The 63896-nt window shown below is 50.1% G+C and overlaps 1 protein-coding gene across 1 annotated transcript; it reads right to left on the bottom strand.

Annotated features, from left to right (window-relative positions):
• Nucleotides 1-39143: 39143 nt before the first annotated feature.
• On the bottom strand, nucleotides 39144-63580 carry TESPA1 (thymocyte expressed, positive selection associated 1). The gene is made up of 13 exons (XM_067535054.1): nucleotides 63496-63580; nucleotides 52602-52808; nucleotides 51922-51964; nucleotides 49593-49642; nucleotides 49158-49211; nucleotides 48530-48566; nucleotides 47994-48095; nucleotides 46712-46920; nucleotides 45382-45897; nucleotides 44669-44817; nucleotides 43063-43147; nucleotides 41880-42017; nucleotides 39144-39223 (listed from the first exon to the last, which is right to left on the bottom strand). Exons 2-13 carry the CDS (start codon nucleotides 52765-52767, stop codon nucleotides 39144-39146), a joined length of 1629 nt encoding a protein of 542 aa, XP_067391155.1. The 5' UTR covers nucleotides 52768-52808; nucleotides 63496-63580.
• Between the last annotated feature and the right edge of the window lie 316 nt (nucleotides 63581-63896).

Here is a 63896-nt window from a genome sequence, read left to right as displayed (position 1 = left end):
TTTTTCATTTAGATTTCAATCCAATGGAATCAAAACAAAAAAGAATTGATTGAGCGGGGCGGGTTTCCTCCTTTGTCCTTCTCTGTCCTTTCCCCCAACATTGTCCACATTAGAAACATTTCCACACAAAAAAATCAGTCCTGCTTTCAGCCAGCCCAGTGTTGGGTAACTGGAGGTAACTGGCAATCGGTGACCTTGAGTTACAAGAGGGTCATAGACTCTAAACAAACAAACAAACAGGAAAGGCCTGATTACTCCTTCTCTTGCCCCCATGTGTCATTGATGCCCAGCAAAACTCTTCACACTGCATTGCATTTTGCTCTGACTTTCCTCTCACTTTGCACTGCTGTCAGTAATCGCAAGCTGCTGGGAAACCATGTCCGGGGCCCTAAATTGCTACATGAAAGGCTGCTGCTGCCGAGCATCAGTGCCAGTGCGGGGATCTTTGACATTTGTGTCTTTGGGCCCTGACATTGGCAGGAGCCAAAATCCCAAAGTTGAATCTCAGCTTCCATTTTCACACAGGTCAGTTTCCAGCTCTTTTCCTGCGGGAGGGCTTGACCACATGAATTGACACAGAGCCACGAGCACTGAGTCCTCAGGCTGGAAGGGAGAAGCAGCTGGGCTCCACTTCTGATGCAGGAGACCCACGCTGAGAGACCAAGAAAATGGTCGGAGGAGAAAGGATGGTTCTGTGACCAAGACACAGGGCTAAGGCTAAGGCAAAGGGCTGGTGAGGGGATAAATCCGTGAATGTCTGCGAGGGAGACAGATACAGCAGTCACGGAGACCTATGTGAACCCCAACCATTCTGGGAGCAGGGCTCTGTTCCATTTGAGGTGTATCCCAAGAAATCGCTCTCTCTCCTCAAGTCGTCAGGCTCCCTGGTGCACAGGGAGGGTGATCACAGGGCTAGAACACCTCCACTATGTCGGAGGGCTGGGGCAGGCACATGACAGTAAGACCGGCCCTGCTAGTAGAGGGAAATCCTCACTGGGAGGGGACGATTCCCACAAGGAGAGACACCTACTGTCCTCATTTTCAGAGCCCCTCGGTGTAAACTGGCCATCACAATGCAGCCCCTAACAACAGACTCTCCTAACCATCCCGCACCCGCAGCCTGCACGCATGTACTCACCGGGGATGGCGGGAATCACCACATCAGTAGCAGCTGTGGTTAAAACAGAATAGAAAGAGACACGGCACCAATAAATGGGATTCATCCGTTTGGCTTCCAGCCCTAGATCAGCTCTCCCTCTCCCCTGGCCTTACGTTCACCAAGCCCTGTGCCTCCGTGGACTCTCCCAGCTGAGTTCACTCTCTCTCAACACCTACTGGCTGCCGCCCGCACAGCCCTGCTGTCCCCCTCATGCACCGATGTCCCTGGCTGCCCTTTCACTCCAGTGCCCCCAACACCCCGTTCTCCTGACTCTCCATTCACAGCTCTGGTGTCAAACCCCCCTTTTTCTGAAAGACCTGATGATTTCCTCTAACATTTTTCTGTCCTTCTGATTTTCTGTGGAAATGTTTGAAATGAAAAATGTGGTTTCAAATTGATTCAAAATGACATCACATAATGCAGCCCCTAACAACAGACTCTCGTCTTCCTCCTGCACCAGCAGACTGGACTCAGGTACTCACCGGGGATGGCGGGAACCACCACATCAGTAGCAGCTGTGGTTAAAACAGAACAGAAAGAGACACGGCACCAATTAAGCAGATTCCTCCGTGTGGCCTCCAGTCCTGGATCACCTCTCCTGCTCCCCTGGCCTTGTGTTCACCTGGCCCTGCACTTACACGTACTGCCTTCCCTCTCCTTGACCACCTGCTCCCTGCTGGCCACAGCCCTTGTGTCACCCCAAAGCCACCAGTGCCCAGAGCTAATCCTTCACTCCAGTGCCCCCAGCTCTCTCGACCTGCTAGCACGACTCAGAGCTCTCAGCTCCAGTCTTTAGGCCCCCGCTTTCCGAATGAGAAGACGACTTTCACAAACAGGTTTTGTGTTATTCCTAGTTTTCTGATTTTTCCTTTTAGAAAAGCATTTCAAATGAACGCTGCATTACTAAAAGTGTCAAAATGAACATTTTTCATTTAGATTTCAATCCAAGAGAATCAAAACAAAAAAGAATTGATTTGGAGGGGGGCGGGTTTCCTCCTTTGTCCTTCTCTGTCCTTTCCCCCAACATTGTCCACATTAGAAACATTTCCACACAAAAAAATCAGTCCTGCTTTCAGCCAGCCCAGTGTTGGGTAACTGGAGGTAACTGGCAATCGGTGACCTTGAGTTACAAGAGGGTCATAGACTCTAAACAAACAAACAAACAGGAAAGGCCTGATTACTCCTTCTCTTGCCCCCATGTGTCATTGATGCCCAGCAAAACTCTTCACACTGCATTGCATTTTGCTCTGACTTTCCTCTCACTTTGCACTGCTGTCAGTAATCGCAAGCTGCTGGGAAACCATGTCCGGGGCCCTAAATTGCTACATGAAAGGCTGCTGCTGCCGAGCATCAGTGCCAGTGCGGGGATCTTTGACATTTGTGTCTTTGGGCCCCGACATTGGCAGGAGCCAAAATCCCAAAGTTGAATCTCAGCTTCCATTTTCACACAGGTCAGTTTCCAGCTCTTTTCCTGCGGGAGGGCTTGACCACATGAATTGACACAGAGCCACGAGCACTGAGTCCTCAGGCTGGAAGGGAGAAGCAGCTGGGCTCCACTTCTGATGCAGGAGACCCACGCTGAGAGACCAAGAAAATGGTCGGAGGAGAAAGGATGGTTCTGTGACCAAGACACAGGGCTAAGGCTAAGGCAAAGGGCTGGTGAGGGGATAAATCCGTGAATGTCTGCGAGGGAGACAGATACAGCAGTCACGGAGACCTATGTGAACCCCAACCATTCTGGGAGCAGGGCTCTGTTCCATTTGAGGTGTATCCCAAGAAATCGCTCTCTCTCCTCAAGTCGTCAGGCTCCCTGGTGCACAGGGAGGGTGATCACAGGGCTAGAAATCCACTATGTCGGAGGGCTGGGGCAGGCACATGACAGTAAGACCAGCCCTGCTGGTAGAGGGAAATCCTCACTGGGAGGGGACGATTCCCACAAGGAGAGACACCTACTGTCCTCATTTTCAGAGCCCCTCGGTGTAAACTGGCCATCACAATGCAGCCCCTAACAACAGACTCTCCTCACCATCCCGCACCCGCAGCCTGCACACGTGTACTCACCGGTGATGGCGGGAATCACCACATCAGTAGCAGCTGCAGCAGAACATAAGAGAAAGAGACACGGCACCAATAAATGGGATTCATCCGTTTGGCTTCCAGCCCTAGATCAGCTCTCCCTCTCCCCTGGCCTTACGTTCACCAAGCCCTGCGCCTCCGTGGACTCTCCCAGCTGAGTTCACTCTCTCTCAACAGCCACTGGCTGCCGCCCGCACAGCCCTGCTGTCCCCCTCAACACCTCGTGCACCGATGTCCCTGGCTGCCCTTTCACCCCAGTGCCCCCAACACCCCGTTCTCCTGACTCTCCATTCACAGCTCTGGTGTCAAACCCCCCTTTTTCTGAAAGACCTGATGATTTCCTCTACCATTTTTCTGTCCTTCTGATTTTCTGTGGAAATGTTTGAAATGAAAAATGTGATAACCCGAGGCTCATTCCTGGTCATCTGGGTGAGTTCTCCCTGCAGTATCTGTTTGGTTGTTGGCACGTCGCAGTCGTGTGATCTGAGAGGGCAGGGAGAGGGCTTCTCCCCTAATATCCTGTGCGGGTGTGGGGGAGGGGGAAGATAGGAGAGAGCTGCCTGTGATTCTGTGACCCTTTGCTGTAGACATGTAGGGGCTCTGTGCTGACAGCCCCAGTCCCTCGTCTCCCCTGAGGTGGGCATGGGCTGAAGGCGCTCTGCCCCTCACGTGCCTTGGCTTGGGCACCCGGATGTGCAGGGTCCTGGAACTAGATGCCCCCGGTGGAGGTCTGAACCTTCCACAAATGGCACCGAAATCTCCATGGGAGAGACATGTCCCTGGGCAGCCCCACGCCACTCCCGAACTGCTCAGAGGGCTCGTTATTGCCACGCTCTGCTACAGACACCAGACAGCCTTGTCCAACCTGCACCTGCTTCCCCTCACGCCTCAGCATGACGAGGCCCTGTCCCACCCACACGGACCCCAGGGAGCCATGCTGGGCATCCATCGGACCTCAGGTGGAGGAAGGGGCCCAACTCACCTCCAGTGACGAGGCTGCAGGTGACGCCCAGCAGGGCGAGGAGGATCCAGAGCTTCATGATCGCTGGGACGGAGACTTGGAGGCTTCCCGACAACCAGGCAGCAGAAAGGAGCCTGCAAGAGATGTGAGCCGGTCGGCCCTGTGCTGCCTTATGAAGGCGACAGGTGCCAATCAGAAGTGGGCAGGGAGGCGCCCCAGGGGAATTAACAATCAGATTAATGAAGAAGGAAACTCCCAATGGATACACAAGCTCCAGGAGATCCAGATGGGAGCTGGGCCAGGACGGGATTATCCCAGATTAGCGCTGAAGTCCTGTCTGGAGAACGCACCTGTCCTCAACAGTCAAGGTGTGACTTTGCCTGAACCAGTCACCCCATGTCCTATTTATTCATGGCTCTGGCCGGTTCTTTACCCAGGCTTGTCTTGGTCACTGTGGCTGCTTCACTGTGGCTGGGCAGGCTTGCCCCATTTCTGCCTCTTCCCTAGTTAGCTTCTCCCTCTCGCTACAGGTTGCAATTCACCCCCATGCAGAGGGGCAGCCCAAGGCCTAAACACTATTTCAGTCCCTCACAGATGATGCATATTGTTCAGTCAGACCCTCCTTGTATTACTCCAATGGTGTAAAGTAACTGGGAGAATAGTTCTGTCCAGTCAGGCCTCAGGCCCTTTCTACGGCTGACCCTGCCATGGCGGGTCTGGGGGAAGCATTCCCCTGTGTAGATGCGTTGTCATTTTCTTCATAGAGTCACAGATCCCTAAATTAAGGAAGGAAGGGACCATTAGATCATCTACTCTGATCTCCTGGTAGGACAGGCCAGAGACTGTCACCCAGCCACTCCTGTGTATTGAGCACAAAAACTAAAGCATCACTTCCCTCGATCTGCTGGCAATGCTTCTACTAACACAAACCACAGTACAATAATGAATCCACTCCTGCAGTGTGTGCGGCTGAGAGGGAGCTGTTAAACCCCTTGGTGCTGCCCTCACCTGCAGGTCAAGAGTCTTGCCCAGCACAAGCACTCAAGCTACCACCTTCAGCGCCTTCACCTCCGTGAAGGCAGGCAGGTCCGTCAGATTCGGACATCAGGGTACTAGTTAGGCCGATACTGTTTAGGGGAAAGCCACAAATGATCTCCCCAGCTCCACTTTCTTCTGAGTTTGAACCTTCTTCTCCGATACCGACAGGTATGGCACAAGAAGAAGCTTCTTCTCCACCAGACTCTGAAGTGGGATCCTATGTATCACAACCTAGCCAGTCCATTGGGGTACATCACCTGCCCATCCAGGTTTCAGCCTCAGGTCCAGCAGGGGGCTTTTAGAAGTTCACATAATTGTGAACCGGAGCCATACCAATGGCTTTTTGGATCCTGTGGGGCTTCCCCTTTAAATCAAAAGCATCCCTGCAGCCAGCTCCATCTACTGGGTGTCAGAAGCATCAATACTGCAAATACACGGTAAAGAGCCTGGTACTGAGCATAGTTGGGATCTTGCTCATGAATAGCTGCAGGAGGATCAGGAACTGGACCAGCCATCAGTACCACTAGCATCCTCTTCCGCATCCCTTGATAAGGCCATTGTGGCAGAGCCTATTTCTCAATTTAAAGTCTCATTAGGAGTGGTTGAAGAAGATGGCTATGGTCCTAGACATCCATCCAGAGGAGATGCAGGAAAAATCACTTGGGGGTGGTGAAGCACTGGAATGGGTTACCTAGAGAGGTGATGGAAGCTCCATCCTTAGAGGTTTGAAGGTGCAGCTTGACAAAGTCCTAGCTAGGATGATTTAGTTGGGGTTGGTCCTGCTTTGAGCAGGGGGTAGGACTAGATGACCTCCTGAGGTCCCTTCCAACCCTAATCTTCTATGACTCTATGACTGTTACCACACGTGCAGAGCCCTATTCCACCATGGAGCCTGCATCTAGTCTTAACAAAGCTGATGGCTCCATGCTTTGAACCTCTAGTGATCTGCTCTCTATTGCACCTTTCAATGAAGGTAGTGTTTTTAGTAGGCATTACATCGGCTAGGAGAGCAGTTGAGTTGAAGCATTAGTATCAGATCCTCCATATACATTTTGTTTTATTCACATAAAGTCTACCTTGCCCCATCCAAGTTTTCTTATGAAAGTGCTTTCCATATTTCCTTCCTTCCTTACAGGAAGTGGAAGCTTGGTCAGATGACTAGGGAGGATTATAAAAACACTGCTCGAACATGCAGGAATGAAATCAGGAAGGCCAAAGCACAACTGGAGTTGCAGCTAGCAAGGGATGTGAAGGGGAACAAGAGGGTTTCTACAGGCATGTTGCCAACAAGAGGAAGATTAGGGAAAGTGTGGGCCCCTTAGAGAATGAGGGAGGCGACCTAGTGACAGAGGATGTGGAGAAAGCTGAGGTACTCAATGCCTTTTTTGCCTCTGTCTTCACAGACAAGATCAGCTCTCAGACTACTGTACTGGGTGGCAGAGAATGGGAAGAGGCGAACATCCCGCAGTGCTGAAGGAACAGGTCCAAGACTATTTAGAAGGATTGGACATACACAAGTCCATGGGGCCGGATGCGATGCACCCGAGGGTGCTGAGGGAGTTGGCTGAGGTGATTTCAGAGCCATTGGCTATTATCTTTGAAAGCTCGTGGGAACAGGGGGAGGTCCCTGAGGACTGGAAAAAAGCAAATATAGTGCCCATCTTCAAGAAAGGGAGGAAAGAGGATCCAGGGAACTACAGACCGGTCAGCCTCACTTCAATCCCTGGAAAAATCATGGAGCAGGTCGTAAGGAATCCATTTTAAGGCACTTGGAAGAGAGGAAAGTGATCAGGAACAGTCAACACGGATTCTCCAAAGGAAAGTCATGCCTGGCCAACCTGATTGCTTTCTATGATGAGGTGATGTGGATGTAGGGAAGGCGGTGGATGTGATATACCTTGACTTTAGCTTTTGATATAGCTTTTGATACTGTCTCTCACAGTATTCTTATCAGCAAGTTAAAGAAGTATGGGTTGGATGAATGGACTATAAAATGGATAGAGAACTGGCTAGAGCATAGGGCTCAATGAGTAGTGATCAATGGCTCCATGTCTAGCTGGCAACCGGTCACAAGCGGAGATCCCCAGGGGTCGGTCCTGGGGCCAGTTTTGTTCAACATCTTTATTAATGATCTGGAGGATGGGGTAGATTGCACCCTCAGCAAGTTTGCGGATGACACTAAGCTGGGGGGAGTGGTAGATACCCTGGAAGGTAGGAATAGGATACAGAGTGACCTAAACAAACTGGAGGATTGGGCCAAAAGAAATCTAATGAGGTTCAACAAAGAAAAGTGCAGAGTCCTCCACTTAGGAAGGAAGAATCCCATGCACAGCTATAGACTGGGGACCGACGAGCTAGGCAGCAGCTCTGCAGAAAAGGACCTGGGGGTAACAGTGGATAAAAAGCTGGATATGAGTCAGCAGTGTGCCCTGGTTGTCAAGAAGGCTAATAGCATATTGGGCTGCACTAGGAGGGGCATTGCCAGCAGGACGCGGGAAGTGATTATTCCCCTCTATTCGGCATTGGTGAGGCCGCATTTAGAATATTGTGTCCAGTTTTGGGCCCCCCACTACAAAAAGGATGTGGACAAGTTGGAGAGAGTCCAGCGGAGGGCAACAAATATGATTAGGGGGATGGAGCACAAAACTTATGAGGAGAGGCTGAGGGAACTGGGCTTGTTTAGTCTGCAAAAGAGAAGAATGAGGGGGGGATTTGATAGCGGCCTTTAACTACCTGAAAGGGGGTTCCAGGGAGGATGGGCCTAGGCTGTTCTCGGTGGTGGCAGATGACAGAACAAGGAGCAACGGTCTCAAGTTGCAGGGCGGGAGGTCTAGGTTGGACATTAGGAAAAGGTTTTTCACTAGGAGGGTGGTGAAGCACTGGAATGGGGTACCTAGAGAGGTGGTGGAATCTCCATCTTTAGAGGTTTTTAAGCTGAGACTTGACAAAACCCTGGCTGGGATGATATAGCTGAGGTTAGTCCTGCTTTGAGCAGGGGGTTGGACTAGATGACCTCCTGAGGTCCCTTCCAACTCTAATATTCTATGATTCTATGATTCTATCAACCAAGACATTTTCTTATGGACCTTCTTCCCAAAGCCTCACAGCAATATGGGGTAGGAGACACGATACACTCTAGATGTTGGAAGAGCATTAGTGTTTTATCTGGAATGGACTAAACATTTCATGTCTTCATCTCAATTGTTTATTGCATTTGCAGATAGAATGAAGGGCAGTCCGGTTTCCAGGCAAAGTATTTTGTCATGGATATCTGGTTTTATCCATCTGTGTTACCAGTTGGAGTTCCCAAGCAGCGTCTACACCATTTCTGGTCATGTGTCCTTATTGGACATTTACAAAGCATCATGTCATACATTTGCTTCTCATTACGTAATCTCTCAGCAACCTAGAGATGATGCTAAATGTGGATGAATGCGCCTCCAGTCCCTGGTCAGCTAGATCCCAAACCCCGGCTCCAGATGGGACTGCTTGTGCATCACCTGCAGTGGAACAGGCATGTGCAACCACTCAAGGAGCAAAAACAATGCCCTACTTTCCGTAATTATTGTTCTTCAACCCACCCTCCTTTCCCTCTCCATCAGAGTCCTTCTAGTAGTGAAGCGCTAAGGGCCTTTTATGGCTGTGTGGTGTGCACGAGACATGAGAGGCTGCTCAGGCCATCCCTATAGGTACCACTAAGGGTAAAACTCTGACAGCTGTGGCCTGGAGTGCACAAGCACCCTCATTGGAATGGACATGTGCAAACATCTTGAAGAACAACACTCACAGACACGTTAGTAACCGTTTTTGGAATGTTTACTTAGATTTCTTACTGCTCACTTGGAAGAAGAACAAGTAAATAATCACAGACCTTTCATTTCTAACGACATCCTAGCTGAGAGACGTCACCGCACCCCTCTTTCCGGTAACTCTTATGAGCTTAGGTGCAATGTGAAGCACAGTAGGCTCTTACTTAACTTGAGTAAATATTCTCTGACGGATGAGATTCCCCAGTACAGGATCTCTCAGCCACGTGCGTGTTCACAGTACCACCAGAGGGGCATGGAGCTCGTGCTCAGGAGGCAATCGCTCCCTTATGGCCAAGTTTGCAAAGAACCCACTCTCAGCTTGAAGCACTCCTCTGTCTCTCTGTAACGTGATAACTTCTGAGCGCCTCATCTGATCAATTCAAACATTTCCAGGAACGTTCTAGGAATCAATGGCCAGAATCTTGTTGATTTGGGGGGAAATCGGAACACCAAAAGGGGGGAGATGGGGGGACTCACGAAGCCCCTGCTAGTTCTTTATCACAGTCACAGCTTGTTGATGGCAGCCTTTAACTCCTTCCACCATAACAATACTGCAGTCTCATCTCTGTCCATTCCCCCAAGGGAGTTTAAGATGTCAACCCCCTGAATGACTTGTCTCCCAGACAGAAAGCAGAAGAGTGGTGGTGGGAAAGGGGAATGGAAAGGAATGGGAAGGGGGGATGGAGAGCATGAAGGCAGTGGAAATGGGGTGGGGGGGGCACACAGAGTCCCTGACATAGAGCGGAATGGGGGGGGGAAGTGGGACCGGGGGCACACATACAGAGCTGCTGGTAAGGGGGACAAATGGGAGACCCAGGTATGGGAGGAGGGGAGAATGGGGGCACACAGAGAGAGTTGCAGGTAGTCCCTGAAATAGAGCGGGATGGGAGTGTGGCTCCCAGGGAGCTTTTACAGAGAGTCTGGGGCATGCCATGAGCTCGGCTTACAGATGCACCAAATACGCATCCCTCTAGTTGCACAAATCTCTGCTGAGCATTGAGGGTCGGGTCCAGCCGAGGCTCCCCACACTCCTGGCTGTGGGACCAGCACTGGGAGGCAGCTCTGGAGAAGCACATTGCTGGGCTCAGAAGGACAATTGCGTTTGAGGTTGGAGGTAAAATGGCCGCACATCTCAGTTTGTCATGTGATTTGTTGCCAACCTCACGAGATCAGAAATCAGGAGTCCCTGCCTCCAATGCTGAGACTTTGTTAGAAGATAACATTGTGGGGGTTTGGTCTGTCTTTTGATTGTTGCGCTCCCCTGCACATCCCTGGAGGGATCAGTTCAATCAGTGCTGCCCCCTCTTCCAGATTGGTCTGCAGGAGCTCTCACCCTGCATGTCTGCCGGACCCTGCCCAGCAATTAATTCTGATACCCAAGCTCCAGATCAGTCCTGTTCCCCTGCCCCTGCATCAGTTCATCCCCCGCAGCCACAGCCCCCAACAGACCAGCCCCCAACCACTCATCAGCTCAGCCTTCATCCTCAGCTCTGCTCCTTCTGGGGCTTTTCACCCTCATCTCCCAGGCCTGGGGTGGGGGATCCAGCAGGTCCCCTCGACCTCATCCAAGCTGGAGGGGAGCAGTTCCAGGGGCTCTTCACTCCCCTCTTCCTTCCCAGGTGGGTGCTGCAGGGAGGGAAGGGGAGCAGAGGCACCATTCTATCCCCAGTGATCACAGGAGGGCAGTGTGAAGCGAAGCTGCCCTGAGCTGCTGGGGGATTTCTACACTCTCCTCCCCACTCCCTCCAGTGAGCAGGGCTTCAAGGTGCTGAATGGAGTGGGAGGTGGAGAGAGCACATTTCCTGCAGCAGCTCTGATTGGTTGCTCAGCCCCGGGAGGCGTGCAAGTGGAGAAGACAGCCAATCAGAGGGGGTTTTCCCCCAGGTAGGGTTCAAATTTGCTACGGGGCTGGAGCTTCTCGCATCATTGCCAGAGCATCGTGAGAGCTGACAGTGCTGTGTCGCAGCGTCGCAGGGATGTCGCTCCAGACACCTGCACTGGCCTGGCCCACATGGCATGCAATGTTATAGCTGCAGCTCTCCTGATCCCAGGGGTGTTTGCTCCAAGTTAGCAGGAGCTGACGGTGCCCCAGGCTAGTACACAAGGAATGCTAGTGATGGGGGCTGGTCCAGAATTTCCATCTACACCATTTTATGATGGAAAATTGAGTTTTGGGTTGAATAAATATACCACATAAAGTGTCTGCTTTCCATGGGAAATTTTTGTTTTACCTCAAAAATTGGAATGCCCCCAAACCAAAATGTTTTCAGGCGACAACTGAAATACTTCAATTCTGAAACGCTGCTTCTGTGCTTCAGGGGAGTTGTAGTCAGCTGGCTCATGCCCCCAATCTCCTCCATGGGCTGGGGTCCCCAGCTGCACTGTATCTTCTATGATCCACTGCATCCGTGTAAGTGCCATGATGCATGGTTCCCCTCTCACCAAGAGGGGAGACCCTGGTGCATCATGGGAAAGTTTATACAACCAAGAAGTCCAGCCCAAGTGCCTCTCAGAGGGCTCTAAGATACGTGGATCAGTTCAGTTGGCCTTCACAACATCCCCTGGCAACAAGGGCCACGGATTGTCTATGTGGTGTTTGAAGAACTTCCTTTGTTAGTTTTAAATCTGCTGTCTATTAATTTCATCGGGTGACCCCTGGTTCTTGTGTTACGTGAAGGTGTAAATGACACTTCCTTAGTCACTTTCTCCACTCCATTCATGATTTTATCGACCTCTATCATATCTGCCCGTAGTCATCTCTTTTCAAAGCTCAGCAGTTCCAGTCTTTTTAATCTCTTCTCATATGGAAGCTTTTTCATACCCTTAATTATTTTTAATGAGTTCCAGGGGGGGTAGCCGTGTTAGTCTGTTTTTAGCAAAACAGCGAGAATCCTGTGGCACCTTAAAGACTTTACTATTAACTTAAGTATGCATTGTTACATATAATACATTTGTTAGTCTTTAAGTTGCCCTTCTCTGTACCTTTTCCATTATATCTTTTTTGAGGTGGGGTGACCAGAACTGCAGGCAGTATTCAAGGTGTGGGCATACCAGGGCTTTATATAGTGGCATTCTGATATTTACTGTCATATTATCTATCCCTTTTCTAATGGTTCCTAACATTCTGTTCGCTTTTTTAACTGCTGCAGCACATTGAGCAGATGTTTTCAGAGAACTACCCACAATGACTCCAAGATCTCATTCTTGAGTGGTAACAGGTAATTTAGACCCCGTCATTTTGTACGTTTAGTTGGGATTATGTTTTCCAGTGTGTTTTACTTTGCATTTATCCACACTGAATTTCATTTGACATTTTGTTGCCAGATCATCTAGTTTAGTGAGACCCTTCGTAACTCTTGCATTCTGCTTTGGACTTAACTATTTTGACTAATTTTGTATCATCTGCAAACTTTGCCACCCCTCAATTTGGCTGGAGGCAGATGGGGCAGGGACATGCTGAGATGGGGCTGGAGGGGGATGGGGCAGGGACCTGCTCACTCAGGGCTGTGGGAACATTGCTAGCAGAAAGAATTAGTGGTGAGCAAAGGGATGGGTCCATATCACTGCTAGGGGACACACATGAGAGTTGTGCTCTTGCCCCCTCAGCCTCGGAAGCCAGAGCATCCCCCAGGTCTGCTGCCCTGGGAATGGGCTCCCCTGGAGCTGCAGACCCACCCTGGTCACACAGGAAGCCAGAGCAGGAAGTGATTCTGGGTTCCGTCCCATCAGGGACGCTCCCGCCGCACAGAAGGGCTGGTGCAGCTCTGAGCAGCATTGAAATCCCACCAACAGGCGGTTTGGAGTCCTTAGATGGGATGACTCCAGCACATGGGTCTAGTGCTGGGCCTGTGCTCAGTAAAGCTGAAATGGGACACCCATGCCAGACGTGGTGTGCATACTGTGTTGAGCTCCCTCTATGGTGCCTAGGGCTGCAGCGGTTACCCTGGCCGGATCAGGGCCCCTGCCATCTAGGATGTGGTCGAAGATTGCAGGTTTGAGACGTTTACTTGTTTCTTTTCCAAGACAGGATTTAAAAAACCTGAGCAAACACACAGAGGCCCATCCCCTCCCCTCAGTGTGAGAGGCTGCGTTTCCCACACAGCCCAGGCCGGCCCTTGGTAAACTGACCAATTACAATTACACCATGACCCTTGGTAGATTGTGTGACAGTGACAGGGCAAGGTACCAGCTCATGCCACAATCCCCCTGTCTCAACTGAACGCTGGGAAATACACAACTGGCCTCAGTCTGACCTTGCTGTGTGTTAGTTGGTTAAAATAGTATTAGAATGACAAGGACGAGTTTAGTGTTTAGATTTTATTGAATGCTTGTGAGACCAATGGGGCTGAAATCATTGCTAACCAACCAGCTCTAAACATGAGGCCTACTATGGGACAGTGTCTGGGATGAAAGAGACTGCCTGGCCTGCCCTAGCAGTGAGACTCCCCCTCAGCAGCTGAAATCACAGAAAGCTGGGTTGAGTAGTGGGGCCTCAAGACAACCCAGAGAGTGTGGTGTGAGTGGTGGAGCAGCCAGCAGCATGGCTGACACCAGAGCAAGCACCCAGACAGCAGAGAAAGCAAGGTGATTTTCACCCCAGAGTAGGAGGTGACCTCACCTGAATGCACCTCTGAACTTTGGTTCATCAGTGACCAAGGACAACTGTGAATGGGGTATGGTGGAAAGAGAAGGGAGGGGCACATTAGAGGAATTTTTGGTTGTTGGACTTAAGAACCTGAGGCGAAAGACGCAGCCCAGTGCACTCTAGGGTGTGGGTTCTGCTCATGGCTTTATGCTTCTGAATCCTGCTTGGGGCGTTTTCCCGAGCTGTTGCTGGGTTACTTTCCCCCTTTTATTAAAAGTTTCTTTTCTACACTCAGCTGTTGTGCTTGCGAGAGGGGAAGTGTTGCCTCTTAGAGACACCCAGGTGGTGGTGTGAGAGTGTCCCAGGTTGTAGGATGGGGACTCGAGCTGGTTTTGTGTTGTATTGTTGAAAAGGAACCCCTCGATATTGAACCCTGCCCTTGTCACTGCCGATTTCACTTGGTAGAAGGGTTACATACACATTCATTGCTGCGTCTTTTATCCTGAGAAGTATTATCACATGATGACCCGGCTTCACCACAGCTTTATTCTGAGCAACCCCTGGGAGAAGTTCATCGCTGTCACCCTGTAGGCATGGTAGAGGCACCTCAAAAGCCCCAAGAGTTGCTCCCCAGGGTTCACACTTCTTCCTACCCACATCCACAGGGTGTCTGAATATTGTGCAGGGATAGGTTTGGTCTATTAATATTACCAGGAGTTTTTGTGATTCCCTCAGATGAAATCAACTCCCAGTACAACAGTGCGAGAAGCAAAAGTCCAAAAACAAACAAACCACTCACTAAAACCAAAGTCCATTTAGTATGTAGAGACCCCAAGTTCAGAGAAAGATGGATTTCTGCTACTGTCTGATGATTAATAGTCACCAGTTTAATTCCTGCAGTGCAAATCTTCCCCTTCAGCACTGTGAGTTCTTCATGTATCAGACTCATTTCAGATCCTGAGTCCAACAGCTCTGTGGTTTTCCAGCGTCCACATCTTGACACAAAGTAATTGGGCTCTGGGCAGCTCTTCACATGCGCCGTTGTAACAATGGCAGGCGGCAGCACTACTGCATCAGCAACTTTTAGTTCCTGTGATGTGGTTTCCCTCTGCTTGGGCAATTCTGCCTCCAATGGCCTTTGCCTTTACATCATCTGCAAATGTCACCTGGCCTGGAACCACTTAGGAAACATTCTCTCTCATCTCACTCACACTCACCTGTGAATAGCCGCATCAGGGCATCTTCCATAGAATCATAGAAAATTTGGGTTGGAAAGGAGGTATCTAGTCCAACCCCCTGCTCAAAGCAGGACCAACCCCAACTAAATCATCCCAGCCAGGGCTTTGTCAAGCTGCACCTTAAAAACCTCTAAGGATGGAGATTCCAGCACCTCCCTAGGTAACTCATTCCAGTGCTTCACCACCGTCATTGGGAAAACGTTTTTCCTAATATCCAACCTAGACCTCCCCCACCTGCGACTTGAGACCATTGCTCCTTGTTCTGTCATCTACTACCATTGAGAACAGCCCAGCTCCATCTTCCCCACTTCAGGTAGTTAAAGGCTACTATCAAATCCCCCCTCATCCTAAACAAGCCTGAAAGGGGGTCCCAGAGAGGATGGGGCTAGGCTGTTCTCGGTGGTGGCAGATGACAGAACAAGGAGCAACGGTCTCAAGTTGCAGGGCAGGAGGTCTAGGTTGGACATTAGGAAAAAGTTTTTTACTAGGAGGGTGGTGAAGCACTGGAATGGGTTACCTAGGGAGGTGGTGGAATCTCCATCCTTAGAGGTTTTTAAGCTGAGGCTTGACAAAGCCCTGGTTGGGATGATATAGCTGAGGTTAGTCCTGCTTTGAGCAGGGGGTTGGACTAGATACCTCCTGAGGTCCCTTCCAACTCTAATATTCTATGATTCTATGATTCTAAGCCTAGTTTCCTCAGTCTTTCCTCATAAGTCATGTGCTCTAGCCTCCTAATAATTTTTGTTGCCCTTCACTGGACTCTCTCCAATTTGTCCACATCCTCTCTGTAGTGGGGGGCCCAAAGTTAGACACAATACTCCAAATGTGGACTCACCAGTGCCGAATAGAGGGGAATAATCACTTCCCTCCATCTGCTGGCAATGCTCCTACTAATGCAGCCCAATATGCCGTTAGCCTTCTTGGCAACAAGGGCACACTGTTGACTCATATCCAGCTTCTTGTCCAATGTAACTCCCAGGTCCTTTTCTGCCAAACTGCTGCCTAGCCAGTCAATCCCCAGTCTGTAGCAGTGCATGGGATTCTTCCGTCCTAAGTGCAGGACTCTGCACTTGTCCTTACTGAACCTCATCAGATTTTTTTTTGGTCCAATTCTTCAATTTATCTAGCTCACTCTGTATCCTATCCCTATCCTCCCGCATATCTACCACTCCCCCTAGCTAAGTGTCATCTGCAAACTTGCTGAGGGTGCAATCCACCCCATCCTCCAGATTATTAATGAAGATGTTGAACAAAACCGGCCTCAGCACCGACTCCTGGGGCACTCCGCTTGTTACCGGCTGCCAACTAGACATTGAGCTGTTGATGACTACCTGTTGAGCCCAATGATCTACCCAGCTTTCTATCCACCTTATAGTCCATTCATCCAACCCATATACTTCTTTAACTTGCTGATAAGAATACTGTGGAAGACCGTATCAAAAACTTTGCTAAAGTCAAGGTATATCACGTCCACCGCTTTCTCCACATCCACAGAGTCAGTCATCTCACCATAGAAGGCAATCTGGTTCATTAGGCATGACTTGCTCTTGGTGAATACATGCTGACTGTTCCTGATCACCTTCCTCTCTTCCAAGTGCATCAAAATGGATTGCTTCAGGACCTGCTCCAGAATTTTTCCAGGGACTGAGGTGAGGCTGACCAGTCTGTAGTTCCCCAGTTCCTCCTTCTTCCCTTCCAATTTTTAACAACTTCCCTAGAAATCACTTATTGAAGTGTTGCAGCTGGTATAAAGGAGTCACTCTTAGGCTGGGAATTTGCAGCTGATATCTTTAAAACCCCAATTTTTGCTTCCACCTTTGTAATGATGAGTATAATCTGGTCCATAAATTAATCCAGTATGTTATCCTCTGTCACCAGCAGGTTGTGCAGATCCTATGTTAAACCATTCATAAACTGACTTTTCACCCAGAATTCTCTCATGGTTTGCCAACTCACCATAGCCACCTGTCTGCATGGCCCGGTCCAGATTTGGTTCATGAGGTTCTGCCTCACTCAAGCCATCTCCCAGCACAGAGAAAGCCCTACTGAAGAGTCTCTGCAATGCACACAAATAACTATGCAGGGGTTCCTCTTCCAGCCACCTTCTAACTTGCAGTTCTTCCCAATGTAACAAGAAGGCTGAGCCCCCCCTTGTACGGTTACATAAGGGTTTGTGTGACTGTCTGTACGGGGAAAGCTGTGTACCGCAGTCTGTATGGGGAAGCTGCTGCTGAAATGCTTGGTCAGGACCGTCCAAAAGCACTGCCCCTCTCTCTCATCGGAACACTCGTTTGAAAGGAGCAGCAGCTCGAAAGTTGCCCAGTGCTCACAGAATCCACTCGCACCTGCATGACCACTGACGCTTCTCAGGCAAAATGCTTTTGCCATCTTGAAGCTACTGCCACGAATTGTAAACTTGCACATAGAATCGCTGGGATTTATTGGAACGCTGCAAGTACCGCTCCAGCACACACAGGCAGGACTGAACCTCTTGCTACAACCCCGATCAGATACAACAACATAAGAACATACAAGACAACAACTTAACTCCATGGCCTGGTCTACATTAGGAAATTAAGTCGGTATAACTATGTCACTCAAGGGTGTGAAAAATCCACACCCCTGAGTGACACAGTTAAACCTACCTAAACCCCGGTGCAGACAGAAGAATTCTCCCGTCGACATATCATCTGCTTCTTGGGGAGATGGATTACCTATGCTGACAGGAGACCTCTTCCCATCAGCATAGATAGGTAGCATCCTCACTGAAGTTCTATAGTTTATGTGTAGACAAGCCCTAAGGTAAAGAGACAGCACCGGCTATTGATGGAAGTTCTGTCTGCATTGACAATTACAATGTCATCAAAGAACGGATGGATCATGTCCACTCTATTCAGAAGGCTGCAAGAGATTCTATTCTAAATGTTTGTTGCCCTTTAGAAGCGATAGAATTGCACAGCACAAAAAGCAATGTTGAAAGATATAAACCCCTAACCAGGGTGTAACTTTGGAATATTATGAGAAATTGCTGAAAAGGACAGGATTGCAGTTACCAGTCTGAGCTAATACTGGAAAAGAATCCATGAAATAAATACAATAACAACAACAATAATAATAATAGGATAGGATATGACTGAAAGGAGCATTGAAGAAATTCATTAGACACTGAGGCCATCTACTGGATACTGATGGACACAGCAGAGAAACCGAGAGCTGAAAGCTGAGTGCAGTTCAGCATGAGGCCAATAGCAATCACAGGGCAGCCCACTCCAAGGAAGCCTGGAAGCTGGGTATATAAAACTGAGGTCACCATGTTGTACCCCAGAGCTTTGCTGAACCCTCATCTGGGAAAGATTCAACCCCCATCTAGGGTCACAGGCCTAAGACTCCACAAAGAGGCTGCAGAATCCAGCCGTGCAAGCAACACCCGGACCAGACTTGTGAGCAGCCCGCCCTACTGCAGGGTTACAGGACAAGGAGCTCCAGAGGGGGAGTCCTATTAGTCTGTGTACAGCAAAGACAGCGAGAGTTCTGTGGCACTTTAAAGACTAACACATGTAATATTTGCAGACATAAGCTTTCGAGAGACCAGCTCTCTTCTTCAGATGAGCTGAAGGCTCTCGAAATCTTATGTCTGCAAATATTACATGTGTTAGTCTTTAAAGTGCCACAGAACTCCTGTTGTTAAGACAAGGAGTGATGAGATTCCTTTTCAAAGGTCGTCATCCCCCTCCTGCTCTTGAACGTCAATAACTCAGGGTTAACTTGTTGAGGCTACACTCTCTGGCGAGACCTCAGGGAGGTATACTTGGTACCATAACTAACGACTGCTATACGCATGTCTTCCTTTGTATGTCCAGTCAGACTGGCCGAAGAGACCGTAACTTTGAACTGTTGTTGTTATATTCTAAACTTGTCCCTTTCAGACCAATCTGTTCCAATAGGAGGGACCACACTCCTAGGCGTGCCTTAAGACAAGTACATCCTTACTCCTTGGAGAGGTATTGGCCATTGGATAAATGTATTAGAAATACTAAAGAATTGGTGATTGATGGTCTTAAGGAAATGTAATAAGAAATCTTGGTCATTTGCTTTGTTCCTTAGTAAACTGCTGGGCCTTAACACTAGTCTATTATTTATGTTACAGCAGCTTAGAGTTGCCAGCTTAGAGTTGCTTAGAGCTGGTGGTGAACAGATGGGGTTGGGGGATAGAAGGGGGGGTAGGGCAACTGAGCATCCCACCTCTCTGCCTCTCAAACAGCTAGGCAAAAGTAAAACTGAAAAGAACTGTCTAGTCAGGCAGCTGGGAAGCTGAAAAGTTCTGGTTTGGTTTTCCCCACATGGACTTTTGCTGGAAATCCCATGAGACATTTAATGATTTTTGACTTTTTGTCCTGATCCAGGATGAAAAATATTTAGCAAACATACATTTTTTTTACGGGAAGAGATTCCCATTTTCCATTCAGTACTAATTTTGACCCATTTGGTGCTGAAATTTGTTCATTTGCCGCACATCAAATGTCCCAGCTCATTGAGGAGTTGTTGTTACAGATTTATTCTTTATATTGGTAGGAAAGCTCAGACTGCCTGAGGGGCATTTGTCTATAGAAGAGAGTTAGGCAGAGATGATGGCAGCGCAGAGGGACTACTGCTGTTACATTCATTCCCTGGCTGCTGGGGAGCAGTGGGATCTGGGGAGCAGAAGGGAGGCTGAAAGCGTGCAGGGAGATGTGGGGGCAGGAGGGAGGCTTAAGGGGATCAGGGGATGTGGGATAGTAGCTGGTGGATTAAGGGGGCAAGAGGATGTGGGGGCAGAAAGGAGGCTGAGGTGGGGCAGCAGGGTTTGGGGGCAAGCAGAGACAGAGATGGGGTGGATCGAATGTCAGCTCCCTAGCCTGAGGATGGTGGGGGGAAGGGAAGTCCCCTCTGAGCTGCCAGGGGAGCCCGTCTTGTTGTGTTGCCGACTGCGAACTGTGGGATTTTGGCACCTGCAGCTGGAGCTGCCATGGTGGTGCAAGGAGCTCCTCTGATCCTGTGATTGTCAAGGCCAGGCAGAGCTTTGTGTAAGAGCCTCAGGGCTCAGAGCTGCGCCGCCATTGAGCCCAGCCTTCACGTAGGGCCCTAGGGCAGAGAGGGTCCTGAGGTAGTAGGAGGCAGGGGAGAGTGTTGGCCAAATCCTGTTTTTGTGAAATACTTGAAAGAACAGAGCCACAAACAGCCTGCCCCACCCGTTTCTACCAAGAGGCACTTTGTAACTTTCAAAAGCTAAGGCCTCAGCTGACTCGTATTGTTCTACCCTCTGAAATGTTCACTTCAGTCTTTTTAAAATATCCATTTACTGCATAATAGTTCAAGTCTGTCTGTACTTTGTATCATTTGATTTGGTTTAAGATTGTTTGTAAAACCACTCCACTGACCATTTTATCTGTTAATTTTACCCACTTTCAATATATTTGTAAAAACCCTATTTTAAATTTTAAATATAAGAAGCCACACTGTGAAAAGTAATATACCAACCTAATTGTGAAAGACACTGGCAAAAATGAAATAATGTTTGCTTTAAAAATAATGTGAATTCTTCAACTAGGAGTTGGCACTGAGTGATTGAAGTGTGAATGGCTGAGCAATTGAGGTGGGTGTAGACAGGGAGAGTTATTGAACAGTTGGTCTCAGTAAGGGATGTCAAAACATGATGAAGAAAACACCAGCCTCACCTAAAACATTTGAGGGAGGAAGAAAGGAGCGAAGATAATAACTTTTACCACTGAAATGGCCGAAGAGGAGCCCACCCTGATAACTTTGGAGTCAGCCCACTTCAAAGAACAAAATCTGATCAGTCTTGCAGCAACGGGGGTGATTAAGGATCACACCAAATGCAGATGCAGCATGACAGAGCAAAAACCAATAGACTTACATGGGATCTTTTCCTTTTAAAATGGTATAGAAAGATGACGGCTGGAGGTTCGGGTCTACATCACTAACCATCCAGGAGTACCAATGTGCATCGGCAGAATCTTGCTCCTCACCCTCATGCTACAGTCACCTGGCCAGTGACTACCACGAGCACCAAGAGGCTGGTAACTAGAACATCTGTGAGACCCCTCTGTATGTTTGTCTGTCTCCCTGTCTGTGTGTGCCTGTCAGTGTGTGTGAGTGTGAATGAAAGGACCAATTGAAACATGTGTCAATGAAGTACACTTTGTTAACAAGAGTCTAGGTATTTGTATGGATATTGTTACAGTGTTGATACGGTTTTCTTGGTATTTGCATTATTGATACTATTTACCACATTTTTGTATTCACAAGAAATGTGACTTGTTGCCTTACCCCCTGAAAAAGATCCTGAGATATTTGTTATTTGGATAACATGAGGCGCATAAGGGAAATGCTGCTGCGTGCTGCTGGGTTCCAGGTAGAGAAGCCCCAGGACAGCAGCAGGCAGAGAGGTGTTGCTGCTGGGTCAAAGCAGTAATAGGGACCTGCTTTCCCCGTCTCAGGGGTGAGCACAGGGCAGGTGGAGTCCCCTTCCATTCCAAGCAGCCAGGGAGAGGCAGCTGATTTGTATGCAATAATGGTTGACTTTTCAGCCTGAAGCCCTCACCCCCCACCCCCGCCTGGCCAAGCCCTAGAGACGAGTTAGAGACACAAGACAGACTGAAGAACGTTTGATTAGCTTTTATCTCAGACTCAGGGTGTTTGAACTCCCCAGGCTGGCGTTATTGGCCTTCGGTGACACTCCCACAATGCCTCTCTCTGCAACAGGCCCCAGCCCATCCTGCTAGGGGCAGGACTTTCAAGGGATTTCAATTTCCAGGGGTCACTGGGACACTCCTTTCTCTGGGGTTTCTAGGCAGCTGGTGGCCAGGCACTCTCCCCACCTCCCTTCAAAGGTGCCATCGCCTTGGATTCCCCTCAGCTAGCTGGGAGTCACTGATTCTGCCCTGGTGTCAAGCTCCTGTATCACGTTCCTGCATGGGCTGGTTACAGAGCTTCCCTCGCAGAGAGACACACCCGCTGTGTTCATCGCAAGAGCTTTCAATGCTCTGCCCCCGTGGCTGAGGTTAGCGTAATAAGGTATTTACATGCAGCGCCACCTAGTGGCAGAACCCTAGGGTACCGTTAGCATGCCATTAAACTTGGGGCCTGTGGAGTTTAAAAGGCCCCATGGAGCATTGTTCTGTTAAACGCTTGGAAATGACTTGTATTCAGAGAGAAACCAGCACAGAACACAGACAGACGTAAACCCATGGAAAGTCTTCATTGAACTACAAGTGAAACCAGCCAGAAGAACTGGCTGAGCTATCCCCTAATAGTCTAGCTCTGTTGCTATAGCAACTTAGGCCACTAGGCAAGCCACAAAATACACAACAAGCAAAAGCTTTAACAGTGAAACATGAGCTGCTTTAGGCTTCTCCTTCCCTGGCCATGCAAGAGAGATCAGTGACTGGGGTGTCCCGCCAAATCAGGGCAGGGGAACAGTCTTGACAGATGCCACCAAAAACTACAGAACTGACTTGGTGGGGGTCAGGCTGCGGGTCCTTGACTGGGGGAGGTGGGGTGGGGCATGTGTGCACCTGCCCACCAGGGGATATGTGCGCAAAGAGTGCATTATGGCAAATGGAGTCTGGGGAAGCTAAGAGGGGTCAGTGAAAAGGGAAGGACCTATTTAAATATGAACACTTCCCTGCCCCATTTCTGCCATTGCTGCTTTGATCCCTCATGGGAAGAGCAGGAAGCTGAGGGGGTAATTGCAGCCCAGCTCAAGGCTGACGGCACAGTGCTGCAGCACGGTGCCCACAGAACCCATAGCACGGGGGCCTTGGGGGCTCTGCCGTTGGCAGGCTTTCCCTGTGATGGTGGCTGTTTCTTTTGCTCTAGCTAGACTAGTCATAAGTTTTGGATACCATAAGTCCCATAGCATCAATGGTAAATTACACACCTTTACTCTCCAGGTGGAGCTGTTCTGGAAAGAGAATCATGGAGCAATTTCAGACTGAATTTGGAAGGCTTTGTGCTGCAGACGTGCTTACCACAGAGCCCCAGCATGGTGTTCGGGGGAGCTATGCTGCAGAAACTGGTGTGGGAGATTCTGTGGAGGGGTGGGGGAACTCTCCTCATGACTGTGGCTGTTATTCTTACTACCTACAAACCTCTTTTACAATGTTACACTAAGGAAGACACTAGTCCATCCTTATCTAAAGAAACAGACCCCTTCCCCCAAAATGTATGAAGGAAGTAGATAAAAATTGACCCTGGGTATAAGCTTTGTGAAGAGAGGCTGCCATATCCAAGAGGCCTGCATGAAGCAGTGAGATAAACATTCCCACCACGAAGCAGTGAGATAAACTTCCCACATCCTTCCTTGTTATTTCAAGCTAACTACTATGACAAAGCCTTTATTAGCACGCTGTTAAAAATCAAAAGTAGTGGCTTTGTAACTGCATGAAGATTTGAAGAAGCAGCCCTCCATTTAACACTTGCTAAGCCCAGGAATTCTTTTGCTAACATGAAATAACAGAACCGCTAGGGATGAATGTTATTTACAATATAAAAAATTAGAAATAATGCTAAGAATGATGTATAAAGATATGTAAAATACAAAAGACGTGTATAGTTGCTTTACAATTTACTCTGATTAAAGAGAACAAATGTGTAAATTTCAAAGCCCACAACAGCTTGCTTTTTAAAGGGTTACCTAAAAGGACAGAAGAGGGATCTTTTTCAAATGTAAAATAAAGAGAAGAAAAAGGTTAAAAACTCAGGCCCTTAGTAACAGCCAGTTTATAAAAATAATTTGAAAAAATAAGAAAAAAGTTTCTCCCCTATGTTCCAGACTTGTTTCTGTTTCTTAATTTTTTTTTGCTGACATGAGAAAGATCATTGGTGATTTTTGGATAAGATCTAAGGCCTCTTTTGTATGCAACCAGGCCTATTTGAAGCAGCAAGCTTTTTAAAAAGCTGTTAACTTTTGCAGCAAAAGCACAATTACCATTTACAATAAAAACAAAAAGGTATTTAACACATTTTTAACTGTTTAAATGGTCTTAATATATAAAATAAAAAGTTTAAGAGAAATTATATGTAGCAACAGGCTTCCCTCCTATTTTTCTAGAAGAAAGCAGTATGAAGGAAGTAGATAAAAATAGACCCCCTTCTCTCTCTCTCTCTCACACACACACACCTTACCTTCCCCTCTGCCCCCCCTCCCCCCCTTTTTTTTTTGAGGTTTAGTTCTATAAATATAGAGAAAACATGGACTTAGCATTCAAAAGAAACATTGATGACATGACTTCTGTTGTCATGGGAAGCAACGAGATGGTAAGAGAAAATACTATTTTGGGTGTGCCATCATGCTTTTATGCATGTGTTTGTTGTGTTTAGCAAATAATTAATAGGTGTTTTTTTTTAAATAGGCCAATGACCTTTTTTCTTGAAATATCACAATCTGCACTAGAAGGATTAACAAATGTTGATAAGCTATTTAATACGGTACAGAATTATGGTTTATTCTTTAAAGTTTTTATTTTTTAATCTAGGCCAAGATGGAAGTCAAATGCAACAAAAGATATTTTTTTCTGACATTACGGAAGACCGTCTGAGTTTGAAATAACTGTTTTATTGGAATTAGTGTACACATTTAAAACAACACATTTTCTCCCTATGTGTAAAGGATTTGAAAGACATAGGCAGGGGTTAAAAACAGGATGTGCTGCTTTTGTTAGTGATAAGAGAGGGAAAAAAACCCTCCCTTTTTTCTGCTTTTCCCTGTTTTACTTAACATGGTTGTTAGTAAAAAGAACATGCAGGTTTATGTTTTTAAAATATCTTATGTGTATTAGCAGACTTATCAAGTGTTCTCCTACAAGAAGAAAGGCTGAAGGAGATGTCTTTAAAAAGAATCAAGAAAACTTCCTCTGCAGTTTCCAGGGGTAGGAACAAAGGGACTAACCCCACCCCCCGATTTTGAAGAGCCCAGCACCCACAGTCTTCATTATTCTGAACAGCCCGATGCACATAAGAAGCCAACTTTAAAAAGGGCAAACAAACCTATAGCAGTGGTAGTGCCCTTATTTAGAACAGCCTAGGACCATTGCTACAAATAATAAGCCATCTGATGGTGGGGTTGTATTAATTGTTGCTTTTGATGATCTGTTTAATGCTTGCATGTCTCTTAGGCATTCAATAAAGGAAAAGTTTTCAAAACGGTTCTTGAGGCATTTCAAAAGCAATGCTCTCTAGAAAAGAGGGAGGCCTTACACCAAAAAATAACAAAAACAGCCAAGAAAGGGAAATGGACACAGATCCCCCCATCCCCACTTCTGAAGGTACAGAATCTCCTGCTTCTAATTCCCCTTTTGAGGTGTATTTGGACCTTGTGAGACATTGGATAAGGCACCAAAGAGAATTTATCATCTGAGTATTTTCAAGAATTTCATTTCACTAATTTGGACAGAGTGACAGACTTCACACTGTCAATGGCAGCCATTAACACAGCTATTCAAAATTTGCTAGATGATTTTAATAACCTGTTGGGGCCTGAAGATTTTTTTACAGCTACACTTAGATGCTCCAGAGCTAAACCACCCTCTCTTTTCTCAAAGGAGGCCTGGGAAAGATTTAAACACTGTAGATTTTTTTAAATAATGTCAACATATTGAAGAGTAACACAGAGATTGTGCGGTCAGGTGCTCTAAGGCTGGTTGTCACAATTACTAGAAACAGGGTGAGTGGAGGTGGGGTTGTTAGATTCTTAAAGACTATCACATAAAATAGAATCATGGGGGGGGGGGGAACATTTACTCAATTTAAATAACCAGGATAACAACCTGTGTTTTGCCAGGAGCATTCTGGGTCTCTTATCAAATGAAAAACCTCACAGATGTCCAACAATTAGAGGGGGCCAGACATCTCCACCAGGAGCTGGGGCTTTCAGACCAAAAAATGGTTAATTTTACAGATGTGAGCTCTTTTGAAGATCACTTAGGTATGGCTATTAACATAGTGCATCATAAAAATGAAAATTGGTGCTTTTTTACAACAGGTGGGGAATGCCATCCCAAAACAAGTTTTGTTCTGTTACATGGGTGGCAAACAGCTAACTTCCCCCTAGTGGGTCTCACACTTCTGCCCCTTGTAGTAGGCCAGGGAGTCAGTAGCTACCCCATCTCCCCAGGGAGGTACCTTCCTGTGGCTCCCTCCTGCCAGCTGAGGCCAAGGGTTCTCCCCTTCTCTGTTCCTCTGGCTGCAGAGAATCACCATCTCCTAGCCCAGGGAAAGTTTCTGCTCCAGCTGCCACAAATGGGCTGGGCTGGGCAAAGCACTGCTTTGCTCCTCCACCCCCTCTCCCTTTAGGGAAGGCAGGGTTTAAGTACACCTGGAGTCGCCCTTCATTGGGTCCAGGTGTCTCTAATTGCCCTGCAGCAATCTCTCCTCTGTTTGCAGGAAAAAGGGCTTTTGGCATTCTTGAGCTCACGCCCCAGCCCTGGTATACCCTTCCGTGGCCATATGGCCTGACTTTACCACACATGACAAACGTTATTATGGTGTTCTAAATATTAAAGCCTTGATAGAAGCACTGTATTTGTGTAACTACTGCCACGCCAAGTACAGCCACAAACACAAGCACGCCTGTAAAGACCATTGCCATGCCTTGAACATTCACATTCAACACGCTTTACAGAGTGGGGCATTTAAAGCGGGATCCTATATTTTTGGACGGTTACACCATCATAGCTGATAAAGCAATGGCCTTCAAATTCAATGGTTGCTTTTTTCATGGCTATCCCATCTGCCATTGTGAAAACAATTAAAACCCATTGTGTAATGCAACCCATTGTGTAATGCAATCCATGATTACGGCTCAATTTCTGAAAAGGCGGGGGTTTGAGATAAGGACCATGTGGGAGCACGAATGGAAGGCTATGATGGCTAACAATGACTGGGTGGGGGGGTTTTTACATGAAAAAAACCTGCCACAGCCTTTGGTTCCTAGAGACACCCTTTATGGGGGTAGAACGAATGCCATTAGTCTGTATTATAAACCGCAGCCCGGGGAACAGATTCATTACTATGATTTCACCAGGCTCTACCCTTTTGTTTACAAGGTGGGCACCCCGTTATCGTGTATGAGGATTTTGGGGTTATCAGATGGTACTTTGGCATCGCCAAAGTTATTAGTATACCCGCAGAGAAGCCTCTATTTCCTCATTTTACTGTATGGGGTCAAAAGTAAACATGTTCCCCCTGTACCTCTTTGTGCAGAAACAAGGCAAAAGGACCCCTGCACACAGTCTGGAGGAGAGGGCTTTAACAGGAACTTGGGGTACAATAGAGCTGGTGGAGGCTGTAGACAAAGGGTACAAAATCGCTGAGATTTATGAAACCTGGCACTTTAACCACACTTCTGATATCCTGTTTTCAGATTACATTATAACGCACCTGAGACATAAGCAAGCAGCCTCAGGTTTCCTTCACTGGTGTGCAGATGAGTTGAAAAACAAGAGTACCGTGAAAGAGAAAGTATGTGTCTGCATCTAAGCCCGATCAAGGAAAACCCTGCAAAAAGACAAATCTCAAAGCTGTGTTTTAATTCCTTGTGAGGAAAATTTGGTCAGCGAACAAATTTAACTAGCTCTTCAAGTACGTCTTTGTACCTTATTATGACTTGTCATCGTGCGAGGTTATCAACGATGACACGGCCGTGGTGTGTTGGAAGTATGCAAAAGAATGCTGCATTCATTCCAGCAACACTAATGTGTTTATAGCATGCTTCACCAATGCTTGCCAGGCCAAAGCTCTACCGTCTCTTAGATCATTTACAGATGCAGTGTCTTTACCACAATACTGATTCTGTGATTTTTGTGAGTAAACAAGGGTAGAATTCATCCCTTGGGGATTATTTAGGGGATCTGACCAGTGAAATACCTTCAGATGAACATATCATGGAGTTTGTGTCCACGGGGGTTAAAACATATGGGCACAAACTATCTGGCAGTAAGACCTGTATGCAAGTAAATGGGATCACGCTCAACTCGGGAAATAATAAGAAAATTAGTTTTGAAAGTTTAAAAGACTTCATCTGGGGCTACCACGCAGAAGAGTACCCAAAAGAGATTGCGCTACAGCAGGCAGGTATCATAAGGGTGAAAAAACACTGGTTGATAGAGACATGAATTCTGAAAAAAACCAGAAAGTCATTTACAACAAAAGAACCCTTGAGGCAGACTTAAAAACCTTGCTGTATGAGTACTGATTATTATTCAGAGCTATGTTCAGTTTGGTCACCCCTTTTTCTGTTTGCTCTGTGGCCCTTCAAATTCTGGAAAATCATTTTTGATAAAGCAATTGCTAGAAAACAGTAATAGGTTGTTTTCATGTATAAATCAAAATATTGTGCAGTGTTATGGCTGTTGGCAACTGTTGTATAAAGAGTTGTTGCAAAAATTTCCATGTGTTACGTTTTTGTAAGGTTTACCTGATACTTTTAATGATGAATGTTTCTTTCCTAGTAATATAGTGAATATGGTTATTATAGATGACCTTATGGAGTCTGCTGGTGAAAGCGGTGAAATCGAGAAAGCCTTTATAAAATATGTATACCTGAGTATTATATGCATTGTGCCAAACATGTTTTGAAAGGGGAAAAAAAGCCGAATAATTAATTTAAACACTAAGTACATGGTTCTCAAAAACCCCAAGATAAACTGCAAATTACCATCCTGGAGCATCAAATATACCCTGGTAAAACACAGTTCTTTTTGGAGGCTTTTGAGGACGCTACCAAAAAACCTTACAGGTACCTGATGGTGGATTTAAATGCTTCAATGCCCAAAGTTTGGCCCTCTGTATACACTTTGAAAAAATCCCATAAAAAGTAGTAATTTTACCAACCTTGGCCATTTTAAAAAAAGAACGTCCCCATGACAAGCATGTCTAACCGTGTGAGGAGAAACCTGGCTCTTTTAAAACTCCTCATCAAAGCCAGACTGCAGCAAAAGAAAGCTATTCTCTGCTTGGCCTCTGTTGACCTGGTAGTGGCCATCTCAGAAATAGCGCTCAATGCTTTAAAAGGAAATGTTCCCCTGAAACCCCTACATGTAAACGTGCTAAAAAGAAAATGGGGAATTATTAAAAAACTAAGCGATAAAAGGCCCCCCTCTCAAAAGAAAGAAGCTGCTTGTAAAGCAGGCTGGGGGCTTTATCTGTCCTTTGTTGAGCTTTGCACGCCTAACCCCCCCGACCCCACGCTGTCAGGCCTTTTAACTAACAGATAATGGAACACACGGAAAAATTGTACCTTGTTCCTAGCCATCAGCTAGAACAAATAAAATGCACCGCTAGTGGTGAAGAAAATATCAGAACCACAACTACTTGCTAATTGGATTCAGAAATGAAAGACATTCTTTAAAGACCCAGTTTATCCGACTACGAAAAGGCTAAACTTTACAAAAGGGGCCTGAAGAGATACCTGGTACTGGCCAAGCAGGGTGAAGCAGAAAAGACCAAAATAAGTCTCTTTCTCCCCGAGCAAGAGCAAATGCACCTTCTGAAGTAGAAGACGGTTCATCGGACTTCATTTGCTCGGGAGGCATTGGAGGGGGTAAATCCTCACTGTAAGAAAAAAACAGAAATATTGTTAAATAAACTCAGACAGTGTAAAGATGTTTCTTTTTGGGACAATAAAGAAGCTTTACATTCCGGGGGGTAGCAATTGGTGGTCTCACATGCTCAGTTTAGTCAGGGGGTTAGCGGCTCTTATTCTTTCGCTAACAAGAGGACTCCGAAAGGATGGAACGTTTTAATGAAAGCATGGGCAAAGCTGCATGTGCCTGCAGCTGTTGTGGGACATATTACCAATAAGGGATTTTTAGAACATCTAAAAACAGGCCTAGAGCCTGCCAAGCCTGAAAGTAGCATCCCCCCTTTTAGAAATGGACCTGCTAAAAAACGAAAGCTTGAATGGTTAACGGTGTAAAATAAAAACCTTGGCCAAAAAAAACCAACGCATGCTTTATCGGTTTACGTCTTTATTGATGCACATCTTTAAACTCACGACAAGACAGACATGTCTGGACATGTTGAAACATGTTTGGGATGAGTCTAGACACACCTGACTTTCTCCCTTTTACAAACTGCACCATTTCGTGGTAAATCGTTGGTATACAATTTTAAAATCTGATCAAAAGATAAAACCTTACTACGTTTCTTTAAAAAAATATATGATAGCCTCAGGCTACAGCTAGAGGGGCTGTACTTGTCTGCAGTGAAACACAACGCTATTAGACTTACAGTTGAAAAAAGTCATAATAGAGTTAGGAAAAAGTTACTGTCTGGGGAAAATCTGTAGGAGTCAAAGAACTCGCCTGGCCCCTGTTTTGGTAAGTAGATGACCAGCCAGTGTTTCCCAGGTAACTTACGGGGGTGCATGTCAACAATAAGCCCCAGAGGCCTTCTGAACACAAGACATTTCAGGAGCAAGTTGCTAGGAAAAATATCTAAATAGGAAGCGTCCATTGATAAAAGACACCTTAGCTGCTCAGCGTTCATAATCACATACAGTCAAACAGGACATTCCTTCCATGGTTCACCTCCAGTATGTTATCAAAAACCTCACATACTGTCATGGTGACCGCAGAGAGCAGCACCCTTGCGAACTGCACCTCAGCCTTTAGATTTCCAGTTTTAAACAGAAAATAATGATCAGCACATTCCTGGTCCAGGATCAGATTGCAAGCGTACAGCGTGTAACCCTGGGTAAATTCCCCATGGTCAATCAAGAGCGCTCGGTCTTTTACATATTTCCCAGTCACCTGCACAAGCTGCACGTACTCCCTTCTCCAAATCGGGTTGTAGAGGGTTAGCCAGCACCTGTTCACTGTCCATATGTAAGGTCACAAAATTAATGTCATAACGTTTAAAGTTGAAAGGGTTTTTCGTGTAATTGCTGCTGAAGGCATCATTATTTATAAAACCAATAACGAGCTGTTTGGGTAACTGTCCCAAAAAAAGATTTTCCTGGCTACTGACACACTGCCGGCCAGAATAAAACGTTTTATTAGGAAATGTTTAAGCACAAAACAATAAAGCAATAGTCAAGGTTCAAAAAGCACAGCAATACAGCATCCGGGGATGACACGCAGTGGGGAGGAATGGGGGCTGATCGGGGATGAGCTGTGGCCCGGGGGAGGGGCTGGGGGTGTGGGGCTTGAGGGTTGCAGGCGGGTGGGGGGGGGGAACGCTATCCAGCGTGGAGGGAGCGTCTCTGGGAGGCATTGCCAGGGAAGGCGAGTGAGTCCATGCGTGGGGGTGGAGGTCTGGGAGTACAGTGGCGTACGGGGGGATATGTGGGTTGGGGGACGCTATCCATGGTGGAAGGGATCCCTGGAAGGTTGAGGAGGGAGGGTCCCGGGGGGGTATTTGTCAGGGAAGGCAAGTGGTCCGTGTGTGGGGGTGGGGGTCTGGGGGTACAGTGGCATGCCACCGCGAGGGGGGGTCCCTGGGAGGCGTTGCTAGGGAGGGCGAGTGAGGCCCTGTGTGGGGGTGTGAGTGGAGGTCGGGGGAGAGGCGATAGGAGGTACATATGTGGGCATGAGGGCACATTTCAATGCAATGCATAGTAAAGTCATTGGGGGCAGGATCCAGCAGGAAAGAGAGTATATAGGTCCATATGGGGTTACTAAACACCTTTATGCCCACCTTGTCAACAGGGTACTTAGCATCGGTGGTCATTAGAGCCTCTGCGTGACCTCCGGTGTCACTTTCACCCGTTTTACAAACAAGGACGCCAAAATAATGTGCACTTTATCATTCTGGTTGGCATTCCCGCTCATGAGGCAAAACGTATCTTTGCTACACGTGAGTTTAATTTTCAAGTTGTAGCCTGATTTTATAGTTATTAATTTATTGAATAGGGTAAGAGGTTTGCCAATTGCTCTAATTAAAGGATTATGAGGTTTGTGTCCTAAATCAGGCTTCAGGTGAGTTTTATAAGGACACCGGGTACAACACAGGAAAAATTCCAGTGATAACCAGTATTTGTATAATTTTGTAAATTTATTAAAATAACACAAAATAATAAACAAATGACTGATATAGAGAAAATAAAATGAATAATCAAATTGATAATGGATTAATACAATCTTAAAGGTAAAGACTTATTTGATAGATATATCTATGATATGCTTTAAACTAATATACTCACACCCTTCCTGGACTTGGTTGAAAGAGATGTCTAATTTCTCTAGTTGGAGTTGAGTGGAATAAGAGCTGCTTCAAAGCTAAGAGCTATAAGCTAAGACTAACATTACAACTTTAAGAATATAAAATAAAGAATTAATCTTAACACTAAATAAAACTTCAGGCAGGGGTAGCTGACAGCCCCGATGAGCTGGATTTGATCTTTCTTATACCCCCAAGAATATGGATCCTCCTTCCAGGCCCATACTTGGTCTTTCCACCTCCAAACTTTTGGGGTACATATAATCTATTGGCTACTAGGTTCGTACGTATTATTGACGTATCCACATCCTTTTCCAGGTGGTCTTTTATCTCACCTTTGTTATTTCTAGCTTATTGTGGGTTCTGTGGTGTTCTTTTAAAGTTTCTTGGGCGTAACCGGGGACAGCCCCTTCCCCTTTTAATGTCTCTTGACTTGTCTAGGGTAAAGGTTATGACCATATATGTCTTATCCTGTTATACATTGATACTTATCTAAGCCAAAGGTTAAATATATATATATACTAACGGTAGCTGTCATCCAGGATGAGGCCTGTGATAGCTGTCATCCAGGATGTGGCCTATAAGGTACTTTTGCATTACAGATGAATAAAATATAGAATCATAGAATCATATAATATTAGAGTTGGAAGGGACCTCAGGAGGTCATCTAGTCCAACCCCCTGCTCAAAGCAGGACTAACCTCAGCTATATCATCCCAACCAGGGCTTTGTCAAGCCTCAGCTTAAAAACCTCTAAAGATGGAGATTCCACCACCTCCCTAGGTAACCTATTCCAGTGCTTCACCACCCTCCTAGTAAAAAACTTTTTCCTAATGTCCAACCTAGACCTCCCGCCCTGCAACTTGAGACCGTTGCTCCTTGTTCTGACATCTGCCACCACCGAGAACAGCCTAGCCCCATCCTCCCTGGAACCCCCTTTCAGGTAGTTAAAGGCCGCTATCAAATCCCCCCTCACTCTTCTCTTTTGCAGACTAAACAAGCCCAGTTCCCTCAGCCTCTCCTCATAAGTCCTGTGTTCCAGCCCCCTAATCATTTTTGTTGCCCTCCGCTGGACTCTCTCCAACTTGTCCACTTCTTTTTGTAGTGGGGGGCCCAAAACTGGACACAATATTCTAAATGCGGCCTCACCAATGCCGAATAGAGGGGAATAATCACTTCCCGTGACCTGCTGGCAATGCTCCTCCTAATGCAGCCCAATATGCAATTAGCCTTCTTGGCAACCAGGGCACACTGCTGACTCATATCCAGCTTTTTATCCACCATTACCCCCAGGTCCCTTTCTGCAGAGCTGCTGCCCAGTTTGTCGGTCCCCAGTCTATAGCTGTGCATGGGATTCTTCCTTCCTAAGTGGAGGACTCTGCACTTATCTTTGTTGAACCTCATTAGATTTCTTTTGGCCCAATCCTCCAGTTTGTTTAGGTCACTCTGTATATATAATTGTATTATATTGTATATAATTGTATATATAATTGTATTATTTAATAGCACAATCGTATGAATATATATATAAAAAATCTCTCTAATAATAATGCAAGCAAACAGGCTAGTTCTATAGGCTACAAAGTCCACACTGTTCAGCAGCAATTTTTCTTGAAAAAACAAATCACTGTATAGAGGCCCCAGTAGCTCCAACTTCCTGCTCCCTCTGTTACCAAAACAGTGTTTTCATGGACCCCTTCTGTGTCTTTTTGAAACACCCCCTGCGGAAAACTGTGTTGTGAGGGTGTCATGGCTGTATTTCAGAATCAGCTCTATCAAGGCTCTGTAAGGTTAACCATCGTTGCTCTGACTGATAAGGCAGTCACCTAGGGTGACATCCAGCTGGTTAAAAAGTGTGGCAATGGGGTAGTTTGTTAGGGCAACCCTGTCTGACCCATCTTCTTTCACAACCTTTCAGCACATGTACAGCAGCATGTTGTTAAGGTCTAAGTAATGATCCCCATGTCCCAAACTAAAAAATTCTATAGGGGCATTCAACGTTAAAGCGGCCAAAGAAGGTATCTCTACATGAAAGCTATTCTCAATGCTGGTTTGCATGGGGGCTATTTGAAATAGATCCAATTCTGATTTGGCACATTCTTCAGAACCACAATGAATGAAAGCCATTTAAAAATATATCCCTTTTACCATGGGTGGTGCTCCACTTCCTCTTCTTCAGGTGCCTTTTAGGTTTATGCATGAGGCGTCTTCTAGCAGCTTTTTTTTTAAAGGGCTTAGGAGGCCCTGTAAATGAATGGTGTAACGCTGCTCTTTTTCTCCTCATTACCACTAGACCAGAACCTTCCTGTTGCATGTGCTCTCCTATTTTGTTCATAATGGCGCTAGATACGTGGTTCACAATGTCTCCGGTTATATTATTTTGTGGCTGTTTTCATGTGAGCTTTAATCATTTCAAAATCCCCCTCAAAAACAGCAAAGCTTTTCTAAAAGGACTGTGGAATATACCTCCTAAACATGTACCCGTATGTGATGGGTACATGATGGGTAATCCTTGATATCCCAGCAGGCCATGACCAACCTGGCCCTTATAGTAGTTCCTATACAAAAAGGGAGTCCTGTCGTTTTTTTATAATCACCATTCTTCAACTTTCCTGGGGCACAAATGCAGTTTAACAATCACCTTCACAAAATGTATTTATTCTGATCTTTCTTTATTTCAATAGTAATGGTATCGATGAGCTGCTTATACATGGGGACAAACCTGTCATACATGATAGTGAAAAGTTTGTTGTTGCTGCCTCAGATGGAAATGGAGCACAACAGTCCCACTAACTGATGTTCCACTATGTCTGTGTACAGATATAAAGAATTAACCCCTTTCCCCCATGATGTCTGTGGGGTGTATGACTGTCTTACGTGGTTGATTCAAGGATCATTCCCAATATTTCTGCCAGTTGTCTCCATGCAGAAAAAAAGTACTTTTCATCATCTGCTTTTAACCAAACCCTTCTAGTCACCGCATCATAAATGACGTTGACCTTCGGTTTCTCGGTATCTTTGTTGATGTTCTTGTCGATGCTCTCCACTAAATGCTGAATGCTTGAATAATAATTGACTTCTACACTGTAGGACCGAATTTCTTTTTTTGACGCTACCACAAACGGACTATCATAAGAGAGCATGTTTCACAAGTGACAATAATGAATTTCCAATAAAGCGACATCCCAATGACTGATCAAATGTAAAGGTTTTGAGGAAAAGCCCCCACAACTGTGTTGCTAGGCAAGGTAATGTAAAAGCACCCCTTAAGCCATCTATCAAGGTCTTGAACTTGAGACGCTTTAATCCAACTGTTAAATATTTCAGAAATATTTAATGGGAAAACCTTCTGCTGACACAGGAGCACAGGATTTTAACAAAAGACTCCAAGAGGAATTATTAATTCTACCTTTTAACAGTGGGAGGAGATAGTCAATCCATGCCTGAGGGTAGCCCTTTGCCAGGGCTAATACAATCTCAGCAGAAGACTTCTAAACCCCTCCCTGCTCCTCTTTACAGTCTCTGGCATCCAAATGCCTCCTTTGCTGAGTTCTGTTGAGATGAGAGAGAATCTTTCATCAGAACAGACTAAGCACAGTTCTCCTGCCATTTGTTTATATGTAAGCGGGAGAAGGGGCCTGCTATTATAGGGAACTTTCCTGGTTCATACACTACCCCAGTGGAGTTGGCTAGCAAAAGGATCTGTGTCCTTGCTCCCACTCTCTTTACCCAGAGGCCTGCCTGACCTCGCTCTGCCCAGCTGCTCATTCACCGCACCCGGCTCCAGATGGCTCCAGCCCCAGCCCCTACCCCACTCAGTGCAGCTGTGCCCAGCTCACCTTGGCTCAGCTCTCTGGGTGCCCCTCTGGCTCTGCTGCTGTGGGTCGGCTCAGCTCAGCTCAAGCTCAGCTCAGCTCCCTGGGCCTCTCCTCTGGCCTCCAGCCGCCAGCTGCTTCGTCCTTAGCTGGGCCCTGCTCTCTGCCCAGCACAGCCAGCTCCAGCTCACAGGGAGGATGGCACCCCTCTTGGCCTGCTGGCTCCCTCATTGGCCTGTCCACCCTGTCAATCAGGCTGACCTGCAGTGTTGGCCTCTCCCCTCTGGCCCTGGGGGCTGTCCATTTCAGGGTCCTGATTCCTCATCGACCCGCCCCCTGTCCTTTGGAGCTGAGAGATGGCCGTCCAAAAAGCTCCACAAGGTTTCAGTTAGGGGCAAATGGTCCCCTCACATTCACAGCAGGGAGACAACATTTCACGACCCCTGCAGTTAACACGCCAGCGATTTGTAACCCCAAACCAGTCAAAACTGACCATTTCCCATCATGCTGCTCAGCACCGTGGTGGGCTTATGCAGATACAGAGCCCATGCACATAAAGTGACTCTGCTTTCAGCTGACTGAGCAAGGGGGGGCCACTCAGACCTTGCTTACAGTCAGGACCCCCACATGGGGGGGACAAGGGTACATTTTACCGGGGCCCCCAGGGCCCGGGCCAAGCTGCAACCCCCATTACCATGAGGAAAAAAATGTCCATAGCTCATGAGATTGTATGTCTGGGCTGAAGGATTGTGGTATGTGTGTGGGAGGGATCCCGTGTTACAAGTTTGTACTGGGCCCGAAAAAATTATGCTTGGGCCCGGCTTACAGCAACAAAATGGTGTACACCGTGTCACTTAAACAAAGTCTTTAAAGCTTTGTTCAAAAGCTCTTTTCCTTGATCTGTCTGTAATTTCTGAGACACATGGCCTTGTCTAAAAATAGGTTTAAATGCCTTTGCCACCTCTTCCCCAGTCTTATTCTTTAGGGATACCGCCCAGGCCTATTTAGATACAATATCTATCACCATTAAAATATATTTATGACCATCATTGTGGTTAGAGTAGAGGGCCATGTCAACCAAGTCCACCTGGCATTGTGTGTTCACATCATACACCACCGTTTTATTTCCTTTCAATTTAAGCCTTGCCGGTTTGTGTAACATGTAAGCATCTTGTTCTGTGAGCTAAGCAGCAACCTGTTTTCTGGTCAAAGTTTTACCAGGTTTTTTAGTGGCCTGAAATGAGGGTGTTACACCCCCAAAACTCCCAACTTCCCCAGAAGAGCAACCCTGCCATTTCTGACCTGTCTTACTTTAAAACACAGGAGCAGCACAGCCAAGAGAAGCTGTCTAGAGGCAGCGTTCCCACAGTCCCTGGGGAAAGGAGATTGTCTCCCATCAGCCCATGCTGGATCCTCAGGCCCTTGGAACAGGGACATTGTCATTTGTCTGTGAAGCATCAAGTAAGGAATATACAGGCCCCAGGATGCTTTGAGCTGTAAGACCCGCAGGAGACAGGGACAGATTGCCCAGCATGGGGCTGTCAGGGGCTGTCATCACCCAAGGCAGAAAAAGTTTTTGGCACTCCTCTTCCCCCACAGGCCAGCCTTGGTCAGGGAACCGTTCCCAATCACTAGCCCTTTCTCATTCACACCCGGTGAGGTGGAGCAGGTTCAGGTTCTCCTGATTCACAGACCGCCGAGGAACCCAGTACATGTCTTTACTGTTCAGCTGATTGCTATTAAATGTTTGTATTGCAGCAGCACCTGGAAACCCCACCCGAGATCAGGGCCCCATCACACCAAGTGCTGCGCAGTCAAGAGTGAGAGCCAGGCCCTCCCCCAGAGAGCTACAGTCAGACTAGACAAGGCAGACCAGGGTGGGAGACTGGAATGATCATTCGCCCCATTGGAAAAAAGGGGAGCTGAGGCCTAGAGTGACAAGAGAGTGTCTACATTGCAGCTGAGAGGTGTAATTCCCAACTCGGGTGATGCACTCTAAAAGTAGCAGTGTGGCTGCATCGGCTCAGGCTAGCCACCCGACTGTGTACCCAGAGCATCACTTGGGTGGCCAGCCCAAGCCACTGCGGCCAGACTGCTATTTCTAGGCACTAGATCTGGCAAAGCTAGTGTGTGTACATCTGCCTGAGCTGGGCAGGACAGCTCCAGCCGCTGTGCAGACCTACCCTCCGCGGCTAACCCAAGGGCAAAGGCAAGCGTGTGCGGCTGTAAACCCCGTCCCCTACAGAACCCCAAGCTGAGCATGTCAGGAGCGAATGGAGCCCCAGCGCACAGAGTGGACAACAAGTAACGCTCTTAACTGTCTACTTGCAGATCCTGTGGAGGCAGGTGAGGAAAATTATGCCAACCACAGTGACGGGATATTGGTGCAATACTTTGTATGATGCAGGGTAAATGAGTGAATGTGTACTAGGAACTCAGCCTGCTCTTACACTAGCCAGATTCCCGTGTGAGTGTGTGCAAAATTGCCCCATAAAGTGCAAATTAGTTAGAGCAAAGATGATAGGATGGGGGCGGTGTGTGGTTCCTGGGACTCTGTCACAGCCTCACCGCAGAAGAGCAGGGTGGTTCTGTACCTGGCTGTTCAAACGATGGGAAATTGATTGGGTGACAGTCTGGAGAACGGAAGAGTTTCAGTCCCTGGCTTTCAGAATGGTTTGATGGGGAACATTTTATTTAATCATTTTCAAACGAGGAATTTTTAAAACAAAATTTCAAATGTTTGAAAATGAAAAGTTCCTGCCATTGCACCTCCTGTCCCGAGTGTCTGGTTTAGATCCCTGGAGCCTCTTGCTTTCAGGGTAACATGCTTTTTAGTCATGTAGCAGCCCAAGTCCCATTTTCTAGGGTGATTTAGGCACTTAGGGCCAGATTTTCACTGGTCTTTAGGCTCCTAGAAATGTAGATTGGCACCTCACGGGATGTTTCAAAAGCACCTAAGCCGGTTCAGTGCCGAAGCCTCACTGAAATCCACGACTGCTCTATGGTCACCATGGGGACCACCTACACCCCACAGCAAGTGCAGGCCCCATGCATGTCGGCCTGTGGGAGCCCCGATCTGTGCAGGCCCGGGGTTGGGTTGTGGGAGCCCCAATTGAGGCCCCAAGGCCGACTGTGGTGCAGAGAAAGCATCTCCTCCATTTCAGAAAGTCCCGTAGATGAGCTTTCACCAGCTGGAAACCCCATTCACACCCATGGGTCTCTTTAGCAGCCAAACCATGTCATGCTTCATGCTGTGCCCAGCTCTGCCTGAAAATCGCTGCTTGGCTGGTGGATTTCCTGTAAACTCTTATTTGCTGGCACAGCAGCTGCAGAAGGAAACAGCAGCTGAGATTAGCATGAGCTGTTTCTAGGGGCTCTTAGAGCCATCCCTGAGCCACTCCAGTCCTGCTATCCCCCCTTTCTGGGGCTGCTGAGGGAACATGGGTGGTCACAACTCTGGCATCTGTACGATCGCTCTGTCTAACCCTGCTCTGAGTGGAGCTGTTCTAGCTACAGAGATTATTTCAGTGACAGACACGAGCTGCACGGCTTGAGTTACCCATCTTTTCCTGTCCTAAACTTTCATGTAGCTCTAACAAACCCCCTGCTCAGGTCTTCAGGGAGAACTGAACCACGGGTCATCAGTGCTGAAAGCACAGGCCCCTACAGCCAGAGCTAAAGGAGCAGCCCCGCTAGCTGCTGCGAGTAGTAGATTCTTATCCTCTTATGTCAGACACACACACACAGACACAGCGTGCGGGCTTGGCTGACTAGCGCTGCTAGGGCTGGTGAACTAAGTGCCACGTCCTCTCTCGCCAGTGCTGGGGTGGACGAACCTGTTGGGATCAAATCCCAGTCGGATTGGAATCTTCGCTCCGGAGCCTAACAAAATCTACTCCCAGCGCTGGGGAAGGCGGCTCCGTTAGAGACATTTACCCTCTGGGCCCCCAGCACTTGTGGGGAGAAAAAGGCACGAGAAGCTGCTCATGAGTGTGCTCTGACCCAGACAGAGACCCAGAGCTGTCAAAGGAGAGCATGTTCCCAGGGCTGCCTGTGGGAGAGCTGCATGTGGAGGGGACGGATTGTTTGGTGGTTGAGATATTGCACTCAACTCAATTCCTAGCTCTGCCACAGACTCCCATGTGACCTGGGGCAAGTCACTTACTGGTAAACCCCCCAGCAGAACTATCGAGAATCCCCCCCGCCCTGTTGAGAAGAGTGGAGAACCCCCACCCCCCACCCTGGAGCTGCTGGGTGCTGATCTCTTCTACAAATCTGGCCCTTAGTCCCCGTCTCGCAGAGCTGTAGTGAGTGTTGGGTGGGGCTCAGCTGCTGTAGGCAGGGAAGGCCTGAGCTGGAAAAGGATCAGAACTGAACTGAATAGTCACCCCTCTGCATGCACCACCTCGCCCTCCCGCCATTCTAGAGCTGTGCTGGGGGCAGCATGGAGTCCTACCCCCGAGGGGCCTTGTACACTCCCAGGGCAGCACAGCTGAGTCACCACGACAGGAAGGAAACTAACAATCCAAGGGGAAAAAGTTAGTGGAAGCAGCTGGGTTTGGACATCGCAAAGCTACCGACAGGTACAACTCTTGGGAGCCTAGCACAGGGTGTGGAACCAGGCAGACCCAGCACCATGCTACAGATGGGGAAACTGAGGCACAAAGGAGGGACCTGACTCACCACCAGTCACAAGGCAAGTCAGTGGCAAGGTTAGGAATTGAACCCAGGAGTCCTGACTCATGGTCCTCTATCCTGAGAGCCAGGCGCTGAATGCAGGCAGCCTGATTCCCAGCTCCTGCTCTAATCACTAGACCATGGCTCATCTTTGGTTTGGGGGAGTAAGGCAGACTGATGTTGCTGGGCTTGTCAAATTAACCCAGGGGATCAGTTCTGTCCCCCTCCCCCCCCCCCCATCCAGCCTCCACACTGCTCCCAAATGTGGGGGATACCCAAAGCCCGTGCCTTTGGGCCTGGAGGAAAGTAACTGTCACTTGTGTCCATTCATACAGCTCCATAAATGTGCATAGACGTCTGCTCCCATGTGTTTATTTACAGTGTGCATGGGCTGGTCCTGAGCAGTATCCCAGCTGTCCTAGTGTTGCAAGCACTACAGCGTGTGTGACAAGATCAGTTTCAAAGTGCTAGTGACATTGTGCGTGATGAGCCGCAGGCCACATGGGGTTGTGGAGCAATTGCTGCAGATTTCATGAAAATTCCCCATTTGTGCCAGCAGGGGGCACTCAACAAAGACAGAGAAAAGTCCCCTAACTCCACCCCATCACCATCCTGGCAAAGCCACGGCTGTGCCCCAAGTGTTACTGATATCACTGGTGAACCAGGGGCCGGGGGAGGAAGGATGGTTTTCTGCTGCTTTTGGCAAAGGTTCTGAGTCTACTTCTCCTTTTAAAACACCAGAGAGGGGCCCTTCCACCCACCCCAGGGTGCCCTTCCCACCACACTCTGCACCCCTGGGTCACCATGGCTGCCTAGCAGGTGGCTGTCCCCCTGCACTCCAGGCTCGCCCTGGTGAGTGGATGCCCCTTATCGCACTCTGTGCTCTTGGGCTCACCCTGGCACCCTGCTGAGTTCCCAGTCACCCCATGACCCTGCATCACCCTGGTGGCCTGGTGGGTGCCCCCTACTCCAAGTCCTGGATCATGGGCCACCTTGGTTGCCTGGTGCTTTCTGAATTTGAGGAGTTGAAGTACAATTTTGCTGTTTCCAGGCCGCACTCTCTGCTCCATCCCCCATGACACAGAATGCAGGGGACCCGTAGCGTTTCCCAGCCTCCATCCCTGGCTCAGGAAGCTGCAATCCCGCTGCACCAGGGATCATGCCCAGACCCTGTCGTGGCTCATGAAGAGGTTTGGTTCAGGCTGCGAGGAAGGTGTGCATGGTCTGGAGACAGCGGGTATCTTCCTCCTGCTCAGATGAGTTATCTCAGCCAGGAAGTCCTGACCTACACAGCCTGCCCTGTACCAGGTGGGTCCTCCATTGGCCTGCCGAGCTGGGAGCTGGCCGTGCCAGCAAGCTGGGTGGGGTGCGTCGAGTCGGGCACCGGCTCCTCCACAAAACCGCTGCTGTCAGACTGAGCACTGTGGGCGTGGAGCATGAAACCTAAAGCCAAGGAGAAAAAAGGCTGGGACCGGGCACCTCTTGTTGGGGCATCAGCATGGAAGACTCGGCCCTCTGCCCATTCCACACTAGCATGGCTGGGGGCTGCGTGCAGGGCTGTGTGTGGGGCTGGGGGCCAGGAGCAGGGCTGGGGGCTGCGTGTGGGGGTGAGGGCTGCATGGAAGGCTGGGGACTATGTGCGGGACCACATGTGGGGCTGGGAGGCCTCATGAAAGGCTGTGCATGGGGCTGGCGTGCTGTGTGCAGGACAGGGGTGCCACATGCCGGGCTGGGGGATGTGTGTCGGGTTGCACAAAGGCAAGGGAGGCTGCCCTTCTAGCAGACACGCTGTAGCTGCTTGGAAGCTATGGGGCTGGGGCAGAGGTCCCTGGGTGGGAGCTCAGATTGGATGATCGAATAGGTCCCCTCTGCCTTACTATGGCTCCAGGAGGGGTGCACTAGCTCCAGCAAAGGGCCCTGGGAAGCAGGGGGCTCATGGCCCAGCACTGGTTGGAGTAAAGCCTTAGGATCTGCGAGGCAGGACCTGCCACCCTTCCACCCCATTTGTGCAGGGGAAGTTTGTTCCCAAGGGTGTCTGCCAGGAGTGGAGCCAGGAGCCCTTGGGTGGACAGGTCTCTCTGTATGAGGATTCGCAGAGCAACGCTCTGTCCTGCTCTCCATCAGTCCCCAACAGTTGGGCCAGAGAGACACAGGGTGAGTGTGGGCACAGCAGCATGGGGAATGGATGCCCCAGTTCAGCCCAGCCCAGCCCTGACTCTGCTCTCCCACAAGCTGGGCCCACCCTGCCACCTGGGGCGTTACCCATCAGGCACCCAGCTTGGCTGAGATGCACTGCCCAGGGCCAGGCCCGCCCCATCCCACGGGCAGACAGCCCCTTTACTGCCTCCAGACCCCAGACATCTCCACTGAGCCTCCCCCCAGGCTCCAGTGCCCAGAACAGTGTCCCTGCAGAGATCAGCTGGCAGCTGGAGGAAGGCCATTCCCCAGGCATGGCTCAAACAGGAGCCGGGGGCTCCTGCCTACTTACTCTTCCGGTGTCTCGTCAAGGTAGGTGCGGGCAGCCAGGCTGCTGCCTCAGGGGTGCCACCCTCATCCTCACTGGTGCTTTGCACCTGAAAGCAAGAAAGCACACACTGGGTGAGAGTGTGGGCATCACAGTGAGGGGAGCAGACTCAGAGGCCAGTAGCAGGGGGCACTGGCACACTGTGTGAGTGTGTGAGAGTGAGAGAGATTGGTGCCCCCTGCCGAAGAGAATGAGAGCTCTGTGTGTGTGTGCACGCACACAATGCCGGACATTGTCTGTCACTTGACCCCAGAGGGGGGTGAAAGAACATGTTAAAAGAAGAGATTTTGCAATCTCTCTGTCTCTCTCTACTCCACTTCCATCTACAAACAACATGAAGCAACTGAAGGAGGAGGTCCTGGCTGACGGAGGTCAGCCAGCCTGTGGTGTGCATTATCTGACTGAAAGTGTTAGCTTAGTTTAGAATGCAATTTGCTTTTCTTTCATCCTGATCAAATCTGACTTATTTTCCTCTGACTTATAATCACTTAAAATCTTTCTGTAGTTAATAAACGTGTTTGTTTGTTTTATCTAAAGTAATGCGTTTGGTTTAAGGTGTGTCAGAGACTCTATTTGACGTGCTAAAGCCGGTGCATATCAATTTCTTTGATATATTGGTGAACATATGAGCTTGCAGAGTCCAGTGGGCAGCACTGAACACTGTAAAATGGCACTTCCTAGAGTTACATCTGGGACTGGGGATAGTGGCTGGGGATCATACCATTGCATAATCCCATGAGTGGCTGGCTAGAGGCACTCACTCACTGAGTTGGGAGCAGGGGGAACTTGCTTGCTGGTGGCTATGCGTGAGCTGTCCAGGGTGGGGGTTCACACAGCAAAGCAGAATGAGATGCGCTCCAGGAGTGGGGGATTAGGGTGACACAGCAATATACCAGTCCAGATTGCAGAGGAGAATGTCACACCTGCGTCTTCCTCCCCAGCCGCTGTAGGAGGCCAACCCCCCCTCATCCCCGACTCCCTCCCTGCCTGGAGCCAGCTTCACTCAAAACTTTCAGTCATTCAAATCCAAACAGTCTAGATCATTGGCAGTGCATCAGGGACGTTTGCTGCACTGCAGCCCAGCTCCCCTCTGCTGGCAATTCATCCTTGGCCCGTCACACAGTATCTAGCTAGTTATCACTCCTGTCATCCAGTCTTTTTGGCTCTTTTCACTCTGACTGTGCCCAATAATCAGGAAGGGCCAGATTATGCCCCCAGCCCCACCCAGGCAGCTCCCCACACATGTCCCACAACTGTCCTGCATTGGATTCGTCCCAGGCAGCTGGTGTATCCTGTGCTCCATGACTAGGCAAAAGGACGGCCAGCTCTCCCTGTGAGGCACTGTCCTAGCCCTATGCTCTGCTCTGGGAACTGAGTGCTGCATGCTAGGAGCTAGAGGGGGTGGGGTGGTACAGGCACATGGGCCGGAGAAGGACCATTGAGGCGTGCATGCAGGGGAGAGGTGCAGTGCCCATGGCTACGGAGCATTCCCTGTGAGGTGGCAGGCAGAACCTGACCCCCCCAGGGGGCTCAGTGATTAGGCGCAGGGTGTCCACGTGCCAATACTCACCTCTTCCATTTCAAAAGAATCGTTCTTCTGGAGGGGCAGCGTCTGTGCCCAGCGGGGCCCATGGAGCGTGGAGCCCTCCTCTGCCACCCACGAAGCAGGAACCTTCCCCAGGGAAAGCGACGCTGGCCCTGGAACTTCGGCTTCCTGTGCTTGGGGATGTGCAGCGTCCCGTGAACCACACGCGTGGGAACTCCCTCTGTGCGGTGAGTGTTGTTTGCTTTCAGCCCTTGGCTCCTCTGCCCATGTGAGAACTTCTCCGCAGGCCTCCAGCCTGTCCATCCCTGGGGGCAGTAGGGTTATACAAGAGCCAGCATTATCCCTGCTTAGGGCCCTTGATAAGCCTAAGGCAAACCCAGCCTCACTTCCGAACCCCTCTCCGTGCTCTGGATGGAACCACATTGTCTCGACAGCACTCCTGGCTTTGGTGGCCGTGCAGTGTGTCCCAGGGGATAGGATGAAATGAGTCCATGGTGCGGCAGTGCCTCCAGCATAGGACCTCTGCATGTCAGACCCTTCTCCCCCTGAGGGGCAGGACGCATCCACAGAGACCTCCCCTTTGGAAGAAGCCCTCTTCATAGGGGCTTCTCCAGGGACTTTCTTCTCCTGGTGGCATAGACTACCCGCCCTCTCCACACACACCCCGTCTGTGCCACCAGCTAGCCCCTGCGAGAACCACTGCAGCCAGGGTGGTGCTGGCACTGCAAATAGCTTGCCTTTTCCTCCTGGAGTAGTTGTGGCTGCCTCGTCTCCGTGGCAGAGATGTGCTGAAACACACGCTGCCAGCTCTGGTGACAGTGGCTCTTGGGAGGAGCTCTCCACTCCACCTTGGCACTGGGATGTTCCCAAGGGCATCTCATGAGCTGCCTCTTCCATGCCCTCTCTGTCCGTTTGGTCAAATTGGAACCGCTCCTCCCTCGCCCGCTCCAGAACCTCCTGCACCACCCTGCCCAGGCTGCTCCTCCGGCGGCTGGGTACCCCGCTGGCTTTTCGTGGGGAGTCGGCTCTGGGCGAGGTGTACAGGCACATCTTAGAGACGGCTCTCTTCAGACGGTCCACAGGAGATGTAGCCTCGGCCTTCGTGGGCATGACCCAGATGTCGGGGATTTCTGAGCAAGCCCAGAAAACGTGGGCCGGCGAGATCTTCTGCAGGGGGGTCTTGGAGACATAGGAATAGAGGCAAAAGAAGGCGTCCGCTGTCGCAGCCAGCGCCTCCACCTGCTGGAACCGACCTGGCAGCATGGAAAGGAGAGGTAGGGAGGTCAGACACTTGGCAGAGATGGGGGACGCTCAGGGTCAATCAGAAGTTACTGGGCCAGAGGCAGAGCAGTTTCTGGGGACATTCTCTCACCTAGGCCATGCCCGTGGCTGGACTAGATGGTCAGAACAGCCCCTTCTGGCCTGGACAACTGTGCATCTATTGGCTGAGTTGCTAAGGGGACCTAGTTAGAGGATCCTGACTGCAGTAGTTGGTTGAAGAGGGATCTGAGGGGCTGGAATAACTCCCCAAGTATCAGAGGATCTCCATGAGCTTCACTACAGTGGATCTCATTCTGCCTAGCTCACAGATGGTGAAACTGAGGCACAAGAGGGCATGCATCTTGCCCAAGGCTGCGCAGAATGGGATGAGTTGGGAACAGAACCTAGGAGTTGTGACTTCTAATCACTTGCTCTTACCACTAGGCCCCTCACATTATCCCCCACTGGCATGACCCGTCCCACCACATCATTCCCCCACTGGCACAAACCATCCCCACCCCACCCCGGCTCGGCTCCCAGCGCGGAGCACCAGAGCAGGCCGGCCCCAGAGATGGTGCAGCCACTCCAACGGGAACCTGCCTCTGGCACCATGGGTATGAACCCCTTGAGTGTAGTGACTGGCCAGCAAGCTGGGTTGGGCTAGGCAGGGTGGCAAGGCTCAGAGGCTGCCTCGGGCACAGCTCACAGCCTCTGGTCCCTCCCTGCAGGTTTTTCAGCCTGGCTGCTTTAACCCCCCGCAACCCAGGCCCCTCTGTAGTGCCCAGGCATCCCCATGGCAACACCTACTGGCCAGGGTCAGGCAGGGATCCTCCATCTCCAGGCGCTGCACCTGGGCCTTCAGGAAGAGCTGAAAATCGATGCCTTTGGCCTGGGAAGGAGCCAAGAAGAACCGGGACGGGATCCGGGCTGTGGCCTGAGGCTCGTCCTGCACAAAGCCCAAGTTATAGAGAATCTCCTCAGCGTCCTCCTGGCACCGCTCCAGGATCTCAGAGATGCTGCAGAGAGAGCGGCACGGTGCACTGAGACAGGGGCAATGGGGCTCGGTCAGCCTCTCCTGCGAGGACAGGTGTTGGAGCAGGGGAAACCCCACACACCATCCCCACCAGCATAACCCATCCCTACGGCCATGTCCCCACCACCACACCCTGTCCTCACCACCAGCTCCCCAGCACCATCCCCCATCCCTCCTGCTACCTCCCCACCTCCACATCCCATCCCCACACACCATCCCCACCAGCATAATGCATCCCCACAGCCATTTCCCCACCCCCACGCCCAATCCTCACCACCAGGTCCCTACCGCCAGGTCCCCAAAGCCATGTCCCCACCGCCATACACCATCTTCACACACAATCCCACCTCTGCCTCCCCACCAGCTCACCGCATCCCTCCCATTACTGTCCCACCGCCATGCCCTACCACCACACACCATTTCCTTCCATCCCACTCCCCATTGCCACATACCATTCGCCTGCACCAGCCTCACCGCTACCTCCCCACTACCATGCCCCATCTCCACACACTGTCCCCACTGCTAAATCCCATCTGCATACACCATCCCCCACCATGCCCACCCCACACACCAACCTCCCCACTACATCCCATCCCCACACACTGTCCTCACACCATGCCCATCCCCACCACCACATCCTATCTCCACATCCCCATCTCACACACCATCCTCACTGGCCCATCCCCCACACTATCCCCACTGCTGCCCCTCATCTCCATGCCCCATTCCCCACACCTTTTACCTACCTAGCCTGGGCCTTCCTCTCCAAGTGCCCTGGCTGAGACCAGTGGGGTGGGGTGGAGGATAGTCCAAGGGATTTGCTACTAGATAGATGCCAAAAGGGAATGCCTGGCTGGTGTTGATGGGCCCCCGGAAAGACCCAGCCTGGTTGGCGCTGATGGGCCCCCCTGAGGGGTGCAGCCTAGCATTGGGACCCCCAAGGGGTCTGGCCTGGCTGCAGCTGCATCACCAGAGCTCAAAGGCCAGATGAACTCGCTGCCCCTGGGAATGGCAGCCAATCCCTGGGGCCCTGTCCTGAGGCCCTCGGGGTCCTACCTGGAGCTGGTCTTGTTGGTGCCGCTGGACATGGCGCTGGATGCCATGCTGTGCCCGAGGTGAAGGTGCCGGCCTGGCCAAGGCTTCTCCAGCAGGATCCTGCTGCGGGAGAGAAGGCAGGGGAGGCTCACAGACAGCACGGGGTAGCGTGGCCTGACCGGGGCTGTGCCCAGCCAGGGTCCTGCTCACCGTCCCCTGGGCAGTAACACCCGTGCACCAGATCCTGCCCTACATCACCCCAGGGCTCCGGCCCAGGGAATGCCCCACGACTGAGTCTGAGGCCCACAGAGATGGTCCAGGGCCTGATCCCGGGGAGAGGCTGCTGGGAGCAAGGCCTGCAGGTGCGGGCGAGCCACACAGGGAGTGCTCCTGCCAGGGCTGGGCTGGCGAGTGGAGACCAGGCGTGAGGGAGCGGGAAGCCTGAGTGCAGGACCTTAGGGGTATGTGGGGACACAAGGGCCTGTGCTCAGGGCTGGCTAGGGGTGGGAGAGGCTGGGCTCAGAGTCCCCTGGGCGGGCGGGATCCAGGAATCTCACCTGCCCACAGCTTTGTCATTCCTGGGTAACAACAGAGCTGGAAGAACGAGGAGAAGAAATGGGTGATTAACACAGAGTGTCTCCAAATCCCTGCTTGGCACCCCCAGCGCTGACCCCGCCACCTCGGGACTCCCCTGGCCTTGGGCAGCCTGGGACAGGCCTCACGTGGGGCAAACAGACAGCACTGGGGAGAACGAGTCAGCACGACGTCTTTGGCCCAGAACCAGCCACCCTTGCTCATGTTCCTGGGGCCCAGGCTGGTCAGGGAGTTTATGAGATGCCGTACTGGTGCCTGCCCTGCACGGTGGTTGAGTCTGACGTGCTGGACCAGGGGGATCAAACCAATGAGGGAGGGAAAAGAGATCTGAGCACATCCAGCTGCTCCGAGCCCCCTCCATCCTCCCTCCGCACTCCCCCTCCTCTCGGCCCATTCCCAGTGCCTTGTCTCCTTGCCCTGGAGGTGGCAGGGAAGTCACAGCCCTGATGGGTTCATGGCCAGGCTGCCCCATGTGGCTCTGACACCGGTGCAGAGCTGATGTAAACTGCCCTGCGCCAGGGGTGACTTTGGCCCCACTCCCCGGCTGTTCGGGGAACCCATCTGGGAGCTGGCATCCCTCGCGGCTGGTACCTTCTGCACCCAGCGTCAAGTCGTCCTCAAAGCTGGTCCCGTTACTACTGCATCCTGCAAGACAGCAATGGTTGGCCAGGGCAGGACAGATCCCTGGGAGCTGGGCCAGAGAGCCCTGGGCTAGGCAGGGCTCTCACCCTGCAGGGGTTTACTCGGGCAAAGGGAGTGCTCAAGGATCCCAGGGTTGGGGAGCTTGATCCATGGACTTTCCCCTGCCCTCCACAGTGGGGGACTCCCAGAGTATAGGCTGCTCCCTGCACTGAGTGGCGACAGGTGACCTGCAGCGCCCTGTACAGGGATCTGTTCCCCCCACCCCGCCTGGGCCTGCAGTTCCCTTACCCGGGACCATTCCCCTCTCAGCTGCACAGCTTGAATTGGGCTCTGCCTGCCAGCTCTGACGCGGGAAGGGGCCGAGCGCAGGGGAGAGCGACCTACCATAGGGGGCGGGCAGGCCAGGCTCCTCAGGCAGGACCTCCAGGGGTGCCCTGAGCCAGAAAGAACAGCCATTAGCCGCTATCGTCATTGTTATTTCAGTGTGATGGTCTCTCCAGCACCCTCTACGCCCCTTGAAGATTGAGGGCGTCTCTCCCTACTGCCCCCAATGCAACCTCTTACCCATAGACCTCCACTGACCCCTCTGTCCTGGAGAGAGTACAAGGCGTCCAGCCCCATGGAAGAAGGAAATGTGCAATGGGTGTGAGGGGAAGGCGAGGATGGGGGTGGGGAAGCATGCGAGGGGAGGGCTGGGTTGAGGTGGGGAAGGGGGTGGGATGAGTACGAGAGGAGGGCTGGGATGGGAGTAGGGATGAGTGTGGGGCAGGGATGGGTGTCGGGGAGGACTGGGATGGGGTGGGGATGGATGTGGGGGTAGGGCTGGGATGGGATGGGATGGGGGGTGAGGATGGGTGTGAAGGGAGGGCTGGGATCAGCATGTGGGGTTGGTAATGGATGTGAGGGGGTGGGGATGGAGACAGAGATGGGGCTGTGGAGTGGGGATGAGTGTGAGGGGGCAGGGATGGGGATTATGATGGGGTGAAGGGGGTTGGGATGGAGTGAGGGGAAGGGAGGGCAGAAACAGGGTCTGTCTGTGCTTGGGGGGGGGGTCCCTGCAGTGACTCCCCCTGGCTGTGTGGCTGCGCTCTGCCAGACCTGGGAGCCTGTCCCCGGCACTGACAAAGTGCCCAGCTTTAACCAGTTTGTTTTGCCCTTGGAGCTGGCACAGCTGGAACATCATCATGGAGCAAAGCTGGCGGGGGGGGGAGGGTGTGCTCCTATCCTCACTCATACTCACACCCCCTCTGTCTTCCACACACAGAGCAGGTCTCGTTCTCTCCAGGAGAGTGCAGCAGTGTCTCTCTCTCACACACACACAAACACAAAGAGACAGCAGGGGGCAGGAGCCAAGGTACACAGCAATGTATAAAACATTCAGTGGAGGGTGAAGGGGTGATCACCAGCAGCCAGCATGGATTGACCAAGAACAAATCACACCAAACCAGCTTGATTTCCTTCTTTGACAGGCTAACTGGTTTGGTGGATGGGGGAATGCAGTGGACATAATATACTTGGACTTCAGCAAGGCTTTTGACACAGTTCCACATGACATTCTGATAAGTCAGCTGGAGAAATACGGGCTCAACAGAACTACCATTAAGTGGATACAGAATTGGTTAAACAACCCCAAACAAAGAGTAACTTTATTAATGGAATGAGGTCGAATTGGAGGGAGATCTCAAGTGGGGTTCCACAGGGATCTGTTCTGGGTCTGGGGTTGTTTAATATCTTTATTAATGACCTGCATGTAGGAATAGAGAGCATACTGATCCAGTCTGCAGATGAACAGAGCTAGGGTGCGGGAGGTTGCCAACACTTTGGAGGACAGAGCTAAGATTCAAAGGCATCCTGATAAATTGGAGAACTGGGCTATGGACAACAAAATGAAATTCAACAAAGTCTAAGGCGCTACACTTAGGGAAGAAAAACCAAATGCACAAATACAGAATGGGGGACAACTGGCTTGGCACCAGCACTGCTGAGAAGGATGTGGGAGTTGTGGTGGATCACAACCTCTACACAAGTCAGCAATGCGATGCTGTTGCAAAAAAAGCAAATGCAATTTTAGGTTGCATTAACAGAGGCATAGCATGCAAGTCATGGGAGGTGATAGTACCGCGCTACTCAGCGCCGGCTAGACCTCAGCTGGAGTACTGTGTCCAATTTTGGTTACGAATGTATACAAAGGATGTGGAGAAACTGGAAACAATCCAGAGGCGAGTGACAAAGATGATCAGAAGGATGGAATGCAGCCATATGAGCAATGACTGAAGGAACTGGGTATATTTCGTTTGGAAAAGAGGAGGTTAAGGGGGGAAGTTTTCATGATAGCAGTTTTCAGATACTTGAAAGGCTGCCATAAAAAAGATGGAGGAAAGTTGTTCTTTCTTGCCACAGGACAAGAGGCAGTGGGTTCAAACGACAGCACAGCAGATTTAGATTAAATCCAGGAAAAACTTCCTAGCTGTAAGAACAGTAGGACAATGGAACAGACTTCCTAGGGAGGTTGTGGAAGCTCCTTCACTGGAGGTTTTCAAAAGGAGGCTGGCTAGCCATCTGTCTTGGATGGTTTAGACACAACAAATCCTGCATTTTTCAGGGCGTTAGACTAAATGACCCTTGTGGTCCCATCTAACCCTGTGGCTCTGTGACACACACACACAGAGCAGGGGGCCGCAGTGACACACACACAGAGTGCAATTGGACTCACCCACATTCCTGCAGCCAGGTCTCGATCTTGCTGGAGGAGCTTCCTGTTGGAAATACAAAAGTCCATCAGATAAACAAGGAAGAACCCTTTCCCTCCCCCTCCCAGCCCCACACTCCCACCCTGCACCTCCCTCTGTCAAAAGCCCCAGGACCTCCTCAGGGCCAGCCCCAGAACAATGTGGTCATCGGAATGAGCAGGATGGGTGCACCCAGCCTGGGGGTCTCAGCGGGTTTCCCTGGGTACTGGCCCCTGTACTGGCTGGAAGCATCACCTCTCAGGATGAGCTCTGAGCCTCTTCTTCCTGTAGACAGAGGGTGCAAGGCCAAAAGAGAAGGTCCAGTCCTGGCCCTGGCCACTCTGCAAAGAGAGGTCTCAGCCCCAGGAACAGGGCTGAGGCTGTTGGGGTCACGGATGCAGCCACAGGGTTGGGAACAAGGTGCAGGGGTTGGGAATGGGATTGTGGGGTCAGGAGCCGGCACATTTCATCTGTAAACAAAAAGGCGGGTGTCTTTCTGACTGGTGCTAGGGGTGAGCGAGAGTCCCACATGCACCCCGACTGATGGGAACGGGAAGCACAGCACAGGAGTTAAAGAAAGAAGCCAGTCCCACCCCCCCCCCACCCGCACATCTAGTCACATACACCCACATACATAGACCCACTTCCCTTGCTGTTCTCCCACCTTCAAGGAAGACATCGTCCAGGTGCGGTGGCTGCAGCTCGGGTACATCCTGCATGGCCACTGCGGCCTCCTCCTCCAGCATGGTGGTGCGCCAGCACCGGCTCTGCCGAACCCACGCTCTGCGCTTCTCCCAGGACGAGGGGCTCAGCACTGATGCACCCTCCATGGCTTGTGGGGCTGCAGGGCCTTCTGGGCAGAGCCAAGATCCTGAGAGAAACCAACAGTCAGTGCATCCAGGTCTGAGCTGAGCCACGCTTCCTGTGGTCCCTGCTGCTATGGCCTCCTGCAGCCCGGCAGGTTTGGTGTGCCTCCCACAGGCTCCTGGCACCACTCTGGTTTATAGCGCCTGGAACCACTTCCGTTCCCAGCGTCTGGAACTCTCAGTGACCAGAACCGCTCCCATTTCCAACACACAGAAACACTCCCATTCCCAACATCCGGAACCACTCCCATTCCCAGTGCCTGGAACCGCTCCCATTCCCAATGCCCTAAAACACTTCTGTTCCCAGCACCTGAAATTGTTCCCGTTTCCAGTGCCCAGAACCACTTCTGTTCCCAGTGCTCTGAAATGCTCCCGTTCCCAGCGCCTGGAACTAAGGAGGTTAAGGGCGAGTTGATCACGGTCTGTAAGAACCTAAATGGGGAACAAATATTTCCAAAAAAAGAGCACTTCTATCTAGCAGAGGAAGGTCTAACACAATCCAATGGCTGGAAATTGAAGATAGACAAATTCAGACTGGGACTAAGGTGTCAATTATTGGCAGTCAGGGTAATTACAAGGAGGCAGACAATATCACAGAATATTTTACTACTCTTGAGAGGCTGTGTGCAGCTCCTGAAATTCCTGCTGACAAGAAAGTCACTACCCTGATTACAAGGTTAACTGGTAAAGCTCTGAATATATTCAATGAGACGCCAATTTAGGATGCTTTAAATTACTGTAAATTTTAAAGAGATTTCAGATGACCTCTGAAATGTAAAGGGTGAAAGTCAGAAATCTTAAGAGAAAGGCTGATCTGAGTAATGGGGAATATGTAAATAGGATGAAAGGTCTAATGGGAAAATGGGTGAGGGGAAAAGGTGTGGGAAGTTTTGAACAAATGTTTGAGCCTGTTGCTCAGGAGTATTTCCTAAGCATATGTAAAGATGATGTGAAGCAATGCCTATGGGATAAAAATGTGAAGATTGTGGAGGAGATGGCATCTCTAGCTGATGCCTTTGAGCAGACCCAGGCATCTCAGAAAGGGGTTTAAACCTGGTGGGAAGGGAGGATCCCATTTTACCCCTGCGAAAAAGGAGGCTGGCGGGGATGCTGGGCACTCACCTCCCAAAACCATTCCCCTAATCTTCATCCAAAACCTCCTGTACGTCCACTGATCACCTGAGGAAGAAATGCCCTGTGCTGGGGGGAAGCAGGTCGTCCATGTCAATGCTGCTGTCCTCAGCACAGAAGTCTTGGAGGCACCTGACACTTATATTGGTTTTGAGGGATTGGTCTCTGCAGAACCAGACATGGAGCATATGAAGGTTGTCAAAATTAATGGCAGCGAAAATTTACGACAGGAAGACACTGGTGCAGAAACGTCTGTGGTTATGCAGTGTGTAATTCAAGAAGATGACATACTGCCAAGACATAGGGCAGAAATTTTACGAGTACATTTCAGGATTCTTGTTCCTTTGGCCAAAACACACATAGAAACTGATGGGTTAGAAAGTGAATTAAAGGTGGGGGAGTGGTTGATGTCCTTGCTGACATGCTTATTAGGAATGTTTTTTTCTGTATAGCTCAGGCTGTAAGGTGTTTGCTCGTAGCAAAAAGGAATATTTTTCTGGGACCCCAGAGGGAAAGGGTAAAGTCCCAGAAACTGCTGAAGGAAAGGGAGAGTTTCTTTGATTCCTTTGCAGCAAAGGGAAGCAGCATGCTTCCAGGTGTTTGTGTGTGACAGGGGGCGGTAGGGTGAGACAGTTCTTGCACTGCAGCTGAAGGCAGCACCCTTCAGGAAGGGAGGGAGGTGGGGTGCCTGTCACTGAAAGAACTGTTCCAGCTGCTAGCTGCAAGCGCTTTGCAGCTGAACAAGGGACAGATCCCGCGAGCTGTGCTCTGGAGCAGGGCACAGAGAAAGAAAATGGGGGAAGAATAGTGGGAATGTCTCCTCACCGGTCACTTGGGAGAGAATGCCCAGGACAGTGGCTGGTTCAGCACCTGTGCGCCCCAGCGTGCAGCCTGTAACTTGAGTTCAGAGAGAGGACTGTGTGTAACTGACCTTTCAGAGGGAAGCAGTCCCACAGCTGACTTCTCGGGGACAGAGAAAGAGGTGACAGCGGGTATCGCAATCCAAGTCCCAGTTTTTCAGAACACTGGTCCTGAGGTGCTTGTGGAAAAGAAGTGTGTCTCTTTAAGTCAAGATGCAGCTCTCACACCTGTAACAGCCAAGAAGTTGAGTCCAGGAAGCTTCCAGGCAGCAGTTGTCTGTGAGCATGCAAATGACCCAGCTGGCAGAAGGGAAGGTGTCACTGTTTTCCTCTGGGCTGGGAAGACACAGAGCAGCTGAGGGAGAACTGCCAGGAAAAGGTGCATCTGACCAAAAAGCAAACACGTGTAACCCAGAAAGCACAAATCATAACCACATAGGACAAGGGAGCGGGAAAGGTCCCAGTGCTGAGTGCGAGGAACACAGGATAACCTCAAGAGGAGAGATGGATTTCTTGCATATGTAGACTCCTGGGGTTGAGAGACAGCTCCACAAGGGGCCAGCCAATATGCAGGATCACCCTCCCCCCCCCCCCTCCCCCCCCCAACCCTTACCTCACCAGATCCCGAGGTACCAAAATCTCAGAAATCTGATTGCACTAAGAACCCATGCAGAAACGAACACTGGAGGGAAAGAAAAGCCAATAACTGGTTTCAGGCAAAGGTTCAGGAAGGAGTTAAAAGACACAGAGCGTATTGAACAAACCAGACTATCTAAACAGAAGGCGTGGTATGACAAAGATACTTGTAAATGCCTGCTTGTGATAAAGCGTTTGATGCTACTGTTAAACCTCATGATAAAAAAATGGATGCTAATATTAAACCTTATGAAAAGGCGTAATATGCACAATTTTGGGGAAAGGACCTTAGACGTGCTACGAGTGGTAAATAAAAACACATCCTGTGCTAAACAGCCCTATGGTAATGCTGCTTCTCAGTTAATAAATGTAAACAGGCTTGCAGCTTGTCACAGCAGATAAACCATAATAAACCTGGTCTGCTGTATGGAAGGGGAAACTGAGGTACACCACCTCATCACTTTGATGACTAAATGCCAAGATACCTACACTCTAAAAACCATTAATATCCACACTGAACTAACGCCAATTGGCGAAGCGGAAGGGTTAATAATGCCGCAAAGATACAAGGAGATGCTTTCGAGCAACCCAGAGAAGACACGTTTGCTAATTTTGGAGATCACTGGACAGATCCACACAGAACTTTGCGAGAGCATATGTGGGTGACTATAATGTTTACCAACACCTGGGATTTATACTGTCAAAACCAAAAGAGGAGCTTGGTCATGTTGGTTAGTCAGTGACTAACACTCTTGCTGTAAACTAAGGGGGGAAGTGTGACGTTGTACCTCAAAATAGCACCATAGAACCCCCATATTCACCTCTGTGCTAGGATTAGGATCTGTTTTGTACAAAGTCTGCCTTGTGAGGTATCATTTGGAAAGTGATAATCTGTTGAGCATGACTCTTCTGTTCAATTGTACGTATGACCACTGTTGGAGGAGTTATAAGATTTTGCCATATGGTTGTTATTGAAATACGGTGTGAGTCTGGGAGACATCCACAGCCAGCTCTTCAGGGGTAGCAAAGGTTCAACTAACACCCACAAGACAGATTTCCTTTAGGACTAGCCAGCTACATGTTGAAGGCCCATTAAGGAGAATCCACTATCCCAGTGAGCCCCTCCCGAAGCACGTTAGACAATGGAAGGCCAGGGTCTCAGCACGGCTTGTAGAACATGTGATGCCGGTTCCATGTTTGAGGCAATATTTCTCCAGTCACATGAACCCAGGGTATAAATTGGAGTCTGTGACATCAGCTTCTGGCCTCTCTCTTCCCCTGTCTCAACACCGGGAAGATCATTTGGAAGACAAAGACTTTAAACTGGGGAGACTGGTCCCAGGCTGAGAGGGAAGCTAGCCTGTGTATTCAGAACTATAAACTGCCTGGAACAACTATTAGGATGAGAAAAGCTGTTTGATTCAAACCTTACTTAGACTTTAAAACTTAGACTGCGATTTTATTTTGTACGTAACCAACTTTGATCTCTATGCCTGCTACTTATATCACTGTAAATCTATCTTTCTGGAGTTAATAAATCTGTTTAATATCTTACCGAAAACAGTGTGGTTTGGTTGAAGTGCTTGGAGCATCTCAGCTCAGGCTGGCACGGGCTGTTGTACATCCACAGCCCTTTGCTGGAGTGGCAAACTAACTAATCAGCTTGCACTGTCCCAGGGAGTCTTGAGCAGTGTATTTCTGGGGTGCAAGGCAGGGGGCTTGGGTGATTGGCCGGTGCCCCTCTCTGTATAATTCATGAGTGCTTGAAGAGCCTCCATGCAATGAGCGTGATCACAGCTCCTGGAGGGGTTTGCTGCTTGTCACTGGCATAGCTTTGTGAGAGGCAGCCCAGAATGGATTGTTAACAGGGCACAGCGGTCCCACACTTCCAGGCTATACCTCGGGGATCCCATCACAGAGGGTCACATTCTCCTGCCATGGCCCAACCTGGAGAGTTAGGCTGGGCATTGGGAAGGTGCCACCTCAGGCTGCAGAGTCCCCTGAGGTCCTACTACAGCCCGTATTGTGTCAAGCGTAGGGTGGGGAAAAGAAGGGTGTAAACTCCTCAGCCCATCCCTACTACACCCCTCTGCCCAGCACCCTGCCCCCCGTGCTGCTCCAAGGGGAGTCTCTGCAGAATGGGGCACTGTTCCATGCAGAGAGTGCACTGCCCACCCCGCACCCCTAGCTGCCCCAGCCTGCCCTTGCTCTGGCTGGTTCTTCAGCCAGGGATCCTCCATGGCAGAACACGCCCTTGTGCGGGGGGTGATCTGTTAGGATATGTCAGAAATTCAATGAAATTGGGGCTCCAGAATGCATTTCTGTAACCAGATAGTTGGGGTAACTGTCAGACAACACCACAGGCTGGCCAGCGGCAGCACCATGGCCTGGCAGGCAAAGTGCAAGCTGTCACGCCTCTGGGGTGATGCGGATCAAAGCCCAGGGTGATGCACAGGAGATCATGGCCCAGGCTGGTTGCAGCAAGTGGGTCCAGCTCCAGGACAAGTGACAAATAAATGGTCGGTTTTCAGAATGGCGAGAGGTAAATAGTGGTGTCCCCCACGGGTCTGTGCTGGGACATATTCATCAACGATCTGGGAAAAGGGATAAACAGCGCAGTGACAAAATTTGCAGACAATATATTACTCAAGATAGTTAAGTCCAAAGCAGACTGCGAAGAGTTACAAAGGGATCTCACTAAACTGGGAGCCTGGGCAACAAACTGGCAAACGAAATTCCGTGTTGATAAATGCAAAGTAATGCACATTGGAGAGCACAATCCCAGCTATACACACAAAATGATGGGATCTAAATTAGCTGTTAGCACTCAAGAAAGATCTTGGAGTCACTGAAAACACCTGCTCAATGTGCAGCAGCAGCCAAAAAAGTGAAGAGAATGTTAGGAACCACCAGGAAAGGGACATATAACAAGACAGTAAATATCATAATGCCACTATATAAAGCCATGGTATGTCCACACCATGAATACTGTGTGCAGTATACAGTAGAACCCCGTTTATCCGACCCTCCATTATCTGGCTCTCCAGATTAACCAAGCAACAGCGCACTAGTCAGAAGCGAGCAATCTCTCCTGTGGCCACTAGATGGTGCTGAAATCTTGCACTTTCCCATTCTCCAGATTATCCGAATTTTTTGATTGACGGATCTGGTCTGGTCCCAATTAAATCGGATTAACGAGGTTCTGCTGTATTAGAATTGGAGAAGGTACAGCAAATGACAACAACAATTAAGGGTATGGAACAGCTTCCATATGAGGAGAGATTAAAAAGACTGGGACTGTTCATCTTGGGAAAGAAACGACTGAGGGGAGAGGTCTATAAAATCATGAATGGTGTGCAGAAAGCGAATAAGGGCGTGTTATCAACCCTTTCCCATAATGCCAGAACCAAGGGTCACCCAATGAAATTATAAGCATCAGATATAAAACAAACAGAAGGAAGTACTTCACACAACACACAGTCACCCTGTGGAACTCCTTGCCAGGGGATGTTGTGAAGACCAAAACTATAATGGGGTTCAAAACTGAACTAGATAAATTCATGGAGGACAGGTCCACCAATGGATATTAGCCAAGATGGTCAGGGATGCAACCTGATGTTCTGAGTGTCCCAAGCTTCTGACTGCCAGAAGCTGGGACTGGATGACAGGGGATGGATCACTCGATGATTGCCTGTTCTGTTCATTCCCTCTGAAGCACCTGGCATTGGCCACTATCGGAAGACAGGACATTGGGATAGATGGACCACTGGTCTGACCCAGTATGGCCGTTCTTATGTTCTACCACTCAAGAAAGAGATCTTGGAGTCTGAACACATCTGCTCAGTGTGCTGTGGCAGCCAAAAAAGCTAACAGGCTGTTAGGAACAATTAGGAAAGGGATAGACAATAAGACAGAAAATATCATAATGCTGTGTGCAGCTTTGGTCATCCCATCTCAGAAATATATATTAGAATTGGAAAAGGCACAGAAAAGGGCAAAAGAAATGATGAGGGGTATGGAACAGCCTCCATATGAGGAGAGATTCAAAGGACTGGCACTGCTCATCTTGCAAAAGAGACAAATAAGGGGGAATATGATATATGTCTATAAAATCATGACTGGTGCGGAGAAAGTGCATAAGTGTTATTTACCCCATCACACAGGTCACCCAACGAAATTGATAGGCAGCAGGTTTAAAACAGACAGAAGGAAATACTTTTTCACACAATGCACAGTCACCCTGTGGAACTCCTTGCCAGGGGATGTTGTGAAGGCCAAAAGTATAAATGAGTTAAAAAAAGAAAGAGATAAGTTCATGGAGGACAGGTCCATCAATGGCTATTAGCCAAGATGGTCAGGGATGCAGCCCCATGCTCTGGGTGTCCCTAAACCTCTAAGAAATTGCCCTGTTCTGTTCATTCTGTCAGAAGCATCTGGCACCAGCCATTGTGGGAAGACAGGATTCTAGGTTACATGGACCATTGGTCTGACCCAATATAGCCATTCTTATGTTCTTATGTCTGACCCACAGTGGGGCGGGCACCACGTGTCCCCCACGCCACACGCACCCATGGGCGTTGGGTGTGTGTGGCCTGCAATAACCCCAGTCACTGAGTGGAAAATTGCACCTCCTCCTGCAGATGGAAACTCCTGGCGTGTGACGGCTGCACAGGCACCAGGTGTCCAGCAAGGGAGGCAAGCGACTCCCCCCCATCAGCCTAGCTCAGGGATTCCTGCACAGCGGCAGCTATGAAACCACCGCCCACCGCCTGCAGCTGCATCACTAGCACACATGAACAATGTCCTGGGCCCAGGGTCTCCCCCTTCTGGGCCGTTGATCTTCTGCTGGCCCAGACCAGGAGTCACGAGAGTGGCCCAGGGCCAGTGTGAGACAAGCGGGGGGGTCTCAGCCCAGTTCCCTAAATTGCCTTCTCTGCTAGGCTGGTGTGAGGCACCCTGCCAGGAGCTGGGGCCAGGGGAGCTCTCTGCACCATTCCCCTGCTGAGGGCAAACAGATCTCGGCCCTGCGGGGGCAGCGAGCCATGTACAGCAAGACTTTCCCTGAGGAACTAGAAGCAGCGACCCGCCAAAGATCCACGCTCCACATGGGAGAATTGCCATGGCCAGTTGGAAAGCGAGAGCGTTCCCCACACCATCAGGGCCACAGCCTCAGCGAATGAATCGTCATGCCCCAGTGGTAGCCAAGGAGCCACTCAGGACACGCCCTGCGCCATCACTTCCAGTGCCTGGATTTTGTGTGTTCTCCTGGCTCCCGCCACAGTGAGATCTGGATGTGGCTGGAGCTCTGGAGTGGGTCCTGCATGAGGGAAGAGCAAGACATCAACGTCTGGGGAGCCCTCACCCCTCCGCCCCCAAGATTGGGGTGATGCCAAAGAGTTTGAGGTCACCACAGGCAGCAAGAGTCTGTCCTGTGACCACAGGAAAGAACTGCAGAAATGTCCGATTTCTTCTAACTCTGAACCAGGAGCTCGGCTAGTGTTCTCCCTACCACTACTCCATCTCTGCTTCCACAGGTATCTTCCCCGGCTCCCTGTGCAGGCCCAGGCAGTGCACAAACTCTCACGCGTTTCCTAAACACCCCTGCAAGTGGAATTGTGTCTGCAAATCCTGGCAGAACGGGGAAGTGCTGTGACTCCTCCTGCGAATCCATCGTCGCATGAGTGTCTGGGGCTGAGGGGGCTGCATGGCTGTCCTGTGGAGAAGCCACGTCACATGACTGAGGAAGTACCAGTCGCACAGCTCGGCCAGCGCATCGCGAGCAGCCAATGCTCAGAGCAACAGCCACGGAGAGTCTGCAGGAGCCTGGGAAGCTCTTCATTGATCCATGAGGGTAAGGCCAGAAAGGGACATTAGACCCTCTTGTCTGGCTCCTGGGTAGCACCGGGCAGAGACTGGCACCCAGTCACCTCTGTCCTGATCCCACTAGCTTGGGTTTGCCTAAAGCCTCTTCCAGAAAGGCCTCCAGTCCGAATGGGAGGAGCCCCAGAGACAGAGACTCCAGCCTTTCCTTGGGCGTCTGCTCGAGTGCTGATCAGGAAAGGTAAATGAAGAACACGCCAAGCTGTTGCCACCTTCCATCGAAGGCTCCAGCTGCCTTTCACTAGCTTTCCAGCTCGCGGGAAACTCTGTCCCTCCTCCTTGGCTCTGGCCACAGGGATCCAGCCCTTGTCACTCCAGGCTGGGTTACCGTAACTCCCTGTATCTGAGGCTGATTGAGGGGCAGGCTCCAGCTGGTGCAGAACGTGGCTGCCCACCTTCTCCATGGCTCAGGCCCCTGTGAGCATCTCAGGCCTGTGCTCAGGTGCCTCCACTGGTTCCCAGACAGCTCCCTGGGCTGGTTTAAAGCTTTGGTCCAACTTGTCGCAGCAGTTAAGGAGCGAGCCCCAGCCACATCATCGATGGCACACGGCAGCAGCTGTGCTCCCTGGGACGGAGCAGATCACGGAGCCCAGGATGAGTGCAGGGGAGCTGGGGACCCAGCATCCCCAGTCAGAGGGTCTGGCTGTGGGACGCACTCCCAGAGGAGATCAGGAGAATCCAGAATCTGGCCAGCACCAGGAAATATCGCAAGAGCTTCCTCTTTGTGAAAGCCTCTGCCTCAAGAATGATGGCCACACACAGACCCCACTGGCCCCCCTTCTTCCTCCAGACCCTGCCCCCCCTTCTATAACCAGACCCCAGCATTGACCCCCCTTCTTTACCCCAACCCTGACACTCACCCCCTTCTCCCCTCAAAATGGAAATCTTAAAAATAGAAGAAGACCCAAAGCCAAGTCCCTCCCTGAAGCAGAGTCAAACGTTTGGCCCCCGAAGGCAGACACGGCAGAGGCTCCCCAGCCCACAGCAGAGACGCAGGTGCCCAGCAGGCTGCTCCTGCGTCAGCTGAGGGTTGCTCCGTGGCTGCTGGGAAGCACATTGGAGTTGGCACCTCCAGGAGCGCCACGCTCCCAGGGTACGGTACCAAAGCCACACGGGGCCAGTGGGAGTGTCCTGCCCCCCTACCGGGCCCTGCCATGGCTGGGCCAGCCCCCGCGCCGCCACACGCTGTGGAGTCCATGGGAAGGGGCTGGCCTGTGCCCCAGCCAGGACTGCTGGGCAATGAGGGGAATGTGAGACGCTGCCAGGCTGATGGGGAAGGGCACGCGCAGGACACGGGGCCTCGCCCAGCAACGCAGCGACAGACAAGGCCCTCTGGAAGCTGCAGCCCCACCGCACTGAAACAGATCGGGGCTGACTCCCCTTCAGGCGACCTGCTCCCCAGGCCCCCCACAACAGACTGGGAGATGGCAGCCCACAGACCCTCCTGACGGCGAAGCAAAGGGCCATGAATGCTTCATCATGGATACGTCAGCTCTCCTGACCAGAGACTGTGTGAAACCATCAGTTCCATCTGCCCCCCCCCCCAAGTCCCAGCCCTGCCCCCTTCCCCTACCCCCAGCCATCCCCACCCTTCCTCCACCCCCTGCCTTGCCCACTCCCAACCCTGCTCTCTAATGCCTGCCCCTGTCTTCCCACCCTGCCCCCACCCCCTGCCCTCCTCTCTGGGCCCTCCCTACTCCCAACCAGCCCCCCACCCTGTCCCCACCCCCTGCCCTGCCCACTCCCAACCCTGCCCCCTCTGCTCCCCAACCAGCCCTCTACCTTCGCCCTTCCCTCTACACCCTCTCCTCTGCCCCTACCTTCCCTTCCTCCTGCCTTCTCTGCACCCTGCCTCCTACCTTAACTTCTACGTTCCCACCGGTCCTCCTCCCCATCTCACCCTCCAAAACAAAGCAGCAAGAGGGTAATTTCCCGTTGTTTCAGGTATATTATCCCCTCCCCATACGCCCTTGCCAACAACATCCCCCTGGGTCCCTCTCTCACCCCTGCACCCAGCAGTAGCATCTCTCCCTCTTTCTCTCCTGCCGTTCCCCCCCTTTCACCTCCCCCATTTTGCTGGCGCCACCTGCAAACCCAGCCCTGTGGAGTCCTTGCCCAGCATGTTGTTCTCAGAACAGGTGCCCAGAGCAAGGGTTTTGGGCAGCTCAGCAGGCCCATCACTCACCGGGGCTGGGAGGCGCCAGCGTGACCCCGGTCACTGGCTGACCAGTGGAACACTGCCTAGCACCAGGGAGAGTCCATCAGCCGTGGCGTGTCCCGTCATAGCACTGATGCACGACAGCCCACGCATGCATCTGTCGTCAGCAGGGAGGGAGGAAGCTGATCTGTTTTGAAGAGGAAATTTAAAAAAATCAACAACGAAACCTCAAACGTTGACCCACATCCGCTGCCTAGACGGGAAAACTTAATGATCCGCCAACGCAGGAGGGGGCGGCTAATAATAGCACACAGCCCTGATATAGCCCTCTGCACAGGGGAGATGGTACTGGCCTTGCCCCGCCCATAGAAGGGAAACTGAGGCACAGGGAGGGCAAAGGAGGTGCCAGAGCTGGAGATGAAACCCAT

Source organism: Emydura macquarii, unplaced genomic scaffold (genome assembly GCF_026122565.2).
Source record: "Emydura macquarii macquarii isolate MOO-44397 ecotype Brisbane River unplaced genomic scaffold, CSIRO-AGI_Emac_v2 contig_3472, whole genome shotgun sequence".
Taxonomy (NCBI): Eukaryota; Metazoa; Chordata; order Testudines; family Chelidae; genus Emydura; species Emydura macquarii.
The sequence above is the reverse complement of the archived record's forward strand: the minus strand, read 5'-3'. Positions and strand labels throughout refer to the sequence as shown.

What these genes read in the sequence shown, in the direction of transcription:
- TESPA1 (XM_067535054.1), bottom strand. Translation starts at nt 52,767, where the DNA reads ATGGAGGGTGCATCAGTGCTGAGCCCCTCGTCCTGGGAGAAGCGCAGA. An exon ending in CTTGACGCTGGGTGCAGAAG is followed by an intron (nt 48,567 to 49,157) that starts GTACCAGCCGCG and finishes TCGTTCTTCCAG; the next exon opens with CTCTGTTGTTACCCAGGAAT. An exon ending in AATGACAAAGCTGTGGGCAG is followed by an intron (nt 48,096 to 48,529) that starts GTGAGATTCCTG and finishes TCTCTCCCGCAG; the next exon opens with CAGGATCCTGCTGGAGAAGC.